This window comes from Thermobia domestica, chromosome 8, assembly GCF_964235325.1.
Source record: "Thermobia domestica chromosome 8, izTheDome1.hap1.1, whole genome shotgun sequence".
Lineage (NCBI taxonomy): Eukaryota > Metazoa > Arthropoda > Insecta > Zygentoma > Lepismatidae > Thermobia > Thermobia domestica.
In genome coordinates, this window is record NC_137461.1 from 40,248,238 (window position 1) to 40,320,326 (window position 72,089).

Genomic DNA, 72,089 nt, shown 5'->3' on the forward strand with positions numbered 1-72,089 from the left:
TATACATACAAGAGAAAAAATAAAATACATTATTATAATCTTATTATAATAATCGAGTAGATTAATCCACGAAATATTCTTTGTATACCTGTCAAAAAATCAAGAATAATATAAAGCTCTTTCATCAGCTTCCATCGTACAACATACTAAACATAAACATTCGCATTTAAAACTGTTTTTTTGAATATCTGGAAAACTACAAATCGGATTTTGAAAAAGTTGTAATAAAAGTGTTTCGCCTCGAAGGGGGACATCCAATGATACCACACTCGACCCCCTGCCCCCACCCCCCGGGGGCGGGAGGGGGGCAACTTTGAAATCTTAAATAGGAACCGCCATTTTTTATTCCATATTCTGATTCTCCGTGAAAAAATACGTAACTTTTGTGTTGAACATTTTTTTCGTTGCGTGATAGATAGCGCTGTAATCGACAAAAATCAAAATGGCTCACAAACATTTGAAAAATGAGGCATTTAAAACTGTTTTTTTGAATATCTGGAAAACAACAAATCGGATTTTAAAAAAGTTGTAATAAAAATTGTTCGTCTCGAAGGGGGACATCCAATGATACCACACTCGACCCCTGGCCTCACCCCCCGGGGGCGGGAGGGGGGCAGCTTTGGAATCTTAAATAGGAACCCCCATTTTTTATTCCATATTCTGATTCTCCGTGAAAAAATACGTAACTTTTGTATTGAACATTTTTTTCGTTGCGTGATAGATGGCGCTGTAATCGACAAAAATCAAAATGGCTCACAAACATTTGAAAAATGAGGCATTTAAAACTGTTTTTTTTGAATATCTGGAAAACTACAAATCGGATTTTAAAAAAGTTGTAATAAAAATTGTTCATCTTGAAGGGGGACATCCAATGATACCACACTCGACCCCCTGCCCCCACCCCCCGGGGGCGGGAGGAGAGGGAACTTTGAAATCTTAAATAGAAACCCCCATTTTTTATTCCATATTCTGATTCTCCGTGAAAAAATACGTAACTTTTGTATTGAACATTTTTTTCGTTGCGTGATAGATGGCGCTGTAATCGACAAAAATCAAAATGCCTCACAAACATTTGAAAAATGAGGCATTTAAAACTGTTTCTTTTGAATATCTGGAAAACTACAAATCGGATTTTGAAAAAGTTGTAATAAAATTTGTTCGTCTCGAAGGGGGACATCCAATGATACCACACTTGACCCTTGACCCCACCCCCCGGGGGCGGGAGGGGGGCAACTTTGAAATCTTAAATAGGAACCCCCACTTTTTATTCCATATTCTGATTCTCCGTGAAAAAATATGTAACTTTTGTATTGAACATTTTTTTCGTTGCGTGATAGATGACGCTGTAATCGACAAAAATCAAAATGGCTCACAAACGGAAAATGAGGCATTTAAAACTGTTTTTTTGAATATCTGGAAAACTACAAATCGGATTTTGAAAAAATTGTGATAAAAGTTGTTCGTCTCGAAGGGGGACATCCAATGATACCACACTCGACCCCCTTCCCCCACCCCCCGGGGGCGGGAGAGGGGGCAACTTTGAAATCTTAAATAGGAACCCCCATTTTTTATTCCATATTCTGATTCTCCGTGAAAAAATACGTAACTTTTGTATTGAACATTTTTTTCGTTGCGTGATAGATGGCGCTGTAATCGACAAAAATCAAAATGGCTCACAAACATTTGAAAAATGAGGCATTTAAAACTGTTTTTTTGAATATCGGGAAAACTACAAATCGGATTTTGAAAAAGTTGTAATAAAAGTTCGTCTCGAAGGGGGACATCCAATGATAATACACTCGAGCCCCTGCCACCACCCCCGGGAGTGGGAAGAGGGCAAATTTGAAATCTTAAATACGAACCCCTTACTGCAATGGGTGAAGTTGGTACTGTTGCAAGAACATAACTTTTATTTTAACAGTTGTGGAATTTGAAGTGCCATTCATTTGGATTCTTCATATTTTCTTACGATACTTACTTCCAGTTGTACAAGGCAGTTTCGTCAAACATCTCGATTACTATTTATGATTACGGAACACTTTAGCATATCCTTTAGGCTGTATCATTGTATCACGACCCTTAAGATCAAGCTCAATCCTATTATAAAACACGATGAGAAGTGAGATAGGAGTGTCCTGGAGAAGTTAGATATAGTGCATTCATTCAGCCAATGGAACAAGATGCAAATCTTAGCAGAGTTCTTATTCTGCCTTGCATATCCATCTACAAAGTGTCGAATTTCTGATACGCCTTCACATGACGTGTTTTGCAGACGATGAAACACTACTGATGCAATTTCCGATGATCCTTTGGCTACGTGTGCTTCTGTCCAATAATATACTGTGTAAACAATTTGTTCTTTGTTTGCCTATCGGTTGACGTTCCTTCGTAAATCGTAAAATTAAACAACTAAATTTGTGCTGCTGTAATAGGCGGTTTGATCTGGAACTCGAGGAAGAACATGATTCTTTTGCGAGTCGAATAATAAAGTGATTGCATCATTGTTTCTACTTTTCAATAAAAAATGAAAGGCTTCACCTTTCTCTTATGTATCGAAAATTCAGTTTCACAATAGGTATTCCTTGATTGAAGTCTCAACTCAAACTGCATACATTTCGAACATTTATTTACAGCAGGACTTCCAAAACTTATATTGTATTCAGTTACAAATAAGAGTATGGAACCCGAAGATCGTTTTCCACATCGTTATTGTACAGTTGGTGAAGTTTTGCTACAGACAAATAACTTGGCAGCTAATGCTTCTTTCCATTTTCACGTCTGCAATAATGTTTCTGTACAGGAATTAGTCTTTCACAGGCCCGTTTTTATAATATTGTGCGCCTATGTGCCCTTTTGCTGCCTCCCCGCACAATTTTGCCGCCCCCTCAAAAACGACCAATATTATTATAGTTGAATTCAGTTATTTGGGTGGGGGGTCGCTGAGATGTATAACGACAACTTTAATACATTTCAACTTCAAGGTCATATTCCACTCCCCAGGAAGGGGGCGAGATTTTAAAAGTAATCGAAAACGACAGATATTAGTGTTGAATTCATAGTTTTCGAGGTCGCTAAGTTTAACGGTATCATTTTTCATGATGTTTTAAGTTCATCCTCACCGCTTGGAAGGGTGGTGAGAAAGGATGACTTTTTTAACATATTTTCTCGCCCTTGCGCGGGACTCTGCAGATTGCTAGTTTTAAATATTACTTTATTGTGAATCTTAGAGAAATTCCAAAATTTTGCCGCCCAATAAATTCTGCCGCCCTGTGCTCGAGCATAGAATAGCACTTACCTAAATACGGGCCTGGTCTTTCAATGAATGTTTTAACAGTTTTCTTCTTGGCTTCAAACATATGGGACTTATGGTCTCCTCTGTTTTCTGATGCCAGCTATCCAGTTTCAAAATTCCGTTTACATATTAGCTTAAACCGTTTCTCAGATACTCCTAACACACAACAAAAAAATTCTTACACACTATCAGCAGTGTTTTGATGTCACTATCACATTTCGGATCGTAATATCGAAGCCAAAGCTGTGTTGCTTCTTCCCTGTTGTTCTTTGGTCTTTTTCGTTGTGGTGTTGAAGGTTTCGTATGCTTTAATATGAAATTGTCTTGGATTATTTTATTTTTAACCAAATAGAAGCATTGGTGAAATTTGCAAATATCTTGCATACACATTTCTGTACATCTAAGTCTTTCCTCCTACATGGTTACAGTTAAAGTGTTTCGTGCAAACATTTGGGTGGATAGGTTGACTCTTTTAATTTTTACGTTTTGCGTTTCCCCTTGTCAGGATTACGCATTTTCTTCCTGCTGTTTCCAGGTGGACTTGGTGTAATAATAACATCCTCCTCTTTCAAATCTTTTAATCTTTCCATCTCCGTGGACATTTACGCCGGAAAGCTTCTTTTTAATAGGACAGAGTGATTTCATTACACTCTTCAAGCTACTTTTGCTACTCCAACAATGGCGTCGTAGTAAATAAAACCAACCTTATCGTTAAAACCTTATCAAATTTTCAGTTATAGCCGGTGATAACACAATATTCTTTCTTGAAGGAGAAATGAATGTAAATCCCGTGAAATTTAATTGTTTATCACTATTATCTTGCTTGCTGATGCAATGCATAGCATTGGGACAAAAGACAATTTGAACCGAAAATGGCAACTAGTCATTCAATGGTTATAGAAAAGAGCCGTTTTATAATTAAAAAATCCTTTCCTTATCAGTGCGCCATGTTGTTGTGGACAATATCACTTATGAACAAAAACCTACTTTTCAAATTACTTTTTTAAAAATGTTTTAGACAGTTTTGGCAAGAAACCAATTCATAAACAGAAAGATACGACCTCAAAGATTTCAAAGCTACTGATATCTCAATTTAAAAAAGAAAAAATGGACAAGATCCGTTTTGAAAATAAACTCGACAATTAAAACTACTTTTAGCGTTGCCCAGGAACAACGACGTGGACGTAGTAGTAATTTGTTCCCTTCGGGGTGCTTTTTTAATGTGAGTCCCCTTGCCTCTCACCATCGGGGTGCTTGTTTCAGGTGAGTCCCCTTGCCTCTCACCATGGGGGTGCTTGTTTTAGGTGAGTCCCCTTGCCTCTCACCATCGGGGTGCTTGTTTTAGGTGAGTCCTCTTGCCTCTCACCATCGGGGTCCTTGTTTAAGGTGAGTCCCCTTGCCTCTCACCATCGGAAGCTCCATATTTTACCGAAGCAAATGTTCAAAATGGTGTCCGTTTTCTGCAATACACATTACAACTCTGTTTCTGAAGGACAATTCTACTGCTCTAAGTGTCTCTTCGCTAATGTTTGCACATGCATTGATTATGCGCTGCCGCATATTTTCTGGGGTTGTTGGTTCTTCCGTGTAACATTTTGCTTTTAGCGTTCCCCACAGGAAAAAGTCGGAAGAAGTTAAATCAGGGGATCGTGCAGGCCAATTTTGAGTACCACCTCGTCCAACCCATCGATCAGGATATTTTCTATTCAAAACCTCACGAGATATCCGTGAATAATGCGCTGGACATCCGTCTTGTTGAAACCAAATATTCATTCTTGTTTGAAGTGGGACATCTTCCAGTAGTGTTGGCAAAATATTATCTAAAAAATCGGCATACATTTGACCATTCAAATTCCCGTCTATGAAGTATGGGCCAATTATTCGAGTACCTAAAACACCGCACCAAACGTTCACACTCCATGGACGTTGACGCTCGGCTTGCCTTAACCAATGAGGATTATCTACTGACCAATAATGCATATTATGCCGATTCACTTGACCAGTATTCGTGAAAGTTGCCTCATCAGAGAAAAGTATCTGTGAAATAAAATCATCATTAACTGCTAATTGCTGTTGTATCCAATTGCAAAAGTTCAAGCGGTGTTGAAAGTCGTCCCCATGTAGTTCCTGACGCAACGAAACGTGATATGGATGGAATCTGTGTTCATGCAGTATGCGCAGAACACTTCTTTGCGACATTCCTGAACTTCGTGTGATTTGCCGAGAACTGATGTGAGGATTTGCAGCAACTGCAGCTAAAACATTCACTGCGGCATTTTCGTTCGTCACAGGCCGTGATACTTCCAGTTTCAATAAATAATTTAATAATACTGACATAACCCTGAATGACATGTGAACGTACTTTGTGAGTGCGTTATGTAACATTGTCTTTCTTGGCGCTGTATAATAGATGGCGCTCTAACAGACAACAATCAAAATGAGTAAACACCGCTGACAAGTGATAAGAAAATGTTCGAAATTGTGACTATTTTTTGCGATATATTTTGCATTATTCAAACTACCGTCTACGAAGCAAGAACTGCTACCACGCGTAGCAGTCCATGGTTAGATTTCCTGTAGGTGTAACACTTGCAATTAGGGTTGGGCACAAGCGAGTTCGAGCAAGTTTTCTTTGAAACTCGACTCGACTCGACTCGAAAAACTTCCTCCAACTCTACTCGAAATTCTACTCGAATTCGGGTTAAGTTTCGAGTCGAGTCGAGCCAATTCGAGCTAAATCCTGTGTGTAGTTCCAAATACTCTTTTCAAATATCCTACGTAGATAATATAATTATCAATGATATTACTAGTAATATACTACCACTACTACAACTTATTATTATTATTATTATTATTATTATTATTATTATTATTATTACTATACGAAAGATAGGCGGTTTGTATCTGAATACTAAAAACTAGTGACTGTCTATCTGCGTAGTCGACAAGTCTTTAGGAGGCAAGGACATCGGTCATGAGGTTCTGGGTTTGAGTTCCGGAGGAGCAAGCCAAAAATTGATAAAAGTTATAGGGCGTCGGTCAAACATGTTCAAAACTGCTTGGTCCGGGTTTAGGGTTGTCATCGGCTCAAGCGGTCGGCTCACAGCTTATTCACTATCAAGCCAAACAGAAAAGTGAGCCAACAGCTCACCCAAGCGAGCCGGCTCAGTTCAGCTGAGTCGAACCGAGTCGATGGGCTGCTTTTAATGGAGCTGGCTCGAGCCGATGGCTCACATGAGTCGAGTTGGTGGCTGATCCGAATGGAACCGGCTCGAGCCATCGGTTCAATTGTGCCGAGTCGCTGGCTCGTCCCAACCAAGCCGGCTCAATTGAACCGAGCCGATGGCTTTCCATCCCAACCGAGCCGGCTTGAGCTGTTCGCTCAGTTGAACCAGCCGAGCCTATTGACATCACTGCACGGATTGGGCTTCTTCTGGGGCTCAAAAAGTCGACCGTGCAGGTCTAAGCCTAGACGGTAAGAACTACAGTATATACTTATATTGGTGCCCACGAAATTTGAAGCTGTCTCGTTATAAAAATCTATTGTTGTCTCGTTTTCGAGACGAGATGACATATACTAAACGTACCCCCACCAGATGTACCTCTGTCGTGAGAAATATTAAAAGTATTCGACATTACTGCTTACATTTCTCATGGCTTTCGCTTTCCAGTCTAAACAGGCCATAATTTAAAAACGAGTTAAAAAGAGCTGAATGTGCGAGCCATTTATCAAACTCGAGCTCAAAACAGTGACTCGGCTTGGAACTCGACTCGAGAAAATTACCTTTGACTCGACTCGAATTCAACTCGAGTCGAGTTTAAGCTCGACTCGCGCCTATCCCTACTTGCAATGTGTAGTCTATTGCAGAAAAGGGGGAATATTTCGAACGTTTGTTCAGTAAACAATGAAGATGTGTGAGAGGCAAAGAGACAACCCCAAAACAAGCACCAGAATGGTAGGATGCAAGAGGCTCAACTAAAACAAACACCTCGATGATGAGACTCAAGGGGACTTACCTGAAACAAGCATCTCCTTAGTGAGAGGCAAGGGGACTCACATTGAATCAGCAAACCAAAGGCAACAAACTAATAGATACTACGTCCACGTAGTCCAATTGAAGTAAATTTCACCTACATTGGTAACAGAAATTACACCAAAAATTTGGGCAAAGTAATGAATTATGTTCTGGAGAATCAAGTGTTTTGCTTAAAACATTACAGTTTCTCATTAAAGATTTTAGAATAACCACCTTTCAGAATAACTGAGATAGCGTTACGGTAGTCAACTATGGTGTCATTTGATAGCATTTAAAAAGATATCAAAACTATCTACTTTAATTTTCTTAATCTGATGCGTATTTCTTGGATATTTTTCAATTGTTCGTAACAAATTTTCGTCGATTACAGCGCCACCTATCACGAAACGAAAAAAATGTTCAATACAAAAGTTACGTATTTGTTCCCAGAGAATCCAAACCTTTATTAAAAAATAGAGGTTCTCGTATAATATTTCAAAGTTGACCCCCTCCCGCCCCCGGGAAATTGGGCAGGGGTCGAGTGTGATATTGTTGAATGTTCCCCTTCGAGATGAGTGAATTTTTTTACGTTTTATTTTTTAAGTCCGATTTTTAGCTTTCCAGATATTCAAAAAAAAAAAAAAAAAAAAAAAAACAGTTTTAAATGCCTCATTTTTCAAATGTTTGTAAGCCATTTTGATTTTTGTCGATTACAGCGCCATCTATCACGCAACGAAAAAAATGTTCAATACAAAAGTTACGTATTTTTTCACGGAGAATCAGGATATGCAATAAAAAATGGGGATTCATATTTAAGATTTCAAAGTTGCCCTCCTCCCGCCCCAAAGGGTGGGGGCAGGGGGTCGAGTGTAGTATCATTGTATGTCCGCCTTTGAGGCGAACAACTTTTATTACAACTTTTTCAAAATCCGATTTGTAGTTTTCCAGATATTCAAAAGAAACAGTTTTAAATGCCTCATTTTTCAAATGTTTGAGAGCCATTTTGATTTTTGTCGATTACAGCGCCATCTATCACGCAACGAAAATATGTTCAATACAAAAGTTACGTATTTTTTCACGGAGAATCAGAATATGGAATAAAAAATGGGGGTTTCTATTTAAGATTTCAAAGTTGCCCCCCTTCCGCCCCCGAGGGGTGGGGGCAGAGGGTCGAGTGTGGTATCATTGGATGTCCCCCTTTGAGGCGAACAACTTTTATTACAACTTTTTTAAAATCCGATTTGTAGTTTTCCAGATATTCAAAAAAAAAAAAAAAAAAACAGTTTTAGATGCCTCATTTTTCAAATGTTTGTGGGCCATTTTGATTTTTGTCGATTAGAGCGCCAACTATCACGCAACGAAAAAATGTTCAATATAAAAGTTACGTATTTTTTCACGGGGAATCAGAATAAGAATAAAAAATGGCGGTTCCTATTTAAAATTTCAAAGTTGCCCCCCCTCCCACCCCCGGGGGTGGAGGCAGGGGGTCGAGTGTGGTCCCCTTTCGAGACGAACAACTTTTATTACAACTTTTTCAAAATCCGATTTGTAGTTTTCCAGATATTCAAAAAAACAGTTTTAAATGCCTCATTTTTCAAATGTTTTTGAGCCATTTTGATTTTTGTCGATTACAGCGCCATGTTACACGCAACGAAAAAAATGTTCAATACAAAAGTTAAGTATTGTTTCACGGAGAATCAGAATATGGAATAAAAAATGGGGGTTCCTATTTAAGATTTCAAAGCTGCTCCCCCTCCCGCCCCCGGGGGGTGGAGGCAGGGGGTCGAGTGTGGTATCATTGGATGTCCCCCTTCGAGGCGAACAACTTTTATTACAACTTTTTCAAAATCCGATTTCTAGTTTTCCAGATATTCAAAAAAACAGTTTTAAATGCCTCACCCGGTATATATATAGTGGCGGATCCAGGATATGATCAAGGGAGGAGCTAAACCATAGTTTGTCTCTTTATCCAGAGTAAACAGGATTGAAGCCCATTTTATCCAGTGTATACCTGAACGTCAAGGGGGGGGGGGCTATAGCCTCTATAGCCACCTTTGGATCCGCGCCTGTATGTGTATACTGTTTACAGTGCCGGATTTACGTATAAGCTAAACAAGCTATAGCTTAGGGCCCTGCTCTCTTGGGGCCGAAAAATCTAAAGAAAAACTGGATATACATTTCTAAAATATAAGAAAATAAAAAAATAAAATAAAATGTATATATACGTAGCAACAATGCTTCCTGGTGTGTAGCCTACGTTCATGTAATTAATGGGGCTCCTTCTGCTAGTCTGCTTCCTAAATTATCTCTAGTTTGTTCATTTCTGTATGTAGGGTGCCTATGTTCATCTGGACACATAAAGGACCCCATTACCTTAAACAGCTTGGGGCCCCACGAAACCTAAATCCGACTCTGACTATCTATTTATGCATGTTTGCTCCCTGTCTTTTCGAAGCAGTGTTTCTTTGATATTGCTTCAGATTCCGTCAGGTTTTACCAAGGAGGGAAGAGTCCTTATTCATTCCAGGCATTCAAACTAGGGACTGGACTACTTGCTTCCAACATTCTGTCCCCCATCCCGGTCTGAATCAATTGCCTAAAGCCCATAAAACATTCAAATTCAAATGTAAATGTTGTTCATCAGTGTCGACACCGAAATATTTCTCAATCAATGGTAGGGGGTGTTTGGTATCCTCAATCTGTCTCCCTCTTATTAGCGGAGAAATACTCTATATTCTGTAGTAATTTTTATTTTTTTAAAAAAAAGTGCTGTTTAATGTATCGCATAGGAAACTAAATTTTTATATACCCTAGTAGTATAGAAACGCACCATACGGTACCTTACAAAATAAACATCCTATGCCAAGGATGCAAACATTAACAATAATAACAGAAAAACACACTAATAAACATTTTAAAGACATTCTTTCATTAATCAAGTCGCACTTAAAAGTAGAAAACAATTTTGGTTATGCATGACTAAAAAAAAGAAATGGGATGCGCTCTAATATAGGCTTACATACAGTTACTTTATAAATTCTTAAAATGACGCGCCCCATTCTTTTTATTTAGGCTTGCATAAATAAGATTATTTTTAACTTTTTAGTGCGAATTGATTAACAAAAGAATGTCTTTAAAAGGTGTTTTATCATTTTTTATTCGTTGGACACATTTTCCAAATCCTAAAGTTATATGCAACCAGGGAAATAAGGGCTGGTTAAAGGCTAGTATTTATTTTAGGATAAAATAATTGAAAATAAAAACATATTAAAATTTGCCTTTAAAATAAATAGATATATTGCAAAGTATGAAAGTAAAAATGAAATATTGTATTGTCGCCGGACTTACGTCGCTCTGTGACAGTTCTTAGTTCTATGACGTCAGGAAATAAGTTCAATGTATACGAACACTTATTCAATGTTTGAAACAAACACCTGTTACGTCCTTGTACACTCATCTCCAAAATGATTGTCGCATATCTATAACTGTCTTCATGTAAGAATATAATGTAATACTGAATTTGCTGGGTGCTTTTAATACTGATACTATGTGTATAATCGGGAAATGCATATATGGTAAATTTCATAGGAAAATATTTATAAATACGAAATTTAGAATGAGTAAATCATAATGTTGCTAAATGGACACGAAAGTTTTATTTTCGTTTTATTGTTCTTATTTACTCCTCTTTTGACATGAAACTTGCATACATGTCTCTGCCGATTGTACACATACTAACATTATAAGAAATACCGGGTGAATTCGTTATCAAGTTATATTCCTACAACAACATATTTATAGACATGCGACAATAATTTTGGACATGAGTGTACCTTCCTGAAGAAGGTGACACATCTTTTAATTCTATTGTTAATGAAGTGGTCTATTTCCCCAAATAAAAACCAATACCAAGCAGAGCATATGCTCCCTCCTGTCCTTCTAAGCCGGTACCCAAGGCTAAATGTAACTTTGCGTCCCTTTCCTGTTGTAATAGGAAAAATTCAGGATGGTCAGCTACTGGTATCGATCCCAGGACCATTCGAATGTGAAGGCGAGACAGAGGGTAAATCTGGTGATCATATTTTGAAAAGAAAATAAAGAAATGGATTCCACTAAAAAAGAGTCACATTGCCAATACATTTCAGATCTTTGTCTGGGTTTTCTGCCTTTCAATTCCAAGTTTTTTTTTGTTTTTTTTAACCACGAAGGCCCAAAATAAATTAGAATATCGACTCTCCCGTTTTTTTTTTTTTTTTTTTAATATTTGCATGGTTCTTCATTTTATATCAGACTCTTCCTGCACTATTAACGCGTTATTTACCATAGGTAGAATCCTTTGAGAAAGAGTCAGGCGACAAGTGCTTTAGTTCTCTATGGTATGTTTGTGACCGTTGTAGATATTTGAGTGGCTGACGGGTGATATCATGTTGGTCCCTCTTACAATATCTCTGTATTTATTTTTTCTTCAGTTCTGTTTCTCTTTTAGCCAAAAGAAAGGAATTTCACTCCTCTGTCCCATTTACATCCGTAACCATCCCCCTCCTGCGCTGTCCAACTTTGACCACATGCAGGGGAAAACGAAGGAAAAGGAGGGGTGCCATTTGCTTTGACGGCATTTCAGGAACAACCCCATCTGTTGCCAAAATAAGGAAACACTTTGCACTGCGATATCTTCGATTTGTCAAGGTCACTTGACTCCTTCCGACTCTTAAGGAAACAACGTTAAAAATTATAACGACCTAAGAATAGACATATTCGTACTTAACCTTAGAGAAAGCAAAAAATCGTATAGGCCTTCAGAAACCCAGGAATGGTTCGTATTTCTGAGAGCGAATTCTGCAAACCAGCACCTACAAATTAACCGCAGGCTCACTAACATCGTGGGCCGAGTTTCCACTCCAGCTAGCAAAATGCTTAACATTTTTCAAATTCCCCGCCTATTCGAATTACCCCGCTGTACCCTATCATTATAATTTAGTCCCCATTTTCCATCCATTTTAATAAATCTTTTAAATGATAAGCAGAATAATGATCATAAGCTAAAATAGTGTTTAAGGTGAATGTAAATACCTATTGATTTAAAAAGTTAATATTTAAATACCTGCAAATCTTTGACTTGAGAAACACGTAAATTTATGCAGCCGTTAAGTTTTCTTGTGTGTGGTGGTGGTGGTGGGGAGTTTCAGATGAAATGACAAGTAATTCTAAATTGACCAAGATTTAATTCCCGATGGAATTCATGTAGTTCGGATTCCATATTAATTGGTAGGACACATCACCTCGTAGCTGAAAAGGAAATAAACATTAAATCAAATTATGTTGGAGTGCCTGATTCAATTTCAACTCGTGCCAAAAACAGTGAACACTGTAGCAGTATAACATTGTAACACATACACCGTAAAACGAACATGAAAATGAAGTAAAGAAAAAGAAAATAAATTAGCTTCTTACAGCTGTTCTTCTGACCAAGGAAGGATTGGTTTTATAAACGTAATTTCCCTCGAGGATAAGGCTGAAGAATTATTGAGGTATGTACAGGGTTAGAAGTGAATCTGAAAAGGTAGGTAGCGGCAAGACGTCACGCCGTTCCCTGCATATCTTTGCCCAATGTAATTTTTCAGGAATTGGGGGGACACCGTAAATACTTTTGGAGGTGAGGGGACGGAGTGCCCTCGCGTTTCTCCTCACTTTTACCCCTGGGTATGTACATATACCAAACCACAGACAGTGATAGAGATAACACTGTGATTCAAAGTGTAAGCCTCAGTGGAAGGGTGATATGAAATAGTTCCTGTTGAATTCGCATTGATATCGAGTATGGGACTTTGGTTCACTGGTTGCGATCTAATCGACAATGTATTATGCACCAAAACACTAAAAACAGAGTAGTGATGATGACTCTTAAGATGATAAGTAAGATCTGTTTTAAGATATTGAAAACATACAACTCGTATTTTCGGTACTATTTGGGATTACACATTTTTGACAAGAGTACAGAAATATGCCAATTGCAGTTAACAGTGAAATAATTAGTGTAGCGATTGAAATCACAGTCCAAGGTAATGTTGAATTCAAGTGAAAATTTGAAAAGTAGTCGAGCGAAGTAGCTCAAGTGGTAGAGCGTTGGCTTCGTATTCGGGAGGTCGCGGGTTCGAATTCCGCTGCCGACAATCCTGACTGGGGTTTTCCAGGGTTTTTCTGTTCTACCAGGCAAATGCCGGGATGGTACCTACTAAACAGGTCCTGGCCGATACCTTCCCAAATCCTTTCCATTGTTGTTGTTGTTAGATATCCAGTATAAAATGGCCTCTGAGCTGTATCTGGTGGTTGTTAAATAAATAAATAAATAAATAAATAAATAAAGGATAAAGATTCTATTCGTGTCTTAGAGGAGCAGCATAGACGTAATTGTTTGTAAAAAAAATCGGAAGTGGTAGAGAAATTAAGATCGAGTTTGGAAGGCATTTCTCAGTATTGAACCATAAAATTCGCATATACCTATAAACCTAAATTTTATAGCGAGGGGGGGGGGTTGTGAGCACCCCCTCGCTATATACAAATTAAAACTAACACTCATGGGCGCAAATTGGTCCCTAAAATCAAATAATGGGCATCCCTGTGACTTATAGAGGATGGCCCATGATTAGGTATATCAGGCTCGAAAGACTACGGTAAAGAAACTAGCAACATAACTTGAGTATAAACACATTATTCTCATATAGTAGGGTGACAAAATGTAGAAATGTGTCACCCCGTAGGATTTTCATTGCCAAAAGTGGCAACTATTTTATCTTGATAGACATTGGTATGAAGAGCTAGAAAAGTAATGTTGCCAACCTCGGCAACTGGTAGGGTGGCCGCCATGTTGGTTCAAAGATGGAGTAAATAATGACAAATTACGTAATCATGTTTATCAGAATGTAGTCATGTGGGATATCAAATGAAAGCTCAGGATGCTAACAAGTAAATGAAAATACTTGTATACATTGTTTAAGCCATTTTTGTGTGTTTAAGGTCAAGATTGTTAGGTCACCTTACTGAAATTCCTAGTTAGAGGTACTAGTGTTACAGTTTTATTAATACTTTAAATTAAAAACTATTTCAATCGAATACATTACATGAAAGCGAACTGAAAATTAAATTTAAAACTGTAATTGTAAAACAAAAAGAAAGTTTCATTTCTGAATTCTCACAGTGTCATCTATAATCAGTACGATTCTTCATCACTCACTTCAGTTTCTGAGTCTGATAAGTTGTCTTGAGATGCATACTCATTATAGCACACTTGATTATAACAGTCACACGCTGGAGAGCATGAACGTCTTGCATATTTACACGAACAAGATGATGATTTACATTCTTTTTTGCACTTACAGCTTGTGATACGCAAATATTCTGTAGGAACTGGTGGAAGCATTGTCATAATTGGTACGTAGGATGTCCCTTTCGTTTGTCAGCCACAATCTGTAGGTGTTGGAAGCTTTCGATATTGCTGAAGTGCTCTCTTCCAAACGATCGTTTGATTGTTTGCTCGATTGACATGCTGGCGTAAAGCATCCTCTGTTGGGGGCAGTTGTTGAATAGTCTTTTCCTGATGAAAGAGCTTCAATCTAAGATAATTTACTTCGGATACAGTGGGTTTGGAGTGGAAAAGGAGGACAACGAAATATTCAATTCTCTTGAACACATCAGAAGCAACTTCGTTTTCCAGTCCCATAGATGTTAGTAATTAATAGTTGTCTTTGGATACTTTCCAAGCTGACTTCTTCCCATGCCTACTTATTTGACTGGTTGTATCACAGCCTGTCATGCTGTGAAATGCAAGCAAAGAGGACCGTACCACATGGCATATCAAATGCAATCTTATGGATTGGTATTAATCTAGTTGGGTTGCTTCTCTTCATCCATACGCGATGACCTAAATTATGCCACATAAGAAGGACGAATACATCTGTATCGTCGCTAGAAAATACAAGCCATGTAAATCCTTCATCTAAAGCATGTTTCCCATGCAACAACATCCTTGTGTCTACTTCTTCTTGATCTGAATGTAGGTCCGGGATGTCTCCGATTGCAGAGTGTACTGCCTTGCCAGATGGAAGGCCTAAAACAATTAGTATCTTGTGGTCTGGTAATCTTTTTGAATGTTTAAGAAGTTCCTCACTGAGAATTATAATAAAGTTGTCTTTGTTCTGCGGCAGCGACATAAAATGTCTCCACGATGCTGGAAGTGGTGTTCCTCTGTCTTGAATCATCCTTCTAATGGGTAAAGCGTTTCCTGATCTAAAATTTCTTGTACTTGATTTAATAGACGGTGAGACATACCTATCAAAAACAACATCAATCCTAGTGCATGTTGCTGAATAATTGGAAAAGATAAGTTTAAGGAGAGAATCTGCAAGGTCTCCAAAAGTTTTAACACTCTTTGGTTTACCAATCTTGTGCACATAAGCCATACCATCAATAATCAATGCTACTGAGCCCTGAAGATCCTTTATGTTTGCAGTGGCTACTATATCCTGTGTTAGAAGCTGAAATAAAGTAGTCTTATGACCAATGATAGGTGAAAAAACCGATCTGAACAGAGATAGAGGATATTCAAACAACTCATGTTGTAAGAGAAATCGAACATCAACATTTGGATATCGGGCTATGTATGTAATTAGTCGCTGATTAACTTGTGTGGCAGACTCCAGATGTCTTACTTTTGTCTTACTTCGTTGTGACATTATGTCTTTGAATGTTTTTTGGTTTGATTTTGGTATAGTCTCAAACAGTTAACTTGGGATTCAGGATGTAGATGTGCCTTAACGATAGTGTCAATAATCCTTTTGCCATTTTAAAAGCATTGAGAATGTCATGTACAGTATGTTCCGGGATTACATCTCCTGTTGATATCACGAAACAGTTGAAAGCGCACAAGTTGTTCTTTTATTAATGCTACAAAGGTGATGTACCTCTCTAGTCGTTTCTTATGTTGTTCATTGTGGCTGAATGATATTTGAATGTCAGTATTGAAGAGCTGATTTACCTCTTCAGCCAGATGTCCAAGTTCATTGAAACTGAGTTCACATCGCTGTCTGGCAGATTCATTCCGAGTAATGTTTATTATACCACCTGCTACCTTGCAAACCTTGTTGACATGTTCAATGGCTTGATCAGTTGCTATCTTTACAAACAGCAGCTTGCTTCTTTTGACACCAAAATGACCATCTGCGAACTCTGCATAAACTTCTGCCGCAAAGTGTGGCAAATCTCGCATGCATGTAAGGTACACTGGGCCCCATCTGGTGTAGTTTGTATGGTTGTGAGCAGTAATCAAAGGTAGCATATTTTCAAAAGCTTCTAAGTGTTTCTGCCAGTTTCCCTCACGTTCAGCTCTTATAAAGCTGAGAAGCGTATTCACCGCTTCCAAGTAGGTCAACCAAAATCTAAAAGTTAACTGATTTACATCTACAAATCCCTGTAGATGCTCATCTACAAATTCCTGTAGTTTTGTTACAAATGCTGGAAGACTACAAGTTAACTCCTTCACTGTGCTTCTGACTTGTTCATAACCTCCAATGTTGAAAGATGTAGCAATTCTTAATGCGTATTCCTCTACAACATCATATTCACATCCCCCACCTGAATTGTTCAACCAATCCACAAATCCATTAATCAATATATGCCAAATAGCTTCAAAGGTAAGTTTGTGAGCTCTGATTGCACGGTTATACATTTTGCCTTTCATTATATTTGACGATGTGACTTCTGAGAATATTCCACTTTCAATCCAACAGTCTTCCAGTCCTGAACTAGCAAACTGTTGGCCTAAAGCTGACAAGTACACCATAATCATGTGAAATTCACGAAGTGTAATTATCACGCCACGAATTTCTTCTTTATTCGACCATACCAACTCATTTGCTTTACAGTAAAGAGCCTGATCAAATGTTACGATAGTGTGCTGCTGGTCCAAATGTTGTGAAATCAACTCGCATCTCATTATAGCTGTCCAAATTGTATCATAATCTGAAGCTGGTGCTGGCAGAATTGGACAAAACCCAACGATAGTCATTGGAGTGTAATCATCAGTGAGCTTCTGGTTGAACAATGTCCACGCTGAGACAGATAAATTTTCTGCTTAATATCAATGGAAGTTCAGATTCCATTTTTCTAATACTAATCTGGTCTGATGTTCTCTTGATCGCAGCATGCAGTGTTTGCTGCATGTGTCAATGGCTTCATATGTTTCCTGTTCAATAGCTTCGCATGGATTATTTTGGTGAAGTCATCAGAAACTGTAGGCAATGTACTATCTTTTCCAACAGTATATACTATACATATATTATAATAAATTATAATATAACGCTTAGGTATTGTACTTTCACCTTCATTGGCCTCAAATGTTTCTGTATTATATATTTTCTTACTTTTTAATACATTGTGGATGTTTCGATCTTTAATTTTCTATCCACATATGCCAATATTTCAGTTGAATTTAAGTATTATATGAATTTTGGATCCGCCATTTTTGATTCAATATGGCGACCAACACACCTACTTGTCACGTTGGCAACAACGCTTTTCTAAGTCTTAGATGTAAGGACTTGCAGAAAATAACTGTCGCCGCTTTTGGCAATGAATTTCCTACGGATTCACTTTCTGTGCAACTTTATTAATTTTGTTCCTCTACTACTACCTTTGATTACAAGAATTTTAATCTGCTCTTCATGGCATGGTCTACTAATGCACCATCCAAGTCGACAAATACTTGGAGACGAAGAGCAGCGTTGTCACGAGCAGCTTCACACAAGCGTACTGGTATACTGTGGAACTCTTCTGTGATAGTTTCCCGTAGTTCGGCCAAATTGTACAGGTGATGTTTAGTGGCGTATTTAAGGGGGGACTTCCGTCTTAAGCCCTCCACGTAATCTTACTTACTATAGTAAAGTAAATGAAATATCTTGCAGAATTTTCACATTTCCAGGCAAAGCTCCCCCTAAACAAAATCGTAAATACGCCACTGGTGATGACCATAAACATTGACCTTTAAAGCACTTTAAAAGAAAGCGTAAGGTGGTGATAAGTCGGGAGATCGAGATGGCCACTCCAAAGCCTCACGTCGACCAATCCAGCAGTTCGGGAATGTTTCGTTGGCAAAAGTCCCTACTCTCAGGCTACAAAGTGTTGCTATATCGAAAAGTTTGGTCTAGAATTACAAATACCGGTACTGCACTCAGTCAAGCATCATATATCATAATTATACCTCCCCCCTGGAGAATGATATAAAATAAGGGTTAAGTTCCAAACTTGGACTCCGTTTCCAGGAAAATTTACAAAATTTAGAAGGAAAATATGGATAATTTGACCGTTTGTGTGCTTGATAATATGCAAGGATCTCGAGAAAACTGTTTATTTGTTATATATAAGCGGTTATAAACATGGGACTATTCGGCGAGCGGAGGGAACTACTTCGCGCAAGGTAACGGAATAGTTGCATTGTGGGAAAGATATGAGCATTTATATTATCAACATGGCGGGTAATAAGTCCAAGGGTACATCTGTTGTAGATCCTAACCTAACCTAACGTACGCGATGTAACAAAAGGAAGCCTAAAGTTAGTTAAGAAAGTAGAAATTCAAAATTATAAATTTTAATACCTTTTATTAAGATTTTGGTAGAAAATTATCGGACTTCCGAATTCGGAATAAATGCCTAAAATAACAATAATTATGACTCGTACTTAGGATACTTCTATTGATATCTTCAGTGGTTTGTAGATTGCACTTCCGTTACACATCTTTTCTAACAATAAAAACCTATTTTATGGACATTGACAAAGACAAAACAACGTATATAGGAAAGGGGGGCAAGAGTACGCAAATTGCAATTAAACTTATATATTTTAGTAAATAATAGTTACAACGGAAAACTTTTACATGGAACACAAAACTTGAACTCTCCTTTAAGAAATGTGAACTCAACTTTTATATACCTCTGTCCTTGGAGAAACTATAATGCATAAAATGAAAAGATTCAAATTCGCACTCTTGCCCCTATATGTGGGGCATGAGTACGCACCCAAAAAAGTATTAAAACAATTATCACAGATGAAGGTGCCTACTCCTTCATATGATGTGCATTGTTCATGCCACCATTCATGGCATTTTGCACACTTGATCCAGTCTTCTATTGGTGCATCACTGTAGATGATATTGCATAATGAACACTCCTACACTACTTCCTCACTGACCTGAGGAGTTACCTTCGGGTGTAGCTTTCTTGGTACAAGTTGATGTTTGCTTTGCTCTTTGGAGGGCGCCGTTTCAGAAGTAAGTTCTGCTTGAAAGGAGAGGCTGTCAGAATCTCTGATTGACCTCGAGAAGATCAAGAGTTTTGGTTGTGGGCTTGGTGGCAGTCGGACTAGGACTGGCAACCTCCAAAGGAGTGCGTGATGTGGACGGTCTACATGAACCCCTGCTTACCTCCAGTGAAAATCCAGTTTTACTGGTTGGAGGTTTTGTAACAGATGAACGAGCAGCCGGCAGAGGACTGTTTGATGTGGACAATCTGAATGAGCTCCTATTGCTTCTAGTGAGAATCCAGCGTTACTGGTTGAAGGTTTGGTAACAGATGAATAAGAACAAGCAACCGGCTGAAGAGTGTTTGAAGTGGACAGTCCGCATGAGCTCTTGCTTGTTTCTAGTGAGGATCTAGCGTTACTGGTTGAAGATTTGGTAACAGATGAATGAGAACGAGCAACCGGCAGAAGAGTGTTTGAAGTGGACAGTCTGCATGAGCTCTTGCTTACTTCTAGTGAGAATCCAGCGTTACTGGTTGAAGGTTTGGTAACAGATGAATGAGAACGAGCAACTGGCAAAGAAGTGCTTAATCTGAATGAGCCGCATGGGCCCCTATTTACTTCCAGTGAATCATCCGATGAACGATTTTGGGCTCTATTCAGGTCTGATGCTTGATTTGTTGCTTCACGAATGCTTCCATATTCAGAGCTGGCTTCTACATTTAAGTCTACCACATCCACAATAGAGGGAAGAATATCTTCTTCAGTGAACACATCTGGATTCAGTGGGACAACTCCGTATTCTTGAAGGCTGGATACCAATGGTTGCAGCTTTGTAGTAAGCCTCAGTAAACAAACTCGCAAGTTGGAATTAGGCGGGATGGATGATTCCTCATCCATTTATCACACACTGTTGAATACCAGGATTTCAGCGGGTCAAAGACAGGAGCGATCTAATGGTTTCAAATTATGGCTGGTATGGGGTGGTGAACTCAACATCACTATCCCATTTTGCCTGCAGAAATCAATCGCCTCGATTGAAATGTGAGAGGTCTGATTGTTAACAAGTAACAACACCGTTTTCGTAACCGAATTTGATCGCACATGTTGGCGTAAATAATATAACCATTCTACGAAAAGTTGTGAGTTGAAGAACCAGAATCAGATATCATTCGCACAGAACCCGGCGGCGAGCCATCGAATAATTCTTGTTTCATTCGTTTTCTGGAAAATATCTGGGGAATAAAGGAACCAAATGAACTCACCAGGAAACAGCTGTTATGTTAACTCCAAAATCACTATATACAGTTTTATTCACAATTGATTTTTAGTCAACTTTTGGAACTTTATGAGGAACCGTATTTATGCCAGTTTCCTACATGTTGTAGATATCCAGTAGAGAACAGCAGTTTTCTCTTACAAGATCTTTTGGACAATTAAAAAAGCGTTCAACTTGTGGCTTGCTAAAACCACGAGCTCTCCCCAGACCAGTCTTTGAAGGCTGTCGCAAAATAATAGTCATATGTCTACGACGGAAAGACTGTCCAATCTCTTCCTGCCATTCGATTCGCATGGCTAAAGGATATGGGGCAACTAGTTACGCTCAGCAAAATTGTATACCATTCTTCTTAGATCTTTTAAAGTTGTCATAGAAGAATTGATCCAGTAATGTGATATTCCACTAATTCGTCCTTCATTTCTTCGGTAATTAGGCCTACTGGCTTTATTGTGCCTAAAGACGTTGCAGATTCTCATTTAAAAAAAGAAAAGAAAAATCCTTAATTCTCCTTATATCAGTAATGGGAATGCATAGGATACAAAAAATCAGATATTATTTAGACCCTTTATAAAAATATATTTCCAAATTTGGCTTATTCCATCAGTAACAGAATGCTTGTCACCTACGAGGGTAACTTGAAAACTTCTCGACCTATCTTTGATGAAGCTACATATTGTCAAATGTTAGGTTAGGTTAGTTTCATATGTCTCTATAGGATCCCATACCAATCACTGGACTGATACCGCCTTATGCAGAGTCACTTTAACGTATGATTACTAAAGGACTGACTACTACGGAAAACATATGGTAGTCGAGCTTTTTAGTATGGCACCAATCACGCGTCAGAATGACTCTGCATAAGGTCCATTGAAATTTATTACTGGAAACTACTGACATTTAAGATAAAAGAGGACAAAGCGTTGCATTGCTGAAACCTGAATAAAATAAGCAAGCGTAATGTTATTCAATAACTGCAGATTAAACTATCTCACACGTTTATCTGTTTCGAAAACTTAAGCACCACCTTAGTTACTGTTATGTAAGGAGTGGTATTTAGAATAATAATTTATCCCTCGTAGATAAGAAAATATCAGGATTCTTCAGAATTCTTAACGATAGAGGCTACATATGCTAACCAGTATTCGTAAAGTTTGCCGTCACTCTCTATTACAACGGAATCTACATTCTTTTGTGATTGTTAGATCTAAATCAAATAGGATTATTTTTTCATAGAACAGAAGGGGCAAGAGTACGCACGCGTACCCTTGCCCCGTAGGTATCTGCGTACCCTTGCCCCCTCACTACATAATTGAATTTCCCGTGATGTTGTACAGCCAACTGTTGGAAGAAAGGCAATTTACTCCATCCTGTCAAACAATGGATATGTTAGAAACTAACGCTTAACAGTACTTTGAAATAGTTATAAAATTGTGTAAGTTATTCATTAACTACTTATGTCCCAATATTACTGTATACCAAACTATTAGAAAAACATAAATAATTACCTAGATAGCTTGTAGTTTGCCGCAGCACACTCAAACTTGTTTAGGTTCTAGACGCCATTAACATCAAACTCCACGTGACGCATTTTTGCCATACGCGAATATATTCACCTGATTTTAGGGAATCGTATCCTTACCCCCCACGTACTCTTGCCCCCCTCTACTCTACTTAGATCGTTTTCGAATTCTGACTGGTAGGAAAACAAACGTATCGATTACTTGTAATTGACCCTATTGGTGTACAGCGTTCACGGCACCAGGTTATATATTTTTCAGTGTTGGTAAGATATCATGAGGGGATTGGAGAGCCACTAGGAATAAAATGGCGTTATGCTGACCATACATTCTCAAGTTAAACCGTATGCTTCAATGTTTCTGGAGCTTTTGTTCAGCTAATTTTCGTTTCCACTTGCATACAGTGACATATTCAGGGTGGTCAAAAAACTAGTCTTTCCCCAAAACATTGGACAACTAATGATCGTATTACTTCTAGGAAAGAAGTACTAAAACCAAGTATGACTTTAAGGACAAATATTCAAATTTCTGTGACTTCATTTCCATAAAGTAAGCTAAAGTCTTCCATTACGAAAGCAAATTGAGGCATTTCTTTCACATATGACAGAAAAATGTGAAACTGCACATGGTATGTCTTTGTGATCAATTCTAGGACCAGTCCCCAATAATGTGGTGTATTGACCACAGAGGATTAGAATGCCTTACTGAGAATCTCAGAAACACCTAAAAGTAGGTGTTTTCGTATGAATATTAATCTCCGAGCTCTAACTAAAGTTAGATCGACAAAGTTCCTTTCTATCATTAAGGGAAGATATTTAGATTCCTGTTTTCGCCATAAGCATATTTCAATACAGTCATCAACCTTGGATCGCAATTTATCATCCGAGTTTTTCTTTGAATCCTATTTTTATAATGTATAGCAAGCTCGAACATTGCTGAGCTCAAATAAAACGTTCTTTCCTATCTTTCGTTATTCACTTTGTCTTTTTTTCATAAAAAACAACAACAAATGGAACGTGGATAAATTTCACCGCAGAAGACATGATGTAACTATCTGCTAAAAATAGAATGAGGAAACGATAATGACAAACTAAATCCTATTACCGTAATACCATTTAAACGTCTGGGAAATTATACTCATCTTTGAATAAAATCAGAAATCCGATAGGATTAAGCATATGTGTTGAATGAAAACGTCGTGTCAGTGACGATGTAAAACACAAAAATAATTTTTCACATTTCTCCGACAATTATAGCCTAGAAACAATTGTATAAATTGATATATACAAGAACCATATGCTTGAAGCAAACACGTGGAGATATCTCCTCAAAAATTAAAAAAAGAAAAATAAAATAAACAAATAAAATAAACCGTGATTAACGAAATCATTTTTTTGTATTTTCAGTACTTTGGAGATTATATTAACAAACAGGAGGAAAATATTTTTGATGATTGTATGTAATCCAAGTGTTTGCTTTCCCTAAAAATATTAATACTATCTCACGTAATACTCTTACGAGGTAGTAAAGCGTTTACTTCAGGTACGTGGAGTTCCTAATTCGATCCTAGCTAGCGCGAAATAAACTTTGTGGTGGACAAACAACGTGTCGATGGGTTTTCTCGGGGTTCTCCCGTTTCCTCCCACTTTATTCTCTCCAGAATTCATTCATTTCTTATCATCACCGTTTCCTTTAGCCCAGAAGCCATAATCGTGGGACGTAAAACTCAAAAATTTCATTTCATTTTTCATTTCTAACTTTTTAAAAAGTAATGAATAATTTAGAGGTAGATGTAGTCTAACAATTTGTGTTACAAGGACGTGTGTTTCTCGAAAGGTACTGTAAATATAAGGCATTTTTCTTTTTTCATAAACCAAACTGTCTCGTGAGATGACAGTTGTCATTTCGCGACAATTATTTTATTGCACACACGCCCTTTTAACAAAAGACGATTCATTTGTTAATACCTAATGATGATTATGATGATTGAGTACTTGGACAAAGTTTCAACAGACACAAATAAACATAAACTACACACATTAAAATCATTACATCAAAATAAGAGAAAAGGTTCTATGGACGTATTGGGATAAGTGCATAGTTGCAGAGCTAGGGCTGTCCAAAACCGCGAAAAAGCTAAATTTCAACAGACCCTATTTCGAATTCGAGAAACTGTGGATAGTGGTAGTTATCAGGGTAAAGGGAGTCATGCATGCCTAATCAAAAAATGCATATTTCATCAGTGTTCAATAGGTATATATGGTATTCCCTGCAGGATGAAATTCTCAGACATGCCGTTAACCGAATTTTCAGATCTGCTCAAACTTTATGCTTGGTCTAAAGAAGGCAAACGATAAGGTTTGACAGTATTTAATACGGAATCCTTTGATGACGAATTACACCAGAGCACACGTTATTGCGAACACAAAAGAACGTAGATCGGCAGATTCGTAAAACTTCCAACATCCCTCCGAAGCATTGGGTGTTTATTATTGTCAATGTATCTTGGCTATTTGGATCCACCTTATAATCAGGGCATATCTCAAAACACTGTTGACAGCATATCTGAGAATAGCACCCTATAGAGAATACTCGTAACACCAATTGAACATTGATGAAATATGCATTTTTGGATTGCGTATGTATGACTTGCCTTACGCTGATAAGGACCACCATCCACAGTTTCTCGAATCCCAAATAGGGGATGTTGAAATTTAGCTTTTTCGCGATTTTTGACAGCCCTACCTCTGAAACTATGCACTCTTCCACATAAGTCCATGTGAACATTTTCTCTTATTTTGATGTAAAGAACCACCTCTTGAAGTTTGTCGGTATAGTTCATTAACACCCTGTATATTGGAAAAGAAAGAAATATTAGAAACTCTCACAAAAATCGATAGTGACTGAATGAATAGTACACGGATAACACTAACAGCTATGTATTATAGTGCCATCTAAGAATGGAACTTTTAAGTGTCAGTATCACGGCAAAGGGGTGGGGGTAAGTGTGTGGCCACTAATTTTTAAGTAGCAAATTTACAACGCACACTAATATTCAATTTGCACCAGAGTAAGGTATACGCTTCAGCTAAACATGTTGAGCAATTTTTAATTTATTTATTTATTTATTTACAATTTTAAAGAAACTATTAGAAGAATAAATATACTATGGTGGACACAAAGTTTCCCTACCGTTGGTAGTGCGAGGTTAATGTTGAGATCTTCTCCAGTGTTCGATGCGGGAATCTTCTCTTTGTTAGTTAAGCATTGCAACTACCCCCGACTTATGAAAGCGAAGTCAGTTTTATTTTTTATTAAATCTAGTGCTAAGGTCATGCACTTACTATACTTGTGACGAAATAGTAAGTACGTGTACGTACGAATATACTTTCTTTTATCATTTTTGCCTATGCATACGCTTATACGAAGACTTGAGTAAGGTAGACTTCAGTACTTGAAAAACAAATTTAAAGAAAGAATTACATGGCAGTTTTTACAGACAAACTATTCATAAGTTTTGAAATATCTTTTTTTCCTATTGTTTGTAAGTTATTTGAAGAGTAATAAACTAGAAACACAATCACGGACAAAAGTTTACTAATTGAGTTGAGCAGAGTTCGTGACAATAGGTGTTAATGAATCAGACTAACAAAGAGTAAGAAACAATTCCTGACATCGCAAGACACAAATAAAAAAAATGTTCCTTTAGACTTCTGAGAATAAGTGCATAGTTTTCGAAGTTAGGGCAATCCAAACCCGTGGGAAAATGTACGGTAACACGTGTTATTACGATCATTAGGAACTGTGGAGCTGACGATATATTAACAATGTAAAGAAATTCCTTCAAGCTAGAGCAGTGGTTCTTAAACTTCGCGGACCCCCTGTTCAGACGGAAAGTGTCTGCGGACCCTTTGCAATGCTATCTCAAGTCTTACGTAGCATTAAAAAAGTATCCTAATTAGAATTACCACTGACAAGAAAAAGACCAAGAAAAATAATGCAATAAGTAATTTATTCTAAAGTTACATGATTGTTTCCTAGCGAATGAAATTTCAATTGAAAATACAGTAACTTTCAAAACTGAAAATAAATGTCTTTTTCATTTTTTTTAAAAGAAGGAAATCCACTTGATATACAAATGTAGGGTCCCTAATGTGATTAATGAAATTCTTTGTTTTTCCAAAATTACATTGAAATCTGGATTAAGTTTTCTCACCATCAATGTTAGGTCCGATTCCACATTAAGACGATTTCGCTTTAAGGTTCCGTTTTATATTGCAAAGAGCCAGAAAAGCTCTACTCACATAAGTAAATGGTAGGGAAAGGCATAAAATATTGCAATGCCTTTTTAGACAACTCTTCATACTCACAGGGCAGAAATTTAGTAAAGTAGGAAAACGTTTAAATTTACAAACATAGGTACAATTTCTAACTGATTTTTAGTAACAGAAAACAAATACCTCTTGTACAACAGCTGTGAGTTTCATTTTATTACGAAACATTTCAATTTTTAGGCGTCGTGGACCCCTTGGGTAGGTCCCGCGGACCCCACTTTGAGAATTAATGTGTTAGAGTACATAATGAATTTCACACTAGGCTTAACGAATTTTAAAACTTGCTTGATCATAGTGGTGGGTCCAAAGTAGGCCCAAAATAAGTTTTGACTGTTGTGAACACGAAATGACTGAGCGGAAGTCGGAAGTATTATAAACCACTAGCTCCATGGTTACTTTTGCTTGAAATAATGCAAACTACGATGTAAATTTGCGATGTAAAATCATTTTTATATATTACTGTAATAAAACAAAGAAATTTAAAATCATTATAAAATACGTATTTTCACAGAAATATACATAAATCTCAGGTAGTCTAAAAATTTTGAGCCGTTTGCAAACGAGATAGCGTTAATGGTCAAAACCGCAGGGTATATGAGTTGCAGCAGGTCAGGCTTAATGTCATTTCACAACCTATAGTTGAAACTAGTAGATAATATGCAAAAGTGATAGAACTCTTATAATCATACGTCAAGTATTGCGTAGTTCAGGACCGGCTTTAAGTTGATTGGACCGATTGCTCCCAATCAGGCCCCGTGCTAGTGCCGTCTATTCTATTCTCCAGTTTAATCTACTCTGCATTGCCGTTATAACAGCATATTAGGCCCCAGAGCAATCAAATGTTGTGTAGTCCCTATAACTAAATTTTGTACCTAATACATGTAATTAATACATGCCATTCTGCCCGTGGGGCCCCCGGACACGTGGCTATGGTACCGTTAAGATGGCTCTGACATTCTCGTTTGTCAAGTATACACAACAACATATTGCAAAGCAAGTACATCCATGAACTCCACAAGGGAGGGTATGGCTTCTCCCTCCCAAGTAAATGAATAGTTTGTATTAGGTTTCCGGGCATAAGTAAATATTTTCTGAATTTAATGCTGCAGTAGTTTCTTTATTTATTTTTCGCTTACAACTTCTGTTGTAAAAATAGATATTATGTCCAGGGAGTATTCTGTACACCCCCAACAACCCTAACACTCCATCAAATTTCTTTACACACACCCCTGAGCGTAAAAATATTGTTTTCTTTGAGTTTGTGTAAAAATGTATATCATTATTTTGGGTGCTCACCCCCTGCTCACCCTATTTCATTTTGAACACCCCACTACGTAAAAGTTCCGGGCGTTCTTGCTGATTGTCATGTAATCAGCTTGAAATCATTATCGACTACAGGCAAAATGAAATTGTGATGAGATGATCACAAACCTTAAAGAACTGATGTAAGATAAATGACACAATTTTCCATTGGATTATTCGAGTTAGAAGACAAACCTTCATAAGAAGCCACTTATTTAGTACTAGTATACATTCAGTTTTCCTGACTTGATTAAAATAAATACATCCACTGGATGTTTCGTAGGAAAGGGCAAAGTTTGTCGTCTGGTTTTGTATTTTTAATATACCTATAACGAGAGAAAGGATATGCACTGAAGTTGACTTATTTGATACCATCTCGGTATTACCCTGCCTCCTTCCTATTTAAAAAGGTTGAGCGAGATCCAAGATGGCCGACTTCAAGACAGGGACCATGTTAAGCATACCCTCCAATAGATGTCTACTTCCTCCCTGTGTCGGTTAATGTGTTTTTGTTTTTCATTCTTTACCCGTTTTCAAATAAAAATTAAATTTTAAAACTTGAAACACATTGTTATGGCTTCTTCTGATCAATCAGGATTTTAGACAGTGCGTCTGTCTTTACGGACGGAAGCACTTTAAATTTTTCTTAAGCTCGTTTCTTGATATTCCACACTTCTCTGCCAAGTTTGGTCAAGAAATTAGATTTCGACTTCGATAGGTTTACTTGTAAGAGGACAAAACTATGAAATACTGGTACAAAATTGCGAGGCAGAAGGGTGAAATATTTATTTTAAAATTCATTCACTGTCTGCTTTTCCATTTGAGTTATTTCTCTGAAAAATTAGCTGCTATAAGCAGTGAACAGGGTGAGAAGACGGAAAAACGTTATAAAGTGAAATGGAACCCGTCCATGATGAGAGATTACTGTTAGTTCCTTCTCAAACAGGACTTTACAACCTAGAAACGGGAAATTGTTTCGAAACTGTCTTTGCCGTTAAGCTTTTTTCTTAATCAAGCTTATAAGTAAACATGCAGAGTGTTCTGGGAATAGACTGACAAACTTGTCATATGGGTTCAGGATGTCAATGCAAGAAAAAGGTTTTTCTGTGGCTTTGGTCGGAAACGCATAATTACGCGGAGAGAGCTAATTAAAAGTAATTACTGGAATTAGTCATTCCTCTTACTCTTTTATTATCCCTATCTCCGTAATTAAGCGGTTTCGATTAACGTTGCAGATATTTTCTTGTATTGAGGTTCTGAACATATATGCAAAGTTTCTCGGCTTTTCTCGGAACACCCGATACGTAATAACGATAAACAAATAAGTTTGTAAATGATGTGTTTGCAATGTTTAGTATCACATACATGCATTTCTTTCATTAAAACTTAGAATTTACCTTCATATACACTTTTTATTTTATATCTCATTACATTTATTCATGTCAGGAGTTAATCATAATCATTATCATAGCAGAAAATCTAAGGGTTATACTAAACAAAATTGCATTTTCGTTTTCAGGACGTGTGATTTAGTAAAAATTGCAGTTTTGCCTCAGCACATTTTTGAAAGTTGAAATTTGTAAACATGTGTTATCAGTGCTACCAAGTTTATTACTGAAATTATTTGTAAAAATACGATCCTACAGAAGAAGCTGCACATCATACCATCAACTTTAGATATTTTTTACATTACCTTCAATCAAATCTAAGGGTATTCCTACAATCATCACCAAGAAGATGTGACACAAAGACTTTTTCAAGTAATCAAGGATGATTAAGAAAGGGAGAGATTTTAAAATTAAATTTCGTGTGCTTTTCCACCAGGAATCGGGCTCGAGACTATACAACGATACGTTGTATATTGTATATTTACTCAGGACTACTAAATATAAATAAAATGGAAGATTTATTCAACAGAGCTTTGCATTTTTAATGGCTCATCAATAAATATTTAAGAACCGTTATAACTAGGTAAACCATAGGCGTACGAGCTAACCACTAGACCAGCAGGGAGAGCACTATATATATATAGGGTGTATTAAAATGATTCGTCATCAAGATCATTTGGCAAGTCTGTATTTCTGAAACTAATAAACATATACAAATAGTTTTTATTTTACATGACAGTGAAACTCAAAAAGTTTTTATTGCACCTGTTCATAGGTGTTCAATTTGCCCCCCGGGAGATGCACGGCATATGTGCATGCGGTATTCAAATTCGTCCCAAACTGCAGCTAGCATGTCTTCAGATACAGCTTCCATAGCTGCCGTTATGCGATGTCGGAGTTCATTCAATGAGCTTGGTAACGGAGGCACATAAACGAAGTCTTTTATAAACCCCCACAAGAAATAATCACATACACTAAGGTCAGGTGACCTTGGACGCCAGTAATGTAACGCTGCATCATTTGGTCCAGTGCGACCGGTCCATCGTTGTGGAATCGTTCGATTTAAAAATCCCCGCACTTTCCCATGCCAGTGTGGCGGTGCCCCATCCTGTTGGTAGATGAAATCATTCGAATCAGTCTCCAACTGTGGGAAAGATAGTACTCAAGCATATCAAGTTAGGTTATCCCCGTCACAGTGCTCTCGGCAAAGAAAAATGGACCGTACACCTTTTTTCGGGAAACTGCACAAAACACATTAACTTTTGGCGAGTCCCTCTCATGTTGTACAACTTCATGTGGGTGTTCCGTTCCCCATATTCGCACATTATGGCGGTTCCCATTTCCATTCAAATGGCATGTTGCCTCGTCACTAAACACTAAGCGTTGAACAAAACTGTCGTCCTCTGCAATCTTGCCAAGAGTGAAATTACAAAATTCCATACGTCGTTCTTTGTCACCTTCACAAAGAGCTTGCAGTAGCTGAATTCTGTATGGTTTCAGGTGTACACGACGACGCAACACACGCCAAACGGACATCGAGGGCATGTTGAGCTGTCGAGCTGCACGAGAACGGATTTTTGCGGACTGCGTGTAAAATATTGACAGACGCGCTCCACGTCTGCGTCGGGCACTCTAGGATGTCCCGGTGATTTTCCCTTACACAAACAACCTGTTGTTTGGAATTGTTCATGCCATCGTCTAATGCTCTGTGCAGTAGAAGGATCCATACCATACTTAGTACGAAAGTCACGCTGAACAGTTATCACTGACTTGCACTTCGCAAAACGTAATACACAAAACGCTTTCTGTTGTCAAGATGCCATTTTAACCAGAACCGTAGTGGGCGTTCACTCAAACACACTGCTGCTACCTAGCGGAAACCATGTACAACTAGAGATGTCCTTCTTTCCAACAGCACGTTTTTCACTCACATCTCTGAAAAGACAGAATAGATATTTTTGTTTAAACCTGGATGATTCTTTTTGATACACGCTATATATATATATATATATATATATATATATATATATATATATATATATATATATATATATATATATATATAGGTTCTGCAGATCTTGGTGCAAGTTAGTTGTAAGCCTAGGGCCCCGCAAAATGTTTCCAATCTGGCCCCGCACCGTGTAAGGCCGGCCCTGGCGTAGTGAAGATGAGTGAATTTCCCGAGAAATTGCACTTCATTTTACAATTTCATTTCGATAAAGGGGCTAATGCTGGGCAGGATCGCGAAACAAACAAACAAGGAAACAAAAAAAAAAATGTGATGTGCATGTACAAAATACAAGAAAAAAGCAAAAGTCAAAATATGGTTGAGAGCTATTACTCTCGAAATTTCAATGCCAGAAATGTTTCTCGCAGTGGGCAACCAATCACAGAAAAAGCGGACATGTAAGAAAACATGTCATTGCCATTGTCATAACTATCCATCACCAAGCAATGTTAAACTATTTGGAGAAAGTTGGCAACAGTAAAGAGCTAGAGGTTTCGGCCCCATATTTGTCACACGAACATTTTTAGTGGATCGAATTCCATCTGTGAGTCTTTGCTGCAACATACGAAACTAGATAAATTTCTGAAGCAGGTGATCGTGAGTGGAGAAAAGTGTATAATCCTCAACAGCAATGTGCGAAAAAGATCGTGCTCCAATTAAGGAGAAACTCTACAATTTATGGAAAAACCTACATTGACGATAAGGGAGGTTATGCTGTGCGTTTGGTGAGATTGAAAGGGCATCGTGGTTCTCGAGTTGCTGCCTTCGGAAAGACTTAAACTTTAGAAGATAAACTTAAACTTTAAAATTATCGAGACTACATCTAGCAATTGAAAAGATACGGTACTGTTCTAACTGGGCAACAGAAAGGATGTCGTATTCCACTCTGTCCACGGAAGACCGCATATGGTTTTAACGACTCGTCTGAAATTGAGAGAAGTTGGTTGGGAGGTTTTAATGCATCCACTGAATAACCTGAACCTGGCACCTCCATAATATTCTTTGTTTCGGTCTCAGCAAAACTCTCAGAATGGTGTTAATTTAGTTTGAAACGAAACCGGTAAAAACCACTTAACTTTCTTAACCAGGAGCAACAAGAAAAGATACGGTGGTTCAGTTGTAGAGGGATTACCACTAGTGCATGTGGTCCATGGTTCAATCCCTGGTCACAAGTAGGCATGTGGTGGACAACATCATGTACATGGGTGTTTTTCGAGGTACTCCCGTTACCTTCCACATTCGTATTCCATCGATTAATTGCCTTAATCACCCTTCTCCTATAGCCTAACGGACAAAATAGCGGAACATTAAACATAAATATTTTATTTTTCATTTCGTTTATCAGAAACAACAGAAGTTCAATAGCGACGGGGTGATGCCGGAACCATAGCAGAAGATAATCGAATAGAATTGTGCATAATATGGCTCATAAATGGTATAATTGTTGAAAAATTTGCAACTAGAATCAATAATAATACAGTTTCTTTCTGGGAATGGCCTGAACGCATCCTTGATGTAGCCTATCATTCTTCCATGACTGCTTTCCTTTACACAGGGGCGAATTCATTCCAACCCAGATCCCCGAAATGTTTGCTTAAGTTATGTTCTGTATGTTGCAATGTTTTTTGTAAAGTTTACGAAAGTTGTTAAGAAAAGCTACAAAAATGGTGATGTAACTCATTTTCCTGTCAAAGGAACGGTTTACAACACTGACGTCTCTGGCATCTAAAAATTTGGGGGACATCAAAGAAAGCGATTTAAATAGCACTACCGAGCCAACCTTTTTATTATCTTCGATACCGTTTGTTATTTTTCTGCTTACCTTCACGGACCCGTTTGAGGTATAATAAGAACTCTGTTATAATCGTTTCACAGCCTGAATATTATATTCCAAATAAATATAATTATTATTTTTATATATTATTTTGTAATTAGTAAATAAATTAGAATAAAATATTGAATAGTTTGCACTTCAAAATATTGGGGGGAATGCTCCCCCTTGTTCCCCCACCAGAGACACCCATAGTTTAAAATTTACTGAGACAGCAACTTGAAATGTATTGAAAAACAAGAAATATATCTTTTATAATTATGTTTTAATCTGTCACTAATCTGATCCTCACAGCTGCGAACAAAATTACAATTAAGACAGGGTTTTCGAATCGACAACAATTACACCTTTCTTAGCATTTTCATGATGGTAGGTCTTGTAGCTTGTCTGTAGTGATCTTGGGGTTAAGTGATTAGAAGTGCTCATAATCATCTCTGACTTTCTTCCACACTCTCCAATCATCTCCAATTGATTCCCAACCACTTGTTTCAAGACTAAGTTTCACAAGTTTTGTCGGGCCCTCTCTCTGTTTTTTTCCACATCTTTATAGTGACTCACACAGTTATGTATTTTTCCAGGCATTCGTAAAGCTACTGCATTGAACTGCGGATGGCATTTTGAAATGTAGATAAAATCCCAGGCAACATATCTAAAGATGGTGAATTATTCTTACTCATTCAGAGCTTTACCATCTTATTGTAAAGTACTCAAGCTTAGTAGAGACCATGAATGAAGCTATGAGAATCTTATTTAGGCAGCTAAATACGCCAATTAATAATAGTCCACCGACAAGTAGTGTCCTGCTGCACCACCTGAAGGAAGCTATTCTCCAGTGTTTTTCGTAGACAAATTGTCTCCCAAAAAGGTTCAGCCTACAGTTTGTGTAAGTGAAATTAAATAAAAATGGAGATGACTACTTCTGGTCAGCTAATACTGAGATACATTACGGACAAGCTTGAATTCCTAATACAGTATAACGGAAATGCAGAAAAAAGGGTGCAATCATTATCTAAAATACGTATAAAATCTAATGTAATTGTACTTTCCTTTTAGGTGTGAGACTCAATGTGTATATTAGAACACAACAAAAAAGTCATTTTTTATTCTATTTCCTTTCATATTGATGCCGCAATATCTTCTAAACCAGGGATGCAAATAAGCCACCACCCACTCGCCCGGGGCGAGTTGTTTGTTGATGCGGTAGAGTTTTTAATATCACTATTATTTAGGCCTACTTCAAAGGTAAGTAAATGATTTCTATTGCGGAATGTGGGCTAGTAAAATTTTGTTGCTTATTTGCGTTCCTGTTCTAAACCGTTCATCTGACAAGAAACGTGACAGTATCCTTTTTTTTATGTAGCTTCACTCAAGCTCTATCAAATAATATATGAAAACATTTAACATTTTGCATGTAGTATAAAGGAAAATTATAGGGATTTGGATTTCGGTGAATCCTCCCCTGTCTAAGCGAAAATGAGTCAAATTTGAATAATAGGCCATATCAATTGAACCGTTACTTTTTGTAAAACGACACATGTTACACTTTGTGAGACATGAAGTTAACAACAATATTGTGTTTGCTACGCATATATACGCATTTTTTGGATATCTGAACCTTTCACGCCTTTGCCTACGCTTGGTATATTATAAATAAATAGACGTTTTTGGAGAGACTATACTGTGTAGTATAGTTTTTTTTTTATCATTTTTCTCAAAACTTGTTTTCCTGACACGTGTCATTTTACAAATAAACTATTCAAGTGAAGACTACAAAAAGAAAACTGTGCTATTAACCCTTTTGAATGCAAATTCCCATACATTCTGTCACTTTTGGAAGCTATCTTGAGTTTTGGAGTACTTTAGCTGTCAGAATAAGAACTTAAGAAAGAAACCAAGCGACTGTACTTTACAATCATAGAGCACAGCACGGCATAATTATCATCTCATACTTCAAATTTCTCGACAGAATTTGCGAAGAGAGAAGAATTGCGACTGAATAATAAAACAAATTCCCTGCTGTCCAGTTAACATTTAACTTCTTAATGATAGATAGTATTGATCCTAAATACTTGAAAATATGCATTCTATCGAAAGTATTATTTGGAATTTAGCATACTTATATTTTCATATATGTATTCCCATATATGCTCATGTATTCTCTTCTTTTTTTCCGGTATTACAGCTACGGAGAATTTCCGTGTATTTAGTTTTATCTGCATTTACCTTTGAACTAGGGATGGCCAAAATTTTCCAGAATCAGAAATTCCACTTTCCGGATTTCAGGAAAATTCCGAAATTCGGAAAAAATTTGGAATTCAGAAAATATCCGGAATTCGGAAAAATCCGAATTCTGAGTTTTTGTTAACTCCAGAATTTTCTGAATTCCAGATAGTTTCAAAATTCCGGAATTTTTTTCAAAATCCGAATTTTTCTGAATTCCAGAATTTTTCCGAATTATGTATTTTTCCGATTTTACTTTCCGCACTCCAGAAAGTAAAAATTCCATAATTGGCCATCCCTACTTTGAACCCATGTCCCTGCAGGTGTTTAATAAAACTCTCCATCCATTTCATTTTATTTATTGTCTTCATATCATCTTCATCATCATAAACCATAATCTGGTGAATGCCAACCAGCTCTGGGTGCTAATTGCTACCTAAAGTTGGTTAGCACTCACCAATGTAATTGCTATAGAACATACTGGAACTAAATTAGATAATACTGGCAAGTACGCACCTCCTTGTGGCAGACAGTCCTAACCGTGAAAGCTCGTGGACAAGCTATTTCCTCTGCTTGGACTTTACTTTGGATTTCATTAGAACATAACTGTACTAATATAACTTGCGTTTATTTTCCGGAATCATAAATTTCACTTTCCAGATTTCAGGAAAATTTCGGAATTCGCGAAAAACCTAGAATTCAGAAAAATTCGGAAAAATCCGGAGTATGAGTTTTTATTAACTCCAGAATTTTCTGAATTCCAGGTTGTTACCAAATTCCGGATTTTTTTCTAAAATCTGATTTTTTCTGAATTTAAGAATTTTTCCGACAGGGGAAGGGGCACAGTGCCTCAGTGGTATAGCGATTTCTTCTGGTACGTGGGGTTCCTATTTCGATCCCCGGCCAGGTAAGTTTATGGTGGAGAACATTGTGTCTGTAGGTTGTTCTTGGGATATTCTTTTTACCTCGCACTTGCTCATTCCACCAATTTTCCTATCATCATTCTTTGCCTAAATCACGTCTCCCTTAGCCTAAAGGGCATAATCGTGGAACGTTAAAGTTTTTATTTCATTTTTTAAATCACATGTAAATTATTGGTAACAATTACAGGTAGATAGATAAATATATATATATATATTGTAGATTGAAAATGGGGCCGCGGTGGCTCAGTGGTAGAACGTTCACTTCTAGTGCACGGGGTTCCTGGTTCGATCCCAGGTCACGCCAAGTGGGCTTTGTGGTGGACAAACACCGTATATGTGGGGTTTCTCTGAGTTTTTCCTGTTTCCTCCCACTTTCTACTTCTACCATTGCATTCATTTCTCATCCTCCTCCTTCCGTTTAGACTACACGGCATAACTGTCGAATGTAGAACTGAAAATTTTCAATTTCATTTTTTAGAAATGGAAAATGTGACAGCACGCACCTTACCGTAATTGTTTAACTTAAATTATCTAAGTGTATGGTATAATAGTACATTGGGACTCTCTCTTAACGGGTATCTTACAAGAAAAACGTCACTTTCGCTATCAATCGAGTTCGGTGCTCCACATCAATAATAAACACACATACAGCAACAACCAAAATATTTGTAGTGCTATACACTTCATTCAGAATGGACTTAATCGTACTTTTAGGTTTTGTTTTTCTTCTCCCCCTGACTTTAATCATTAAAATGTCATTAAGAGAGTAATAAATGTTAAAAGATATAGCAAACGTATTGATTCCTGACTGCAATTACGCCAATATGCAGAATTGGTCAAGGTAAGGTTGTACACAGTTGTATAGTATATTTTCTATGCATGCACATTCGCATTAATCAAGTGGATAAGAGAACTTGAAATATATTGTTCGACATGATCATATCTATACATTAAGCAAGCAATTCCTTCAAATGCAGCATATTGAAAATCTTAAGTAACTAGAATGTCATTTTTAAATGATACCAAAGGTTGAAATCCGTTACATCAGATCATCGTAAGTACTCAAGAGGACTACGACGCCAGATTTATGCGTCAAGAAAATGCATATCTCTTAATTTATGTATAAGTAACCCTTAATGTATAGGGACACCGTCCTGTATGAATCATTGCAAGAAAATTTCCAAGTTTAGTTGACATACTTGGAAGACATTTAAAGAAGGTGTAAATCCGTTAAGGAAGAATAACTGTGATGAGAAAATGTCGATTATTTTGTTCTGAAATCTCGCACTATGCCCTACCTGCTGTTTCAAGGGATATGGAGAACAAGAATTATTATCAATACAATATTGACTATTATACAACACAATACAATTATTATACAACATTGGTTATCTATCTAACCTATTTTAAATCTTTTGATCACAGGTACAGCACTTATCTCTTACGATTAGGTCCTTTGTTAGATCTCAGGACTTGTGAATCATTGGGATTTTTTAGTGTTCCCTATTTCCACCCATATTATCATTCTAATAATTCTTAAATACTATTTAACTTTCATTAACCATTCGTTCACTGTAGACCAAAGGCCATAAAAATAAGATACAAAACTTTAAAAAAATCATTATATTTTTATTAATCTTACAAATGTATATACATGTTTTATTGCGCAATCTCTTTGTTGAAAACATGAATCCAGTTCGTAAGTTATCAGTATTTTCTAAGAATCTGCAATAATCATAATAGATGGCAGCCAGAACAATTTTTATCATGTGACATATTTCTGCTGCGTTTTTGCCCTTTGTAGAAAAGTATATAGCAATAAATTGTCACTTCAGCCCGTATATAGGAAATACAAATAATCGTGTGTACTGTTGCCGCTTCTATATAATATCGAAACATCCATATTAACTTGCACAAGGTTCCTTTTGCCAACTCCCTTCAAATTTGAAGGTCAATCTATAAAGCTAATATCTGGTAGTTTAAACGCATTAACTTCTAATATTTATCCACGGCATGCTAACATATAGCGTTGTTTCAATTATGATACACGGAATCTCCTTAAACCAGTACTTACCGAGAACAGAACTCCAAGAATATGTTGTACCAGTGAATTTTGATCAACCTATACTAATATGCAACAAATAACATCATGAAGATAGAGGATTACCAGCTTATTTACAGAGTATAACGAGTGTTTATATAAATAAAATGCAAGGGACACTGTACAATACAAGGGAAGCGCAGAAACCAAAAACTTGTATCATGGAGGCAGTGGTAAATGTTGGATTGCAGCTGTTAGCAATGTAGTCGTTGTTTGATTTGGGGTTTGCATCCTGTACATCACTGATGCTATATGCAGATTGGGCCCACTGCTTAACATGCATTTTGATCAATATAAGCTTCTATTGGGAATGAAACCCGTATCTCCCGCGCCGAAGACGAGTACGTTAACAACGTAGCCACGAGAGAGCTAAGCACAGCAATCATGTTGTGCAAAATCTAACGTTACTAACTTTTAATTGATACTAGGATGGCGATATTGTAACACTCCACATTGACACTTCAGATATTTCAGTGTAATAAACCTGCATCATGATAAACAACTTTGAATTAGATGATATGTTCTGAATATCATAATTCAACAACATATACCTCGGTTATCGCTGTTGATAATCTAAAACTTGTAACAATCCTAATTGTATCTAATCTTATTTACTCAATCAGTACCGGTACTACGTTAGACCTGTGTAATACCGCTTCAGTAAGTTTTATATAGTTATTCCCTACACTCTAGTAGCCAGTGTTTCTTCCAGACCGTTTTTTTTGGGGGGAGGCGCTACCCCCGAACTCTGAGAGTGCTCCCGGAGGAGACCAAAATAATACGTCTATAATGTAATAATAAATAGAAAGCGTCAGCAATGCACCTCCGGAATACTAAGTGTGCCCTCCCCGAAACATTGTTTCTGAAAGAAACCCTTTTATTATATTTTATTCCTAATACCATTTTTATTCTGATTCTCGTTTGGTAGTAATTGACTCTCATATCATTAACTAAAAGTCTAACAATATTTACACATTTTAGTGTATTTACTTGACTATACTATTTTTATTTGTTTCTTACTACATTTGTAGGCACTTTCTGCCCAAATGCTTATTCCGCATATTTCCAATTCATCCCTTAACTATCATCTCGCAACAAAAGTGAACAACAACTACACAATTATACTCTACAAAATAGACAATGAATCGTCTTTGTACTTCTTAACACTTTTGAATATCAACCACTTTTGAATACGCTCATTCCATCTTCTATAAATTCTTCATTATTCTTACTTTCTTCATTTTCTGGTATCTTCTATCTTTCTTTGCTCTTAAATAAGTTCCAATTTGTAGCCCTTCTGAATACTTCTACCTTCTTGACGCTCCTCTGTCTTAGTTTCTTTGCGACATTATCCTCTAAAATATTTTGAGGGACACACACTGTTTTTTGTTGTATTTTTCGTTTGTCTTCTTAACGAACCGATCCAAATGCTTCTTGTACCAACAAAGTAATCTTATTTTATTCATAGATACTTTCTTCCTTCTGATCGCGTTCCGTTACTTCTTGCCACATCCAATCATTTTTGTCTTCCCAAAAAGTCAGATCAGTGCCCAATATAGCACTTACCACTATCTATTCTTGTCAATTATCATGTACTTCCAAGGTTTCCGTTTCTTCTCTTAATTGACTTTCTTTCCAGTAGTTGAATGGTCATTCTCTTCTTCTACGCATATGTATCTTACCTTGCTTGTGAAAATTTTCCACATATGTTTGTGCCGCAGGAACTTCCCTCAAATTGCCATTGGTTGTTATCTGATCTAAGTATGTTCGGTTTTCTTACGTTTTTTGTATTAATGATTGCTGACATTGCCTTTGTTGTCTGTAAGCTGTTACACTAAAATATATTTTCCTAATCTCTCCTTAACATCAATGCAAAATGATTGAATAGGCCGTATTCAGAACATGGCTTTCCAAAAGCTTGTAATCTGTTTGCTAAGTAAGCGCAGTCAGGGATCTTTTTGCTTTGTTTTGGCCTGTAGTTGTATGTTCTTGCGCAACTGGTTTCACTATTACTTTAATTACATATAGTGATCTCTAGTTTTAGTTGGCAGTAGTTACTTGATTGACTGAATCTGTGTAATCGTTGCTTCAGCAGATGAGTTGCAGTTGTTGGTCGGTTCGCTCTATTATTACCTCTGTATCTATGGCAGTTTCAATCTTAGATTCTTAGTTACTAATAAGCGACGTATTGCAGATTTTATATTGATGCCCAATATAAGCTAATCTCTTAAATTATCATTTGCATTGTCATTGTAGTCTCAAAACGAAACTTGCTTCCTCGATGACCTCCGACCCTGCATTAATTTATACGGGTTATATCTTTCAGCAATCCGATTAGTTTGAACTCCAAATTGCGTTGTTACTAGAGGAGAAGGTCTAAAAACGGGCTGTGGTCTAAAAGTGGGTTGGGTGACGCTCTAGACTTCTGTATGTCTGTATAGAACTAGCACCTGGCGACAAATGTGTGAAGTCATTCATCATGGACGCAGATGGTGGCTGGATGCAATTAGCAACGAACATTTGGGTGTGGTTGATCAACTTGTGTGTTTTGTCTGCGTGCAACAGTGGGAAAGTTTCATCAGGTATGTGTTTTGCATTATTTTTAACTGTAAGAAAACTCAATTTGAAAAATTGTAACAGGTAAGTTGTAGTACGCAGGGAGAGCACTTGTAGTTAGTATAAAACAAAAGACAAATAATATTGTGTATGGCCGCTGTTGCTTGACAAAGCAAAATTTATGGATGGTCTAAATATAAGGCTATCTTGCTAGGTCTAAGTATAAGCTAGTAGCCTATATTTGGACCAACATTGTAAAATTCTCAAAACTATGTTTTGTTTCAGCATGCCAAGAACGAAACCCAAGTACATTTCAAAAGACAAGAGAAAGTTGTGGAAGCAAGAGGACATAGCGAGTGTTATTTGCGCCGTAAGGGAAAATCGCATGGGGACGCTGAAAGCAGCAAAGACTTTTAATGCGCTATGTACAACTTTGCAAACGTTAAGCAAGAAACACAATCTAACTCCCATTCAAACAGCAACGACAAACTTGGAAGGAAACCTATATTAGCGAAGGAGCTTGAAAAGCAATTGGTACAATATCTACTCCTCATGAGGCAAAATTTCCGTGGATACACCAGGAAAGGCTTGCAACGTATGGCGTACAAACTAGCATCACGAAATGGTATTCAACATCCATTTAGGGACACAGAGGCTGGAAGATTGACGTTTGACCTTTACCTTCTTCTGCACAAAAACGTTCTTACGTTTCGTGAACCATGTGGAACGTCTTTTGGAAACGCGCTTGGTTTCAACAAGGAAAATGTTCAGCAGTTTGTCGTCTGTTCGAAAATGCATATGAAAAATACAAATATTTTGCGGAGAATGTCTACAATGTGAATGAAATGGGCCTTACAATTGTCCAAAGCAAATTCCCGTCTATAATTGGAAAGAAGGGTAAAAGACAAATAGCCGCTCCAAATTCTGCAGAGAAAGGTGCAACAATCACAATTATTGCTCGTATGAGTGTCGCTGGACAATTCGTGCTTCCCATGGCAATATTTCCGCAAATGAACAAAGTAGTCAGTCAGTGAAAGGAAGTCGTTCAGGTTCCGTGGTCGTAGCGCACCCTAGTAGGTGGGTGCAAGCCAATTTATTCACCAAATGTTTTTCCCATTTTATTGAGAAAGTTTGTCCGACTGAAGAATCACCGGTTCTGCTCATCCTTGATGGACACTATAGTTATGTTCGAAATATCGACCTCATTCAGAAGGCGTGTAGTCATCAAGTTACCATAATTTCATTGCCACCCCACACAACCCACGAACTTCAACCACTAGACAAGTCTGGGATAAAGGCTTATTATAGTGAGTAATTAAGACAATAGATTCGTCATTCGTAACAACCAGTTATCACATCACGGAGATTTTTGGAAGAGCATACCTTAAAGTCCAAGCTCCTCTTAAAGGGGAATAGCTGTAAATGATTTTAAGTTCACAGGAAATTTCCAACTGAATCCAAATATTTTTAGTGATGCAGATTACATAACTTCTGAAATTGAAGCACACAAAACATGCAACCCAACCCTTAAACTACTGCGGCCAAAGATCCGAGCCAACACAAGGTCCCAGATCCTCTCTCTTCTACATCTTCTTTTGAAGAGTTTCCCTGCCTTACATCTCCAGTTATTCAAGACACAGTAACTGGTACTTCAAATCTACTAAGTTAATTTCATATGTCAACAGTTCCTGTAATTAAAAATTCCAGTAATCAAATTAGTAAACCAGCACGTGCTACTGTTATAACGGGTGCTCCTCACAAAGAACAATTCTTACTTCCTTAAAAACGTAAAGTAAATGCAAGAAGATATTACCATTGACTACCGTTAACCACAAAACTGCAAAGGTGAAAAGGAAGATATCTGGACAGAAAAGAAGACAAGGAACTCTAAAATTAGCAAGACAAAAATCAGATTCAGAAGAATCTAGGATAGTGCTTTTTAATTTAGATCCTTGTAATGATGAAGATACTAATTTAGACATATCTGTTGTACACGAAAAGCCTGACGAAGAAGACGCAAATTGTATATTCTTTGATAGGAAATACTCTGAAGATACACAAGGGGAACTATGGATTAGATGTATCATATGTTCAATGTGGACACATAACAAATGTGCGGGTGCGAAAAAGGGAAGACTATGTTTGTGAATTTTGTAAATAGACAGTCATCACCTCTACATTATTCTTTCACATTATTTTGTGCCTTTAAGGATTTTTTAAAGCTAATTGTGGTCTTAGTCGCTTTGCTAACAATTGAAAATCATTTGCGCGTATCATCATGAATATGCTTTCATAGGTATTTGCAACTACGAAATCTCCACAGATATCAAATGAAAATACTCATATTTCTAAATAGCTTTAAAGGGATATATGCAATTAAATATATTACATCTTTGGTATTGCTTTCGTGTTTTATTTATTTATTATTATTATTTTAACATCATTTGAATGCATTGACTGTGTTAATCGTCAAAGTTTCACTAATTTTAGAAATTTTTGTATAATTTTATTTGATTTTAACTGTGATATATAGAGAGATAAATAAATATATAGATAAATAGACATAGATATAGTTATAATTTTATACTTCTGAGAGAGTCAAATATGGTTCAAATCACGGTGAAACATCGACTCTTATTGAACAATTCTGTCCGTTCGTCCGTCGATAGGTATTAGAGCTAAAACAATCGAATCAAAATCCTAAGAATATGTTTAAAATCCTTCGTTAATCAGGCCTACAGCCAACCCAAAAATGTAGGGGGGCCCGATCCAACCATAGTATAGTTCATCATCGTATTATATTTCATTTGCAAGCCTGCTGTGAAATTTTTAGGGGGGGCAGCGAAAATTTAGGCCCCCCTAGATCTTCCTGGATACGGGCCTGTCGTGAACCCCCTATTCAAACTGGAAGTGTTAAGAAATTATCCATTTGTGATTCCAGCGTTGATGACCATAGAACGAGAATGGTAAAATATATCGAGAAGCCATAATAAATAGTGAAAATGTGTTTTCTTCCGAATCAATTCAGTACCTCAAGAAATTATACCATATTCACTTGTATTATTCCTAATTAAATCCGAAGAACTGAAATTATACTTCTAGTTCCTGTTTGAACGTTGATCGTCATAGAAGGAAAACGATAACACAGCGACAGATGATTTTTTGAAATTGATTCAGTGTCTCAAAATATAGGACTACTATAAGAAAATTAACGCAAACTCGCCAAGTTTTCTGCTGCACCCATTACATGGCAATTCTTTTCCATACTCTGTTTTGAATAAGCATTGTACTGATAGAACAGGAAAACTTTTACCTGCGTTTTGGACACGTACTGAAATTGTGCTGTCATCTGGTTACATCTGGAACACAATTAAAACTTAGTGAGTTTGCAGTTACAGTAGAAACTCGATTAACCGTCACCCTCGGGACTGGGACCATGACGGTTAAGCGAATAGACGGATAACAGAAATATCGTTATAAACCTCTACAGTAAGTAGATTTAAAAGGTTCTGGAAGAAATAAATAACCTTATACAAGTGAATAATACATGTTTATACTGTATTTAAATTACTGTACTGTACTTACATACAAGAGTAACATTGAACTAGTAGTGAAATAACCACGCATTTAAAAATAATCTGTCATCTTCTTCTGCTTCTTCGAACGCCGAGCTTTTTGTGTGGCAATGTTGCGTATTTGAGTACTGTCCGGAGCAGTGACGGATAACAGAGAGTGACGGTTAAAAGAGTGACGGTTAATCGAGTTTCTACTGTATTTACACACACACACACACACACAATTACACCCCCCCCCACATACATATCTGTGAAGTATTTTGACAAGAGATGCCTACTGCATCAAAGAGATCAGGTTAAGAATTGCCATAGCGAAAGAAGCATTCAACAAGAAAAGATCACTCTTAATTAGAAAGCTCAATATTGAGCTTAGGATGAAATTGGTCACGTGCTATATCTGTCATTGGACTCTATGATTCAGACTTGGACATTACGGAAGTTAAAGAAATATTTACAGACCCTCGAAATGTGGTACTGGAGGAAGATGGAAGAGCTAAAATGGATAGAGAAAGCAACAAACGAAGATGTTTTAAAACGGATAGGAGAGGTCACTTCTAGCCAGCATCCTTCGAAGGATTGGACACATCTTGCAAGGAAATTGTCTTCTTTATACAGTCATAGAAGAAAGTTGGAAGGAAAACGAAAAATAGGAAGGAGAAGAACAGAACTGATCGATGATTTGAGAAACAGAAGAAAATATTGGGAGTTAGATGACGAAGGTGAGGATCGAGAAACCTGGAAGAAACATTTCAAGGCCTAAATCTAAAATTGAAAAAAGAAGAAGAAAAAAACACTTTTAGTCCAGGACCAGCCGAAAGGCATAATATATATATATATATATATATATATATATATATATATATATATATATATATAAAGGTATCGAAGAAAGTTCTTTCGCTTTCTGTGGACATCTGTGTTCAATTGGCCATCTGTCGTGAGTTGAATGCGAATGGAGATAAGTCTAAGGTCAGTTGTAGATGTGGGTATATCCAACAGTACCTGGTTCTGGCAGTTCAATTACAATGTGAACCTGCGTAAGGAGTGACTGAACATGGGACCTCCAACAGAGCGTCATAAGGGCTTGAATGATGTACGAGTTCAAACTGTTGTCGAATGCTGCTGCAAGGAGTCGGAAGATATGCCAGACCTTTGGTGATGGTGTCACTACGTGGACAGTGCAGCAGTGGTTTAATAAGCTTAAGGACGGTGACCAAACACTCGAACATGCACCACATGCCAGAAGACCAACACATGTACCAAATGAAGATCTTCAGGCAGTAATTGAGACGAACAGTGGTCAGACGTGTGAAGCACTGGGACTACAATTCAGTGTGAGTGGAGAAACCATTCAGCAACACCTCCAACGAATTGGGAAGCACTACAAGTTGGGTCGATGATTCCCACATGACTCTGCGCCAGAAGGCAACGCAAGCAGACACATGTGTTTCTTTGCAGTCTTGTTTGAAGAAGGACCCATTTCTGGACAGGGTATTGACATGCGACGAGAGGGGTTCCTGTAAGAAGCTCCACGACCACGTCATTGGTTAGCATCCCGTGAGCCGGTTCAAAAACAGCAAACTAGCACTGCAGCAGTAGAAGTTTCTCCTGTGTGTTTGGTAGGCTGCTCGCGGCATCGTACATCGGGAACTGCTACTGGCTGGTCAGAGCATCAATGCAACTGTGCACTTCAGCAGTTGAGTCGTGTTCAAGAAAACCCAAAGCGCTGGAGCCAGCATTTCAGGATAGCAAAGGAGTACTCCAGTTACAGGACAGCGCTAAGCCCCACTTGCCTGGGATGACCCGAGACACGAATCTACGACTTGGATGGGAAACACTATTGCATCCGCCATACTCCCAGAACACTGCACCGTCCGATTATAATCTGTTCCATTCCTTGGACTATCGCCTTAGAGGATGCCAGTTCAAATCCCTAGTATAGGTGCAAAATGCACTTGATACTTTCTTCGCTTCACGGGCCACCAAGTTCTACCGCGATGGAATCCGTGGCTTTCCAAAACGTTGGCAGAAGGACGACAATGCTGATGGGGTCTATTTTTGATTTTCCAGATACGTCTTAGGTGACATATCGGTGTTCGAAGGTTGTGGGTGAAACAGCGATAGAAATTGCTTGGTTACCTTTATATGTATATTTTGTACTGACCAGAGGTTTTCTTGAATCGACTCAGCGTCTCAAAGAAATATATCTCCACCTGTACCACTCAACTATACCTGTACCATTTGAAAATCAGCACTAGCATTGGCTGGTTCCAGTGAATAACCGGCTAAGTCGGGAAAATTAAATTTTACAGGAGAGCAGTTTAAAAGTAAATTTTACAATAGTTACCAGGCTAATTTTGGCATAACCAAATGCTGTTATTTCCTCAATTTTATGAATTCGTCTTTGCCGTTTCTACATAATGTAGAACTCACCAAAAGAAGCTTATACCTGTAAACTCTCTAATTTTTTTTACAAAAGTCGACTTAGCCGGTTATTCACTGGAACCAGCCAATTATTTCAACGTAATTGAACATTTTTTGCAGAAAATATTTTCCGAAATGGTTCATCGTGAAACAGGGTAGATGGTACATAAAACTAGGGAATTATTACTTTAAAATATCATTAAGAAAGCAATTATAACTTACTTAAAATTATAGAAAATGGGAAATTTTCAGTCAGTAGAATTTGAGGAATACTTAAGGTTAAGCAGAGTAACAGTGTTTTGATAAAAGAGGATATAAATATATCAACGCTCATAAAGATTGATTTTGTAACATTTTATATTAGATATAAGATATACCCTAAGCTCAAAAGAGGTTAAATTATTTGGTGCTTGCATGATAATAAATCAATTTTGTTGTGAGGTAAATTTGCGTGGTTGGCACCCAGATAGTAATTGGGAGTTTCCCAGTTAATATTCAAATAATTTTTAAAAAATAAGTTTTTTGAAGGTACTCACTAACGGATGGCAGCAGTAGTCTTTGTTTCTATATTCTGTAAAGTTTCTTTCCTACTATTTTGGTATTAGAGTGAAGTGGTTTATGAAATAGGTAGATATATTTTCCTAAAATTAAATATGGTATTAATTCTTATGAATTTGTTAAGGATGGTCATTTTACGATCGTTCCGACTTATTAAATGTTACTTACGTTTTGGTTTATTGGCATTGCTGTTAAGGAACTATCAAAATGTGTTCTTCCTTCAAGCAACCTTGTAATTACTGTACCTCTCCATTGTTGAAAAAATAAGGATGCTAATCACTATATGAAGCACTGTGTGCCTAGATAGTAATTGGCATACCTCTGCTAATAACTATAATATTTATATTTTGCATATGATTGTGATATATGCCTTTTAAAAGCTTTCAATTAGGGAAAATACAAATGAACTAAATTCTCATGATCCTACGTTAACTGTTTCTAGTTAATGGCGTCCCTACCAATTACTGGATATTGTGGTGCCAATCACTGTAAAAATAAACAAATTGAAAAAAGTTGATCACTTGAGCTCTTAGTTTCGATCGCGTGAACCAGAAGTCATGGCATATTAGTATAGTGTGGACCAAGTGGCAGAAAATCTTTATGAGGTAACACAATCTAAAGTTTTTAAAGTAATTCGGATATGAGTAAGCTGGTGCTTATTCTTTAAAACTATATGTAAGCAAATATTGCTAAGAATTGGCAGTGTTTTTTATTTACATGACTTCTCAAATAGAGTGTGCCATAAAACAGAAATTCTAAGAAGTGGCACCTTGCCTATTGATGTAAAACACTGTTCATTTTTGTTGCTTTTTAAAATTGAATAATTGAGTTTGAAAACCTGTCATCCCCATCGAAACAAGTCTTTCCAGGACATGTTATGTTTCCAAAATAAATAAAAATGTGAATGTTCAATATTTTCTACAACCAGTGGTAGGAGATGACTTGTTTTCAGCCTAAGTGGTCTCAGCCTAATGCATTAGTGTTTTCAGCCTAATGCAGACATAATGGTACACTATCGTTGGTGGAGTTGTCGAGCTGAAAAGTGCAAGAATCTCAATTTTCTCAAAAAATGGATATGAACTCATCCATTCGATTTATATTTATGGCGGCACGTTGTGGTAATGTTAATTTTTATATCTTCTACTGGAGTAGTTTCTGTTGGTTAGAGATTTAGCCCAATATTGCAATATACCAAGACTTCGAACTCTTAAATATTATAAGCAAAGGCTTGAGGATTATCTGAAAGCAGTTTCAGAAGACATAGGAAACAAAACAACCTTAAAGATGTACAGTGTACCAAGATCTACAGTGTAATTCCACTAAAAATCCTAGTTTCAGAGATGACTTCGGTCGTACTCCAATTTTGTAAAAAGAAGAACCTATGTAAGTGAAAAGAATGCAGGGAGTTTTCTAGCTGAAAGGTGTGCCAAAATGTGTATCACGTTAATACTAAAGATTCAATAATAGTAATGTAACGATAAGAGCGATACAACTCCACCAACGATAGTGTACCATTGTGTCTGCATTCCAAAACATGTGGCAAAGTCTGTTCTAAAGCGATGGGGTGTTTGACATAGTTACAACGGCTGGATGAAAGGTGATGCATTCTACGAATACATTGCTAATGTGTTCTACAAACAACAAAATGTTACATTTCCAACCATTTATTTTGGTAATGAACAAAAGGCGCATCTAACGTACCAGTTGAGACAACTATGCTGTAAGTTACTAAAAGAACTTATTGCTTTTTATCCAAACGCAACTCGAATACTTCAAGCACCAAATGTTGCAGCATTTTGGCCAAAAAAGAAGGGATGGAGGAAGTTGGGTTCCGAATTGGAGGCATAATTGTCCCGAAGAAATGTGAATAAGCTGAATTTTGCTCCTCTTCTTAAAGAAAAAGTGGATAATTATTTTTCCCCGTCAACTATTAAGAATGGCTTTTCCTCCTTTGACTTGTTTCCCTTTGACGCAAATAGTAAATACATTGGGAACACATCTACGTCCTCACCAATCTTTGCTCAACATTCTTGTGCGGAAACAAACGAAATTATTGTTTTAACAGCTTAGGAGGGAGAAGATGTATTGCATTAAGTGGAAAGCACTGAAGTGGAAAATGACTCGGAAAAGAATCGTAGAGTGGAAATGACAGCCTTATATTGTTTATGGAGACATTTCAAAACATCTACACAAAATAGTAACCTAGATTCATTAGGGAAAGGAATTAATGGAAATGTTCTTCAACGTTGTCTAGCAGAGATCCTGTCAGTCAATTAAATAAAAGAAAGATCAGGTGCCACCATAAACGAACAAGAAACAAACATAAATACTCGTGACTAAAATAACTCCAACCATGTTAGAAAATCATTATTTTCTGTAAGTGCAAATGTACAGACATTTGAGAATAAAGTCAGTGCATCATGTTTAGAAAGTGCTGAGATGAGTAAAGGCTCAGGCAGATAGTTGAGAACTGGCAATTTAAATTATGCGCCATTTGCTAGTACAATTTGCAAGACCGCGTACGTTATAGCAGAATGCTATAATGTCGACTGTACATTTGTGACATTAACAAACGAAAGTTCTTTCTTCAAATATCTCAAAATGCATTTTGTGGACTAGTAGTATTTTTTCCACTCATCGATTCAATTAAATTTTATCTATTTCTGCTCTTTTCCGTAAGTAAATATCGTATTATTCAACAATGGCCTATTTGTTTTCGGCTTTTGTCTCTGAAAGCGGCAATCTTCTCGAGCCGTTAATGTGATAGATTCAATTTTAACGTTGAGTTATTCCCAAAAAGTTCTTTTTTTTTATTTAGATATGCAAAACCAAAGTTCTAACTACATGAAAATTCACATGAATGAACACATAACACTTATTAATAGGCATGGAAAAGTACACATTACGCGACCTATCTACTAAATAGCCCCCCCCAAAACACCCCCTCTTTCTCGAAAACTATCAGGGCACAAACAAAACTTTTTTCGGTACAAACGGTACAAACGATTTGCTTCGAATGGTGTATTTCAATTTTTTGTGCTTTGATACGGAGGGTGCTATCTTGCCTCCAAGATAGCCCCCCAAATGTCATCTCCTCTTTCTCGAAAACTAAAGGGTACAAACAAAACTTTTTTCGGTACCAACGGTATAAACGATTTCCTTTCGAATGATGTCTTTCAATTTTTTGTGCTGTGATACGGGGGGGGGGGCTATCTTGACGCCAAGATAGCCCCCCAGTTGACGTCTCAAGTAACCCTATATGGAAAATGGTACAAAAGAAAATATTTTCGGCACAAGCAGTACAAAAGGAGTACAAACGAATGAACGTTATTGTTTCAATTTTCTAAAGTCGGGGAGCTATCTTGACCGATGTAATGAAGCCGGACAAAGATAAAATGCACGACACATCATTCTATTGTTCCAACTATGTTAAAAATTACTACTAAACAATATGCACTTTAAAAAAAATAAACGGAATACAAAAGAAATACAATACTTTACTCAACAATGAGCGATAATGTTAGAAATCCTGTCCGCTATTGTTTAAAGTTCCAGAAAATACGAGAGTTTTATTTTTGGTTGTCCGTTGTTTGGAAGTTTTACATAGACGCTGCGGAATAGTTTTCAGTGTCCGCGTCCGTTATTGAGAATGTTCGCTATTCAGAAGTAACTTTTCTATTTGAGTGATATTCTGCCGGGTAATTGAAAAGTGGGTGTTGTTAAGAGGTGTCCGTTAGGGAAAGTTTTACTGTAGTTTTAATTCACCTTTACTCTCATACACCAATGTACAAATAGTCAAAAATCCCTACCAAATTCCCAATCATAATTAGTATAGGAACAGTTTCAACATTAATTTAATAATAACAATGAATGTAAAGTTCTTACTAATTTGTCTTAATTTTCGGCAATAGTCAAAACCGAATTTCCCAAGATTAATAGCTAATTCACAAAGGTTATTGTATTAGAAGGAAAAGAATGTGTTTCTCCCGGAACACTACGTGACAATCAAGCGCGCTTTACAAACCGAAGGCTTAATACGATGAGCACACGCTTCAGCAGCTGGAAGTAGTGGTGGTTTCACGTCGCCTTACCACTATTGCAATCCTTCGGACTTTTAACAAATGAAGGATTAGTTATAGTAAACATCCTGACAGGGGATGCCACCTGGCTTTGATGTACAGTTTAATATTTTACAATTATAATGCTTAATCTACCTCGAAGCAATAAGCAGAGGAAGTGTTATAGAATGACGTTGTTTGTCCGTTGCCTTTCTGTTCGTTCGTCAATCGAGATATCAAAAAAAAAAAAAAAAAAAAAAAAAAAGATAGCGGGAAGGAATCGATTCAGAACCCCAAGAATAGATTTCATGTAATGCATCGACCCTCTCTTCAATTCGGAAGTGGCAGCAATTAACCATTTCCGGTTGCAGCGTTGATCATCGTAGAGTAAAAATTGTAATATGTAGCGAGAAACATATATACAGAGAAGGAATCGATTTCCTTCCAAGAATTGATATCCTTCCCATCCTTTTATTTGTACTAAAAACCGAAAGTAATATAAATCCACTAATTAGGCCTACTTTTGGTTTCAATATTCATCTCCAAAACGCGAAATCGGCAAGTGATAGAGAGATTTTTTTTTGAAAAGGTTTCCGAGTACTAATACTAGATGATACCTTGACCTTTGTCCTTCTAATCGAACCGGAAGTACTAGAAAACTCCGTTCTCCAGTTTCAACACTGATTGGCATAGTGATAAAAACGGTCATATATAGCAAGAAATAATTGTCGATAGGCTTCCATGCCTGAAGGATACTTTTTGTGTTCAATTTTATTCCACTGTGGGAACCAGAAATTGTAAAATCGTACTACCATTTCCGGTTATACAATTGATTGGCATAGAACGAGAGAGGAGAAGCGACCAACGCTTCAGGATCCCAAGAAAATTTCACCAATGCAAATTCAAGATCTCCAATTTCTGTTGTTTCTGTGGAAGGTTCAGGTTCATTTGAAGCGCACATGTTAACCTGTGATGACATTTCTTCGGTGAACCTACGTAGTAGTTGTCCCATTTTAAGGTCGCTTTGTTTAATTCGTAGATTCGTCTGGTCGATTTTATTATCGTGTCGTTTCATCTGTTCACCAAGATCTTGCTTTAGATGTCTCATCTGTTGATCGATTTTACTGTCGAGTTGTTTCAATTGTTCCGTTTGTTGATCCATTCGGTCACCAATTTGTTCCATTTGTTGAATCATTTGATCATTAAAATCTTGCTTTAATTGTCCCATCCGTTGATCGATTTTGCTATCAAGTTGGTTCATTCGTTCCGTTTTTTGATCCATGCGATCACCAAAATCTTGCTTTAATTGTTTAATGAGATCGGCTAGGTCAGAAAAGTTCATTTCCCTGTTACCATTTGATTCTGTTGCATTTCCAATGTCAGGACGACTCATTTTGATATTTCTGAAAATGTTTGTGCTACTCATTAATAAAGTATACTCCGTTTTGATATTTCTTTTAGCAAAATCACTAAGTAGCCTTAAAGTCAATCTGCACACATGGAATTTATTATTTAGGAGATTGTCTACTTAACTTCATACGAATCTCCTAAGGTCCTGGCGGCAAACTACCAAATTATATAACGACCCACAGTTAGTATATTTATATATAGCTAAGGCTACTAATTTTCATTTTAAAAAAAAGTATTTACACACATCATGATATTACCTTTTATTGTAAGATGTGACACATTAAACTTTTTACACACCTTAAAAATTGTACATATAGTGCTCACAAGATGGATACGCAATTATGCATTATTTATTTTTGTGTTGCTATGACAGCCAATTTCACATCGTCGAATTACTATATTAACAAAATAGCAACGTATAACAACTGAAAGAGAAATTACATCAATATCCTTTTTTTCATATTCTTCTTTCTTTCTTAAACAGCTTGTGCATAATTTAAAAGTGAACTTTACCCACAAATACAAGTAAGGATTGAAATACAGGTACAAATAGAAGTATCGTAGTATATTAACCCTATATATATATGTATGGTGCTGGAATGTATAACTTGTAGGATATTTTTAAAAACATTCATGAATTAACGGACATTTTATAAATGTTTAATTACAACTCAACAGTCAGGGCCGGATTTAGCATTTTGGCGTCCCTAGGCCCAATAATTTTTTCCGCCCCCTAGTCTGGTTAAAGTTACTTTCCTAAAAACCTTTATTAAAAAATTATATCAGGCCTATATGTTAATTGCTTAAACACTACGATGCAATTTTATCATTGCTAGTTTTTTTGAGGAATTTACTTGCTCTGGGCTTAACAAAATACCGTTAATGTATTAACAAAAGATTGGTGAACTTTACCAACAATTATTTGTTCCAATGAACTTCAAAATCAGACTGCTTAATTAGCCTGATTTTTTAATAAATTCAAAAAATATGTTGTTATGGCTATATATTTTTATTTCTAGATATTTTTTAAATTTTTTTCTCTCGGCCGTGCGCTCCCTGGGAGCTTGCGCCCATAGGCCCGGGCCTACCGGGCCTATTGGGAAATCCGGCCCTGTCAACAGTCTACACAAAATTTGCAATCGGTCAGTGAAAACAGCATCTTTCTAGAACGTGCAGTTTCTGAGATATTATGGTCAAAAGAATTGACCACAAATATATAAACGTCCACAAATATATAAACTTTCCTTGACCACAAACATATAAACCTAGCATTTTAATATATAGATGGATTTATTCATTTTTCTTTCGCCATATTTGCACAAAGCATGTCCGTAGAGGAAATCAAAGTCTTAATCCTCCGTGGTCACTCTGGGATCTGACAGACCCCAGATAAATTAATTCTTGTTATGATGTTTTTCTGATGTTTTTTTAAACTTTTCCATCCATGTAAATTCAATTGGTAACACTGCCTGCTGTTATGGCTGGTAAACTGCGTCCACTGCGAGCTGTGTGCTATACGAGATGGTTGTGAAATGTGTTTGGGTTCCAATAGACCCCAGTGTGACGGGCACGTAAGCGTTTGTTTCTTTTGTTCGCTTTCTAATTCCACCTATTTTCCTTTATTTCTGACATTTCTATTCATGAAATATGGCTCAGAGTAAGTTAAAAGATGAAATACTTGAACTTTTGCTTACCAATAATGATGGTGACAGTGGTATAGAAGATTTTAGTATTTTCTTAAAGTACAATTACCAAAGCGTTAACCTTTTCAGGACCAACGGCTCAAGCGCTGAGCCAGCAGTTTAAACCTCCGTAGTTCGGCTCCTAATTAACGTAGGGAGTTGATTTTGGTTTCTATCTCATCACGAGAGATAAAACGTTCGAATAGTGTGCATTTCATGCACATCAAGGGTCTCGCAACGGAAAGGTAGGAAGGGAATAGGATGTTTTAGTTCCCCTCTCCGTCAGCATTTAGGGGAGAAACTCTCTCTCCAAAGGAGCTACAAGCATAAAAATTGGCAACAACAAAGTTAAATGAACATACCAAGTAGTGATATGCTGTGTATGGCCATTGGGCTTGAAAGGGATGAATCAGAGGGATACTGAATTTACCCGTTTTCAGTGTTTATTTTTTTACACCTGAAAATTGTGGGACGCTGCAAACACTATTATTTGTCGCAGGCAGGGGGGCATAAGAGTTACCTCGTTGAAATCTGTGTTTTATGAGCTTTCCAATCGGGTATGGTTTATATCTCTGTGACAATTAAGGGCGTACCCAGGGCAACCAACGTCAGGGTAGACGAAAATATTTCATAAAATATATACGGGATGATTCTCTTAGGAAACACGTTCGGAATTTTTTCTCACTTGCTATTGAATTTTCGTCCTTCATTATTTTACGTGATTGTACCGAATGTCTGGCGTACATGTACTTTTCCCCCCTCCGTACGACAAGTAACAGTGTTGCCAGCCTTTCACAAATTTCCAAAAACAAATAAATTCTCGTTTTTTAAAATGTTCTTCTCCTTCTTCTAAGGGTTTGGCACGGGTGGCACAAATGTTAGCTGATTGAAGTCTGTGTTATATAAGCTTTACAACGATGTATAGTTGATATCTCTGTGACAATTAGAAAGGGTGCTAGGGCCGCTAACGTAAAGGTCTATGATTTTTTTGAAATCCCTGTCGGTTCGGAAAAGGTTAATTTTACCGTTCTTCACAATGTAGTGTATGGGAGTTTTTTCTTTCATATTTTGTATAGCACGTGTTCGTTATGTTGGTATATAATATGCATATATTTTATTACAAATGATCCCTAAAGTGTTGAGATTTTAGCTTTTTTTGATAAATTGAAAAAAAACATATTTTTCCTTCTGACTGTTAATGAAAACTGTAATGAAAGTAACCAAATCGCTTGTAACTGAAAATTTATTGCTTATGGTAAATAGAACGTATCACAGAAAAGTAAAAACAAAAAAATATTGCAAAAATATATTTCAAAAGTTAAATAAGATAAAAAAAAGGTGGTGGGGTCCTGTGGACCCCAGTGTAGCTTGCGTGTCACAAAAATAAGTGTGACCACGGAGGGTTAAATTATCAAGCGGATCTACATTTAAAACAAACAAAATATAATATTTTCTCAAATAATTTTCATGTTTCAAGCTAATTCAGGGATCATACAATAATAAACTTCCTACAATGCTAATTAGTGGCAGAGTTCTTCGTTTTTATTAGATAAACACATTAGGAAGAGAAACACTGTTTTTACACGTGTAATCAATTTAGATAATCAATCTGCACTTAATGATTTTATTCAAGATTCAACGACTACAGCGTTCATACATTGGGTCGTAGAGAAAACAAATCATCTGCTAAGTTTTCCAAACCTTGGACTATATAGGCTAAAACTGTTATTCTAACGGTAAATGAATAAGTAAATATTTTTCTTTTCTAATTGCTATTCTACAATATTTCAGCAATATTATCTTTGTATATTATTCTTCTATTCCTGTGTTATGTTAATCTTCTTTTGCTGTTGATATAATGCTTGTGTGTAGTACATCCCACCAGTGAATAATTCATTGTTGATTCTATCGTACTTGTATAAATATCTAACGATTTTGTTTTTATTAACGCTAACTCCGTGATTGTGTATATTAGAATACAGTCAGTGGAAATTTTCCATAAGAAGTAGTAACCATGATATGAAATTTAATTTAAGCCTAGCTAATAATACTTGTATATACAAATATTTATTCTCATTTTCAATCCATTATGTCTGTTTTTTAAATATTTATGTTTATATTATGATTTAGTCGATTCTCATAGATTCTGTAGCATACCGTCATAATAATTTATCAACTCGAAATTCCATTGTCAACCACGCAAAAGAGAATATCATGCGACCAGCTTTACGTTATATTAAAACTACCGTCCTCCAGAGTTGTTCGCTAGAGAATTCAGTTACTGCCTCTATGTAATCATATATGTTGACCATCGCTCGGTAACACTATTATAACGATAGGCATGTGATACGCCCATTCCTTTCATACATTTGGTAGGTCTTTCAGTTGACCATGTTCAGTTGCGGCTACAATTTGGAAGTTCATTTTTCGTTAAAAGCTGTTGGCTAATGGCTGTTGAAGGTGGAAAACATTAAATGCAGAAAAAAAATATGAACATCAGTACGGCATCATAATCATGTGGTAACGAAACCTGATCTCACATAATTCTCTGCCCATAGTTTCATACGTAAGTTTCCCTAAAAATACTGCATTGCGACAGAGAACTTTATCGCATCTAAATTTCTCAAACACAATTGTATCTACAGAAAGGTAGCTAAAATATCCTTTCTTAGCACGTAGAGAGTAGATTCCTCGAAAATATTTGATAACCTATCCCCCCTTGTAGGCGCACTCCAATGAAATTGTAATAATACAATTATTAAGATACTCTATTTTTGTTATGAATGTTGAACCCATTCCCCCATTTAGCCAAGGCAACATTATAAAATCCTATCTTCAGGTAGGTACTAATAACGTTCTAAAATTCATTCTACATTATTTTTTTTTTTTTTGCATTAGATTTCTATCTTTAATTCTTAATTTATTTTAGCAACTCCTATGGGCGTTAGAAGTATTACAAAAATAGGTTTCATCTCCTTAGTTAACCCTCTATTTAAACCGGAAGAGGTTGAAATTAGCCTTTCCGGTTTCAACGTTTATTGCCATAGAACAAAATTGAAAAAATGTAGCGACAAGCAGTTTTTTGCAATCGATTTAGCATCTCAAGAGAACATATCGTCCCCACATACTAAATTCTGCCAAAAACAGGAAGTGGTTTAAACTTACTAGTACTTCAACTTTCAATACTGACTTCCACTGATCGAAAACGGTAAGAGATATTGAGAAGCATTTTTTGTAAGCACAATTACGTTTCAAGTTCTCCCATAATAATTTATTCAAGCCAGAAGTAGTTGAAATCAACAATTTCCTTTTCAATTTTGATCTCCATAGAAGCGAACCGGTAGCACACACACGATCGCACACTCTCTCTCACACACACACAGAAATATATATATATATATATATATATATATATATATATATATATATATATATATATATATATATATATATATATATATATATGGGATGCTTGATCCAAGTTCATTTCTTAACACCTTTCGCTACTCGGGGAGCTTATTTATAATTAGTCCCCCTTCCGCCTCTTACTATATTCATAAGTATCACAATATAGGGTAAGAACCACTAATATGAGGATAGGCACCTAAATTGAGACCCCTACCTATCTTATGAAGCAAGAGCTGCAATCTAGTAGAAGCGAGCTAAAACAAAAGGAAATAGTCCACTACAGCACCGGAAGTCACGTGAGCTCGTTATGTGAGGAGTTGTTAATATAGTGGAGGCTGGTTGAAATTGCGCCATTACCAAGTTTTCTTAACATGCACACATCAGGCGCTAAAAATGGAGAAGGCAAATTGATATTCATTCTATCTTTACTTTCTTTTATACCAGTGAATATGCGTATTGAAACATGTAATGAGTTAACGATTTTCTTCTACTTACATTTGAGATGCCGTTAGTCATTTGTTTATCAGTCGAATATCTTATTATAAGACCCTTAACGGGTTCAGTATATGAGACCGGTCTCATAATGTGGCCCGTATAGTAATATTGGGTCTTATATTAGGAGCTCATTTGAATTGGCATTTCTGTATTTACAAAGTAGTCTCTTAGACTTAGTCTTTTCGTTACCATTGTACTGTCGTTTTGGACACATTTCTTCTCATTTGGTACATATTTGAACATTAAAAGAAGTGATCAAAAATCGTTACAGTTTATGCGCACAAAAAGTGTAAAATTTTTCAGTTCATATATCGTAAAATTGAAGAAAATTAGTTAGATTGAAAGTGTAAGGTTTTATATATTTGTGCCGTCACAGGATTTGGCTTAAAGACAGTGTTGAATGGTGAATTAATAAAATAACTCTTTTAAGAGTACAGAAAAAGCCGGGGTCTTTTATTAGGTACCCCTCATAAAAATGGCAGTGTAGCAACTTTGGTCACGTTTTTTAATATAATTTCTTATTGTATGTATTTTTATGTATTCTTATGTATTTATGTATATATTTTTATGTATTCCAATAGTTTGTATCGCTCGTTTATGCTATATGTAACCAGTATGTAGCATTCTAACTTTTAGGGTCTCATATTAGGGGTTCTTACCCTATCCACGGTTGTTTAATTATGAAGTTATTGAGAAAACGTTTTACAGTAATGGTATTCCGTAAAAAAAAAGTTTGTGAAGTATAAACGTTATTTACACTACACACATCATATTGCTGTAATAACTGCGCACAAATCGCAAAATGCTGCACAACCTTTGAAACAAAATCTAACGGGATTATCAAACGAAGGTGGTTTTTCTTCCAAATAACCGCTTTTGTACCACACATACCTAATTAGATTTGTAAATCCCGGAGAAAAATGATTTTGAATCAGTGATTGGATATTAATTCTATTATTGCGGAAATTAACATTTATATTATAGTTGTACGGAAGGGCAGTGTCAGAGAAACGTCTTTAGAAGTATTTCCACGGCATAAAGACGAACACATCAAGAGACTAAATCCTACGCCTATTTCGATCTTCAAGGTTTAACACGGGACCCAAATATACTTTAAATCACTATAAATAAGCACCCCAACTACTAAGAGGGGAACATACTCACTATAAGTAACACCCCGAATAGATAGAGGTGAGGGGACTCACTTTAATCAAGCATCCCGTTAAAATAAGTATAGAAAGATGTATCAAATCGGTGTACAACATTCTCGCAGTAACCCCTGCCAGTTATGACTATTCTTGGCTAACCGCAGAGCGTTTTAAACCAGCTCTTTTGTCATTGGGACCACCATATTGGATTCGCCATTTTGAATTTTGTAATTTTGAAGACAGATTCTAAATCGTCTGTTCTGAAACCCCCTGTCCGTATGTTTTCTTCCTCATTAAATAATTGTTTTCTGTCTATGTTTAGAGAGCATCCCTAACAATTAAAGGGTGGTTTCTATCCTTAAATCTGCACCATTGCCGAAATTAAAAAAAAAAAAAAGTTGATCATTTTTAGATTTTCTACAAGTTTCATTCAAATCGGTGAGTTACACTTCTTTAAGTCTCTTTATTAGTGGTATCTTACTTCACAAGTTCAATGTACTATCCTAATGTCAAAATTTCAGCTTAAGCGGTTTAGGCTGGGGTTTGATCACTCACTCATTCAATATTTATAATTTTTATATACATAGAGGTTGGTATACATTTATCTTTTCATGTTCCGTGAGGGTATTGGAACATCTCATATTTTTACCGGGCTGTACCACCGCGCCGGAATAAGGTGTCAATGGTTTTAAATATCGTATTATGTTTTCGTATTCTGTTTACATGTAACAATACCTCCCACTGAGTGAGAATGAGTGAGATTTTTAGATCATGGGTACGTATTAACCAATAGTAAAATACCTAACCTAAATTTATCGCGTTTTCTTGGACCGTGTGTAGAAGTTGGAAGCCATTGCTTTAACTTATCACGTTAGAATGTTTACGGTGTACATTTTGGTTAATGGAATGTAATGAAAAAAAACTTTAAAAACCTTTCAATTAAGGTTTCAGAATTGTATATATTTATCATAATAATCAAAAACTTAATTTTTTAACGAAGCAGAACGTAAAGAACGTAAAGTGAGCCATATAAAAGTGTTCGTTTTTCATAGTTGAGTTGAGTTGAGTTTGAGTTTAACATCCCGTTCAGCAGCGAGGCTATATGAGACGTGGACCTACTGATTAACGTGGAATCCGAACCACATGAGCTCCCACCCGGAATCGAAGCCGGACCTCCCACGCCAAAGGCGCGTACGCTAACCGCTTAGCCACGGAGGAGCTCTCGTTTTTTATAGATAGTAACTTAGTTGCACTGATGCTATAGCTTAACGATAAATCCGAAAAAAAATATGTTTCTGGCAGGGATGGAAGTAGTGACCTCAAACTTCAATAGCACATAACGTTAGCCACTTGCTAACTGGGAACATTTTTTTTTACAGTTTATTGTATACATGTTCAACTAAATAGTGTGTAATAAAGCATTAATTATTCAGAGCATACCTGAATATTGAAGCACCTGGACAGTCATTTTAGTATCAAGGAAAGTAGTGTTATGTTAAAGCCACGTAAAGCTATTGATTCTCATTTTCAATTAACCATTGATATTCGTGTTCCCTTTACATGACATTTGTGGATATCAGGTTATACCGTTATTACCCATAGATCCCTTTGAAGAACCTCATGATACATTTATCAAGTGGAAACTCTGATGTCAACCACGCATGGAGAGAGAATAAATGCGGCAGTTTAACGTTAGCAACGCAGTTCATTAAGGTTGTTCACCGCTATGTGTGCCGTGTAATTACATGTGTACGATGTAATTTAATAACCCATTTCTAATAATAGGTCACATAGTACCCACATTCCCATCATGCGTCAGGCAGGGTTTTCATTCACCACGTTGGGTTGTGGGTACAAATTAACTGTATATTTTTTTAAAAAAAAAAGTTAAAAATGATGTTAATTCCTGCAGAAACTGGGAAATTTTGAGGGAAACAAGATAAGCTCTTCGTGTTTCACAGTTGCTGCATTTGTTTCATAGAGTCGGTGCGGTTGTGTTTAGTTGCAATTACTGAGGCGAATGAAGTAATTGGAAGCAGTTGTGTACAAAAAAAATCCTTAAGGGGGCATGCAATTCTTCAAGTTCATATAATTTTATATATATTTTTATATATTTCTTATTAAGATAAATATATATTTTTATGCTCCTATCTTATTGATACCTTAAGTCTCCTCTTTGCATACGCCACTGTAAGGAGGACAGACAGAAAAGGGAGTATGTTTGTGCTATGCTAAATAAAATAATATGTGCTTGATAACCTGATAAATTAGCTTCATATTGTAAAAGTTACATAGGTATCACAGCAATGACAAAAGCTAGAATGGGAATTTTAGCATTGTCAAGTAACTTTCTAAATACAAGGAATATAATGTTATATCCCTTTCCGCACGGAAGTAGAAATTTTTAGATTATTTTCATGATACCGGTTTTTCCATACTACAAGAAAAATGCATAGAACATTTTTATTAGAACAATGCGTGGGTCCATCGTACGTTCTGAGAAAGTGAACTGGCACAATTGTGCGTGTTTTTAAGCCGTAGTGAGCGTAAAAAATGAAAAATTCTTGCTTGTCTAATACATGGTAGATACAGAGAAGATACCCGCATGGTTGTGACGGTTCGGGCGGAAAGGGATATAAAACAAATAATATTGCAGTTTTATCACATTGTTTGCTGAAAGAGCATGCAATGAGTATTTAACTAGGTATATTGCATTAAAAAAAATACAAATTCATTCGGACTATATCAAATAGCTATCATCATATGCAAAGTACTGTCCCTTGTTACATGAAAACCCTTGTCCCTTGGTACTTGGATCGCCCTATTTAAAAGTTAAAGTAAATTTAACGAAAGGAGTGCATAATAAATAAAGTGATCAGAATGTAGAAGCAATACATAGGTATCTTAAAATGCTGGAGCATTTACTGGTTACTTCCACTTATGTGCCAGCAAGAAAAGTTCTCCAAATGTCAGCAAGAAAAGAAGAAATACTTTGGTATACGAAAAACATATATTGTCTCCCAGTTCACTTGTTGCTCTCTATATGCAATTACTTTATATTACCCAAAGGAAGTATAGAAAACTGAATTCAGTGATAGGAAGGTAAAATTGTTACGAAATTCAGGAGAGTTGTAGGTGCCTTGTCCCCTGGTACATTGTGTTCCTGGAACCCACAACTTCCCCTACTTTACCTATATTCACAGAAAAAAATAAAGAACTAGATTATTTTTATAAGAAAGAAAAGAATACAGATATAGTGTAAGTTCAAATTTTTAAGTCACAATAATACTTTTCCCTGTTAAAGAAACTACAGTTTTATTAAGAAAGTGCACAAATGTCTGTCAAGTTACTAAAATTGCATGCGGTCCAGATCGAATATACTTTCCATGAGTGCGCCATGGTACAGACAAAGCACAATCATTTAAAAAAAATAAGATTTTTTGAGGATCCAGTGGACCCCTCCATGGGCGCCCCTGGCTGTAACCATATTTTCATACCTCCCCAACTTTATAACTAACTAACTACTAACGATGCTAACAATACTAACGATGCAACTACAACAGTACGCTAAGATGATCATATGTAATTCAGGAATATACAAGAGTTGTCTTATATATACTGCAAAACATACACAAGCTTTTTCCTCATATCTATCCCGTCTATCAATACAAAACTTGGTACAGTCATTTCTTATTCCTTATAATATTTTTCGAGATACATTTGGATTGAGTGCTTTTACCCGGGGCCACTCCAGCGGAATCCAAAGTTGATGGGAGGAATTTCTGAAGGGACCCCAATTTCCCCTGTTCAAGTACATTATGGACCCCAACACATAGCCTCTCTGGAAAGCTTGTTTCATGCTGAAGAGAATGAACTATAAACCATGATTTTCCAATGAACAGTGTTGATTTAATAGCTATTTCACTGCAAGTCTACGATTTTCTTTCTACTAATAGAATTAATGGGGCCCAGGGACTTACTGTCCATGGCACATAGTTTTTTGTGCATGAACATATCTTTGTTATGTTAATCGAATGGACAGATTCGATTCTGAAGTCCGAATGACAGGTTCATTTCCCTTCCTTGTGAGAACAAGATAGTCAGCGTTTACGAATAATGTACTTTCGCTGAGAATTACACGAGTAAAATAGTAATAGAAAATTGAGTTTTCATAATTAGAGTAGATTTTAGATAGGTATTTAGCAGCAACTGAATATAGGAGATATACAATTTTAAGCAAATTTATGATGTAATATATTTTCACTGAACTGTTACATGACAGTCTCGTGTTAGGAGAACTAAATAACTTGAAGAGCTTATATATAATAAGTGCGGAGAAAAGGGGGACTCAGAATATATATATATATATATATATATATATATATATATATATATATATATATATATATATATATATATATATATATATATAAGCATTATAACAAGGTCTTCTAAAGGATTCTTCCAATTTTCAGAATTAAGGGACCATGTCCCCCCTAGGAAAATATCTTAGTTTCTCAAATGCACCTCGCACCAGGAATGAGCATATTTTCATTAAATAAAAAGCAGCACCTGATGCAAGGATGTTTGAGGCATTTAATTAAAAATCATAAAGAGTTTGAAAATACAGAATTAATTTATCATTTCTACACCGAAAAAGCGACGCTCACGAAAAACGCATTTCCGTTCAATAGTTTAAAAGAATGTGTTGTGAGGAATATTCTTGGAATTTGCAAAACAAGAAAAAAGTCCTAACACATATATATGCGTGTGTATATGCATGTATATGCGTGTGTGTGTGTGTGTGTGTATGTGCATATGTGCATGTATGCATATTAGCTACAGTCAAAGAGAAAATTAACTTCATGGACGAGACGCATGTTGAAAGCCTAGGGGTTTCGTTTTACCAAGCGTAAGAATAACAATGTCACATTCATATTCCTTGTTTAATGTAGTTCCCATATTAAGTAGTGTTACATATTCAGTTTAACCTTTTCATTTTCTTGAAAAACTTAAGCAGATATAAAAAATGTCTTGTAAAAAAATGTAGTTTTGGGAACCCTGACATACAACTTACGTCATTTGTGAAGTAATAGATGTATATCAAAAATTTGATTTTGAATTAACACCCTCATCTTATTGTGTTAACTCCTAAGTTCTAATGTTATAAAATTTAAGATGCAATGCTGATGCAAACGTTTAAGCGTATTCGATAGAGAATTATGTGCTCTACAAAATAGTGTGTTTAGTCTTTTTTAAATGCTGATATACTTTTTTGTTCTTTGCAGGTCATTAAAATGGGGTGTTAAAAAGACAAAGAACATTTTCGACATCTTCTACTTTTTCATCGAGGTACCAAAGACACAAAAGGTGCTCTAGAGATTTGTAAAGTGTATGGCGAAGAAGAGGTGCCTCTTCGGACGGCTCAAAATTGGTTTAGGTGATCCAAAGTCGGCAATTTCGCCTCCAAAGATATGAATTGCACCGGACGCTCCTTTCATTTCTATGAGGAGCCATTAAATCAGCTTATTCATGACAATCCACGCCAAATGACGAAGGAATTGGCAGAGATAATGCAGTGATCCCACAGTACCATAGAGCATCACCTTAATTTTATGGGAAAGGTTCAAAAGTTGAAAGCAAGGTTTCCGCATGGTTTGATGTACAACAAATGTCAACGAGCCACAATCTCAGTGAGTTTGCTTGCCCATTATCAGTCAACTCATTGACACAAGCAGCAATTCCTCTACCAGACTGTTACCGGCGACGAAAAATGGTGCTTGTTAATATGCACGCCAATATGAAGGAGCACTAAGAATAGCAAAACCCAACGAACGCCAGAACTTATGGGCCGACGTGTTTCCTTCATGTTTCCTAAATTATGAAATCTAAAATACGTCTAATGTATTTCGTCGATCTTCCATCCTCAGACACCGTAACCCATTAGAATTAAACCCGGTGACCTGAGTGACGTACATGGCAATAACGTTCAAGCCAGTCGCAAAGGAAGTATATATTTAAAAACGGATATACTTGCTGTATTTGGTGGATTGCAGCTCCTTCCTCCTAATTGTAGCACTTGCCTTATATTTACTATTATGTCATCCAACTTAAGTAGTGTTGCTCACGAAATGAGAATTCTTTTCGCCTCATTTCCAAGAAAGACGGAATGTATCTTTTTAAGTTCTAGACGAAAAGTGAAACACGACAATCCTCATATTAAACACGAAATTAGAATCGATACGACACGAGAAATTTCACGACTCTCATGAACAATATTAGGTAACCGAAGTCTTAGCTCTAAAACACTGTATTTGTGTTACATAATTCATAGTATAAAATCTACAAGTTGATAAATTCCTTGTACGAACACAATGGAGATTATTCATCAACATTCAAATATAGGCAATTTATTACAGAAAATATTCATTGTCTTTTTTAGTCTCTTAAGCAACACCAAACCCAATTATTAGCCTCTCTAAGACAGTAAGCAGATTATTTAATTTCGAATTATTTTCAAGGGCGGTTGATCCAACAAATGCGTGAGGTCACAAATACATGAAGATCACCACTGGAATTGCATTAAGATAGTTGCTTACGAATTATCTGCAACCTAACTTTGCCAATTGTGCATACAAGTCGCCTTCTGGTGGACGGGAGGATTTTTCAGTACTTGTTGTAGGTAAGAATATAAAGACTATCATTTCATGCCTCTTGAAATGCAGTGGCGGCTGGTCATACGTACATCACGTGTTTCAGTTTCCTTTTCAATCAAGGGGGGTAGGATGACTCAGTGGTATAGCGCGTACCTCTGGTGCGAGGAGTCTCTGATTTGATCCCCGACTAAGTAAGCTTGTAACGGACACTATTGCGCTCGTGTGTTTCCTCGGGGTACTCCCGTTTCTTCTCATTTCCTCGTACACCAATTCTTCCATCATCATTCGTTTCCGTTAATCATCGTCTCCCGTAGCCTAAAGACTATAATCGTTTGACGTTAAGATCAATGATTTTAATTTTAAATAAAATCTAAAATTATCCCTGACAAATACTTGTATTATATTCTTTGATGTACTACTAAAGCAGACTCATGTACTTGTAGAGTAGAATGTTTTTCATTACATATCTTGTATATATGTAATACGTATAGAACAGTCCGTGGGCATCTCACCTGGTTCTCATCTCCTGGCGAGAGGCTACCTCGACCGAAGAAAAATAACCTGCAAATAAATTCTTCAATTTTGTCAACGATAGTATAGATAGGAAGCAAATTATAGAATGTAAACACACAACCATATATTCTGTAAATTCCTTTTCGACAAATCTCGTATGAGTGGAAGCAATTTGATGGGCAAGATACTAGATTTCAGCCAAAGAATGAAAAAAAAGACATTAGGTAAACCAAGGAAGAGATAAAATCCGTGAGGATGTACTACGGATTGAAATATAGAGTGAATGCAAAAAAAAAAAAAAAAAAAAAAAAAAGAGAAATCACAGAATCCAGTTCATGAAGAACGTTGCAGCTGCGCGATATCCTCGCGATCTAATCGAAAGATAATGATGAAACATAAAATCAAATCCATGATGCAACTTGCAGGTTAACTAACATTATATCCTATATCTTTTTGTATTTATGTTGGTAGTTACAAATTTATGTCACAATTTAGTTATATGAGAGGCAGAATAAACTGAAAATTGGATCGTGAGAGCCAAATGTCGGGTAGAAAAGGCGAGATTTAATATTAAGTAAATATCAGAAAGGATACACCGAAAGATAAGATAAACAAAAATTGGCTGCTAATACGTAGAACTCACAAAGTGCTAAATGCTTTACTCATTTAAGTTGCTATTAAAGTGCTGATACTTAGAGATAAGTTATTAGAATCTGGCCAGTTATGATCCTCCTAATCGAGATTTGGTTGGTTACTGGAATTATAGCTGATTGTCTCTTTAACACTAGAAGGACCAAAACGTTTACCTCCCTAGAAGTACCGAGCCGTCATTTTGACGGCTATTTAATTCCAAGAGATGTATGTCATTTTTCTTTATATTTCTCTTATTTTAGCTTGAATTTAATCTGTTTAATCGACTGGCATATGTTTTATGTAAGTTTTTCTCGTGATATAGTACAGGGTGATCCACTAAACGCCGTCAATATATTAATATCGGAAGTTCTCCCACATGACAGCTACATGAAAAATTAAAATAAAGAAAAATACTTACATTCCTACGTACGATATCCTTTTCATACTAGTCACGTGATCACCCTACCTGCTCTGTAGACATTGGCTGGGCTACTTTTTTGTAGCACAGACCCTGTGTATAATGCACCAAAATAATTAGATTTATATCGAACTTTTTATTACATGGAAGTGAATTTACATTTTCAATACATTTTTATTTCAACTTGTATGCACTGAAGTCCAGACAGCATCACTTTCCTTGCGCTTAAACTTGTGTACAGTGAGTGGATTTCATGATTGATCTTCATATACGTTTGTAGTGAACATATCCTCATCTTTCCGATTCAATCACATTTTGGGAAGTTCTCTTCTGTTTGGACGCAGACTACCAATCAAGGTCTTCTGTTTCTTTTTCAAAGATTCGGCTCATTTTTAACCTATAAGAAAAGTTATGGCAAGTAACATTCAGTCCTCTGTTGAGAAAAGGATCCATCGTTTTCAGAACAATATATTCGCCTAACTGTAAATCCCGACGTCGTTCTTAGTAGCTTTCCAGGTAGGAAGAGACTTTTAGTTCATACCGTGACTTTACAATTGCAAGCAACCAAATTTGTATCCAAATTTTTCAGGCTTGTTAGGCATACATTGCATGAATTTGCATCTCATCTTAGTAGAGAATAACTGTTCATCCACACAAACACTGTAGTGGGTTTTATGGTGCCTGATACAATTCTCAATGAATAAGTTCGGCACAGATGATGCCAAAGCAAACTATTTTGCTTTTAGCTTTGAAGAGCTAGGATATTTTTCACCAAATCGAAGATACTTCATTATTTCAAGAAATACCTTTCTTTCCATAATCTTTCTGTAAACCACTGGTCCATAGCTTGCGTTCTATAGTTCCTTTACGGGTATATCTGAAGCTACACGTAATATCAACATTGCTAGAAATAAAACGGGTTATGTAATTGACAGTAGCTAAAGAGAATCTTAACGCTCTCTGAACTTCAACAACGGTGCATTTCAGAAGGTTTTCCAACATTGTTTTGTCTATGAACAAGCGAAAAGCACTACCAAAATGACCATCTTCAATATGATATAACGCATACTATAACAAACAGGTTTCTCGCGAAGGAAGTCGTGTGAGGCAGTACGCCCAGCTTTGTTCTGTTTGTCCATTTTACTCCAACGTGTCCCGTGAGCTGTTATAAAAATATTTGATCAATTACTTCTGGAAACTTCTGTATCTGTTCCCTTCCTCTTATCCGAAGAAGTAGCTTCAGACACTGCATTCTCGCTACTACTGCTGTCTTCATCGAAGCAGTCTCCTTGTTGTTTTTCCAAGCGAAATTGATTTTCACTCAAATCTTAGAAAGTGCGTAAGATTTTATCAGGTCTCATATTGCTTTTGTAATTATCCATATGTACCTTCAAGAAAACTTTTATTTCTACAGAGAACAATGTTACCAACCAGATACGAACATAATTGAAGAAGAAAATATATTCAAAAAAGTGCCATATATATCTTTTTCCTTACAGTGATGAAAAGCAGAAATAAAACATTTCAAATAGCAACTCATTGGAAAAAATATGTAAAAAATTTCAAAATTTATTATTTCCAACAGAGATACTACCATATAGCGTACAACCTATAAAACAGTCCACATCAACAGCAAAATATAGATTGTTATATGAGGCAGTCAAATTGACGGTCTGGTCCTTCTAGGGGTATACAACAAAAACATGTATTTATTTAAAATAGACACCCAATGTTCATATGCTATATCAAACCTCTCTTGAAAATAATAAAAGTCCTCAAGTATGGTTGCGTCACTCAAAGAAATATATAAGATATTGAAAATTGTTTTACGTGATGCCGTCGAAATGACGGCATGGTCCTTCTAGTGTTAAACAGCACCGGCGCAGTAGAGAATGGAGCTAAAGTTCGAGGTTTTGAAAGCTGAACAACCGTCATGAATTTAGGGGTGTTCCAAGAACCGGTTAACCGGTTTCGGTTCAGTTTTTAGTCTAAACCGAATCAATCGGTTTGGACTTCAAACCGGTCCGGTTCGGTTTGGGAACGGTTCTGTTCGGTACGGTTTGAGAAAGGTTCGGTTCGGTTTGAGAAAGGTTCGGTACGGTTTGGGAACGGTTCGGTTCGGTTTGGAAACGGTTCGGTTTGTAAAGTGATCGGTTCGGTTTGTAGAATGGTTCGGTTCGGTTTAAGAACTGTTGGGCCCTTTTTCTGGACTGTTTTGTTCGGTTTCAGTTCAATATTTGAAATCGACAGAAATGCAGTTTGCATTATTAGCAACCACCCAGACATTATAATAAGGGTGAATGTTGCGTTTTTCGGTATAACTTTATTCAGATTAAAATTATTTCGATATTACTGAAACAATTTAGGGGTCGTACTTGTGTGGGTACTGATGCTTTGGATTTTGGAATAAAATTCTTAATATCAGTTGGAAGACAACTTTACGGCATGGGCGGATTTAGGAGATACCGTGGTAGGGGTGGCAGTTACTTGAAGGGTGGATGCTATTCCAGGAGAAGCTACGTTTAGAATGAAACATTAAATTCGTCTCGAAATGACTAGGGGGGAGGGCATGATTTACACCTGTAGTGGAATATATCGTGGTATAATATTATCAGGTAACCAAAAAAAATATGCTGTTTTTGAGAACAGTTACTTTAGTCACGTTAGCATGGGCGGCGATTAGGGGGGGCAAAGGGGGGCAGTTGCCCCCCCCCCACTTTTCTGAAATGGCCTATTAATGTATATAGTTTCAACCAGGGACATTTGTATATTAACATTGATATACAAATATTCAGATCATGTCTTGCCCCCCCACTTTTAACGTCCAATCGCCGCCACTGCACGTTAGTGTAGTCAAATTAATTCTGATGACGCTACACAGTATGGCGCTAAATTCGTTGTACAAAAACAGAGGGGTGATTCCTGAGAAAAGAAAGTTCCAGTACACATAGGACGAAAAGCGTGTCGTTTTCGTGTTATAGGCTGCCGAAAGCGTGGGAAAACAAACTTTAGAGTTAAATATTGCACAAACTACTGATTGTAGACGTGATGTGGCATGATATCGACAAAATATCCTAACCTGCTCTATCCAAATTTGCAGTTTTCAGATTTGTGTAATGGCGGCACATTGAATTCCCTGATATTTTATGACGTAAATTGAGTGTACAACATGTAAAGGACATTTCACTGCCTAGAAATAATACTACGTGGCAGGTCAGTACTCATACACGAAGATAAAAGATGGCGGATGAAGTAAAAAGTACTGTATGTGATTGCATACCTCCTCAAAAAGTACTAGTAAAGTCGTTGCACAAGAACTCACTGGAATCTTTACGTTTCTAGAATGTGAAAATACGTACGGCACAAGCCGATAAGTAACAGAAAATAAAGAAATTCCGATTGCTGAACTGCTCATATTAATGATATCGCAACGCTTTTGAGAACGTATCTACCTTTAGAACTACAGTAATTGAACAAGAACTACAGACAAATAAAGAACGCGTAATAATAATAATAATAATAATAATAATAACTGTTTTAGCACATTCATTTTGATCAGTACATCACACAAATGCGACTACAGTACGTTTTTTTTCAATCAATGCTCTAAACTGACGGGTGTGAAACAAAATATTCCTTCCATTCACGATATTTGTACGTACTGTAACAGGGGCCGATATTTCTGGATCCAAATCGTATAACGGGACTGCATACAGAAGGTAGTTGTAGGGAGCAAGGTACAGAGGGGAGTCTTTGTTTACATGGAAAGAGGTTGGATGTCAGAACGGATACTGCAAAAGGTGTTCAAAGTTTCAACCCACCACTTCAATGCAAAGGTTACAGAGGCGTCGAAGGGAAAGACACTGCGAACGCGTTGCAACACTCCTGGCGTTTCCTGAATTCTCCACGCTGCAGCAACAATTCGAGCAACCAAATCCTCTTCTGATTGCACAGACGTCGCGCAGATTAGTTGTTTCATATGGCCCCAGAAAAAGAAATCTAAGTGGTTAAGGTCGGATGAGCGAGGTGGCCAAGATACAGGCCCTTCTCTGCCGTCC